This window comes from Crinia signifera, chromosome 19, assembly GCF_055691185.1.
Source record: "Crinia signifera chromosome 19, ASM5569118v1, whole genome shotgun sequence".
In the NCBI taxonomy this organism is placed as follows: domain Eukaryota; kingdom Metazoa; phylum Chordata; class Amphibia; order Anura; family Myobatrachidae; genus Crinia; species Crinia signifera.
In genome coordinates this window covers 89,803,419-89,875,507 of record NC_139226.1, presented here as the reverse complement: position 1 = coordinate 89,875,507, position 72,089 = coordinate 89,803,419, and the positions used below count along the sequence as shown (strand labels likewise).

Below are 72,089 nucleotides of genomic sequence, written 5' to 3'. Positions count from 1 at the left end.
AGGGGAGGGGGATAAATCCGCACAAGCTGGTGCTACAGCACCCAAGTTGCCCCAAACGAGATATTTATCACTTGTAGATCTCAGAGGGGGTGCAGCCAAAGACAATAATTTTAACAACAGAAAAAAGGGACAGAGAAGAATGTCTTTTTTGTTGGCGCACAAAAAGAGGTTTTAAGAAGAATGTATGAGTTAAAAAGTTTTTCTTTATTAGAATATGTTTAAAATAAAACTGTCCAATATGTGAAATATTTCATGTACATATATTTGTGTAAAAAAAAAAACACCTTTCTTAATTTTATAGGTTTTGAATAATAAATTACACTTCAATTGTAATCAGTGTCCTTTTATATATTATGTTAGGTCCTTATGTACTAGGGAGTTTTATTTATTCTGTAAGGACGTTGGTACGTTATTCCTTAACTGTATTTATTAAATTTTATTGTTTACAGTGTTACTCCCTTTGTGATGCTATTCTTAACTTTTTCTGTTATTGACTGTTTTCTGCGAGTTTTAGTGCTCACGAATGAATCACTATAATTGTCACCCAATATCAATAATTCATTTCTCACTTTATGTGCACTTGGTGGGTTGAAACTGTTGTCTATTGTTGCCAATTTTGGAATAGATTATACTTTGTTACTTTATCAGCATATATATAGTGGTTTCAGACAAATGAATCAGCCACTACTCTGGCTATATATAGCCAGAGTAGTGGCTGATTCATTTGTCTGAAACCACTATATATTTTGTGGAACTGGTGTAACCTTAACACACAATTGCACCCGCTCTGCCGGCTGTATAAAAACAGCAGGAGTAGCGGCTGATCTATACGCAAGAACCACAGTATATATTTGTGCAGTCAGTGTAAAATTAACACACAAACTGTACCTGCTCTGCTGGCTGTATAAACACAGCAGGAACAGCGGCTGATTTATCTGTAATAACCGCCGTATATGTATGCAGAGTTAGTGTAAATTCAATATACATCTGCACTCGCTCTGCCAGCTGTATCGACACAGCAGGAATAAGCGATATACTTATCTCTCTTTAACTCGGCTAGATCAGTGCAACATTAGCACAGACCAACTCTGCTAATAAGTATGCTCTTAATGCTATAGTAACCAGTCATCACCACACATATATTGATGAACAAGCAATAAATGAGCATAATCACTGTATCATTTAAGCCAGAAGCAGCGTTTGATTTAAAACTTGTAATTGTGTGTAAGGAGAATATAATAAACGCCAGCACTAAACACTCTGTGTCTGAATCACTCTGAACCATATTATTCATGTAACCCAATGTGTGTACACATAATTAAAAAATTAACTGTACAAACGCTTTCCAGTTAATAAAATTATAAAAGAACAACTGCGCATAAGGTGATACACACCAGCAGATATTGTATGGAAATTTACTAGAGTGCATCTGCAATAATATAAGAGGTGATACACACCAGCAGATAATGTACTCAATTATGAATATACACTAGCAAATCGGCTGCGGATATAAAGCCGAAGCAAAGGCAGTAACAGCCAAAATTGCCTCCTATATTCTTTAACAAAGGTGTAACATATGTACAAATCTGTTTGGTTGAAACTTGCCATAAACTAAAACACGATCTTAGAAATACCAATTGCTTTCAGCATATATATAAATTGCTCAGCCGGCAGCAATAAATTGAGATTGCGGCAGCACAATTTATAATAGTGGAACCCGCATTAAAATCATATTTTGTGAAACTGGCTGTTAATAAGCACATTTGAATGAACTGTGAGATCTACACAAAAATTTTTATTTTCCCACATTGATTGTATAACCAGCAATATTATCAAGATCATATGCTGGTAACATGTTAAATTAAATATTACCAATTCCCACAAGACAGGATTTGATAAATTGGATAACCGGCAATACCAGCTGGATAATTAAAATCCTACTATTTCTCAGTCTGTATAAGTGGATAGAAGGTAGACATGTAAAACAACTTGTAGGGATTTAAGCTGCACAGACAATCTAACCGACTAATAGAAAGAACTGGAGCAGCAATAATAAGATCCACAGCAACATTCTGTACTTTCATTTCAAGCACAACTACAGTACAACTGTTTATGCTGATAAAGTAACAAAGTATAATCTATTCCAAAATTGGCAACAATAGACAACAGTTTCAACCCACCAAGTGCACATAAAGTGAGAAATGAATTATTGATATTGGGTGACAATTATAAAGTGATTCATTCGTGAGCACTAAAACTCGCAGAAAACAGTCAATAACAGAAAAAGTTAAGAATAGCATCACAAAGGGAGTAACACTGTAAACAATAAAATTTAATAAATACAGTTAAGGAATAACGTACCAACGTCCTTACAGAATAAATAAAACTCCCTAGTACATAAGGACCTAACATAATATATAAAAGGACACTGATTACAATTGAAGTGTAATTTATTATTCAAAACCTATAAAATTAAGAAAGGTTTTTTTTTTTACACAAATATATGTACATGAAATATTTCACATATTGGACAGTTTTATTTTAAACATATTCTAATAAAGAAAAACTTTTTAACTCATACATTCTTCTTAAAACCTCTTTTTGTGCGCCAACAAAAAAGACATTCTTCTCTGTCCCTTTTTTCTGTAGTGTGTGTAAGGAATGGGTCCAGGGTGGGGTAGTGCAGTGAATGTGTGGTTAGGGATAGTATAGTGTCTCCTGTTCTTATCCCAACCTTAACTAAAATCTGCAATCTCTCTCTTGCAACTGGTACTTTTCCCTCTTTGCTCAAAGATGCAGTGATTACTCCCATTCTGTAAAAACACAATTCTGATCCTAACTCTCTCTCTAACTATCATCCTATCTCTTAGCTCCCATGCCTCTCCAAGCTACTGGAGAGACTTGTCTACTCTCGCCTCACACACTTTCTTAGCTGTCGCACCCTATAAGACCCGCTTCGGTCAGGGTTTCATTCCCAACACTCCACTGAGACAGCACTGACTAAAGTGCTGAATGATATGATAACTGCCAAGTCTAAAGGCCATTACTCACTACTTATTCTTCTAGATCTTTCTGCTGCGTTTGACACTGTTGATCATACTCTTCCCATACAAACACTGCACTCCCTAGGTCTTAATGATAGAGCCCTTTCCTATTTCACATCTTACCTATCTGATCACTCTTTCAGTGTTCGCTTCTCTGACTCTACTTCCTCTTCACTACCTCTGTCAGTCGGAGTTCCGCAAGGCTCAGTCTTAGGTCCTCTGCTTTTCACAATCTATACCTCATCTCTTGGCAAACTCATCAGCTCTTTCGGATTTCAGTATCATCTATATGTGGATGATACTCAAATCTATCTATCAACCCCAGAGTTGTCACCAGTGGTTTTGGGCCGAGTCTCTGAATGCCTCTCTGCCATCTCATCTTGGATGTTTTTTCACCACCTCAAACTCAATATTTCCATAACAGAATTACTTATATTCCCACCAGCTAAAAACAGTTACCGTCCTGATATCTCCATCACTGTTGACAACTCGACAATCTACCCTACCCCACAAGCTCGTTGCCTAGGGGTCATCCTCGACTCTGAACTGTCCTTTGTTCCCCACATTCAATCTGTCACCAAATCATTTTAAATGCATCTAAAAAACATATCCAAAATACGACCGTATCTCACACAAGACACTACTAAATCTCTTATCCATGCACTCATTATATCCCGCATTGATTATTACAATAGTCTCCTAACTGGTCTTCCCAAGAACAGACTCTCACCACTGCAATCCATTCTAAATGATGCTGATAGGCTGATCTTCCAAGCAAGAAACTCATCATCTGCCACTCTGCCAGTCCCTGCATTGGTTACCTGTGTTTTACCGTATTCAATATAAAACCCTTCTGCTAGCATATAATGCTATTAACTATACTGGACCAGCTTATATCTCTTTACCTATCTCAAAATATTGTCCGTCTTGACCACTCTGCATAAGATCTGCATCTCTGTTCTGCACGGATCACCAGCTCCCATTCACTATTACAGGACTTTCATTGGGCTGCTCCCATCCTATGGAATGCCCTTCCACACACAATAAGACTCTCCACTAGCCTCCAAACTTTCAAGCATTCCCTGAAAACTCACCTCTTCAGGCAAGCCTATCATATTTAAGTTCCATAATCATAACCCTCTGAGGCACTTATGTATCATATAGCTTGCCTTCTGGACCTATAAGCTATGCCATTACTGGTGCCTGTCCTTGTGTTTCCCTCCTAAATGCCTATAGATTGTAAGCTTGAAGCAGGGCCCTCCTACCTCCAAGTCTGTCTGTTGTTACCCAGTTTGTTTTATCTCTGTTTACAATTGTAAAGCGCAACGGAATCTGCTGCGCTATATAAGAAACTGTAAATAAATAAAATAAATAGTGTGTGCGGGGTTATGGGTAGTACCTGTCCTGTGCCCAGACTATGTTAACTGTGCAATAGTAAATTGTACACTTTAACACGCTTCAAAATTATCTCGACAATCTAGATGAGTGGGCAAAAAAGTAGAAGATGAGATTCAATGTGGATAAATGCAAGGTCATGTACCTTGGGAGACATAACCAGTGTGCTAGTTATAACCTAAGCGGGGAGGAATTGGGTAATTCAGGGCTTGAAAAGGATCTAGGAGTCCAAATAGAAAACAAACTGGGGTGTAGTGCTTAATGTAATATAGCGACAAAAAAAGCCAACAAAATTCTAGCATGTACTAAAAGGGGCATGAAAACTAGGGACTCAAATGTAATTATGCCACTGTACAAAGCATTGATTAGACCTCACCTCGAATATGGAGTACAATTCTGGGCCCCGCACTATAAAAAGGACATAATTTAGAATTAGAAAAAAATGCAAAGAAGAGCAACAAAGCTTATTAGGGGGGTGGAGAATTTAAGCTACGAACAGAGATTAAACAAATTGGGACTATTTCCACTAGAGAAGAGACGTTTATGGGGGGACATGCTCAACATGTACAAATATATCAGGGGCCAATAAAGGAACTGTCAAACACCCTTTTTACTGCTAGGAAGGATTCTAGGACACAAGGGCACAAGTTTAGATTAGAGGAAAAAAGATTTTGTTCATCTAGAAGAAAAAATTTCTTGACGGTCAGAGCAGTAACATTTTTGGAACTCTCTTCTTGGAGAGGTGGTGTCGGCAGACACAATAAATATACTTAAAATAAGGTTGGATAAACATTTATTGGCTAAAGACATCCAAGTGTACAAATAAGAAACATAATCTGTCTTTAGGATAAGCTATTTTAAACCTAGGTTGAACTAGATTGACGCAAGTCTTTATTCAGCCTTACCTACTTTGTAACTATATGTAACATGACAAATCTTCATCTCAGTCTTATTTTTAAACTTTCTACACATAACATTCAAACAAATACAGGCAGTGCTCATGACCATCGACCAACCATTATCAATGCACTCGTTGATGCTTGCAATGGCTGGATTGGTCTGGTGGGTGTAGGGAAAGATTTAGCCCATTGCACCCATTCCCAGTGGTCCGGGTAGCGTGCGTCGCATCATGACATCACAGGGCCGGCCAGCAGACCTGCTCCCACACTCAGTAGCTGCCCCAATGCAAGTTTTTCCCGGGCAACGCCGGACGGGTCAGCTAGTAATAAATATTTCTCATTCCCCTCTTTGGGCTTGAAACTCTGAGATGTCCCCCACTTGGGGCAGGAGACTGTGGCCCCCTCTCGGGGCTGACAACTTAAGACCCCCACTTGGGGCTAGATTCATTTGGCTAGTGCTTACTGTCATGCCTGGGGTCTGAGACAGACTGACTAGGACCTCAGGCGTAGGGTCTGACTTATATATAAATTGGGAAGGCTTGAGCAGACCTTAGTACATGCAAAAGCACTGTAGTGCACCCAGAGACAGGAAACAGGCAGAGGTAAAAGTACAACCAGCTTTATTATGGAAGCTGGAAACAGAAGGTTGTACTTGGCAACTGATGAAATGGTAAAGTATGCAATGGGTAAATTGGTAACAGTAATAATGGAGGCAAGGGAATAGTTGCAGTGCAGAGCACTAATGAAGTCCATATAAGTCTATGAGCCAATAACCTCAGAGAGGCAATATGTTACAAGGAGTTGCAGATTAGAATGCAGAACGATGATGGAACATCAACAGGATTGCAGAACGATGGCAGAACATCAACAGTACTGTGGAACAATGATGGAACATCGACAGGACTGCAGAACGATGATGGAACATCGACTAGACTGTGGAACGATGACGGAACATTGACTGGAATGCGGAACGATGATGGAACATCGACTGAAATGCGGAACGATGATGGAACATCAACTGGACTGTGGAACGATGATGGAAGATCGACTGGACTGTGGAACGATGACGGAACATCGACTGGAATCCGGAACGATGATGGAACATCAACAGGACTGTGGAACGATGATGGAACATCAACAGGACTGTTGAACGATGTTGGAACATCAACAGGAGCTAGGCTGGAGACTGCTGAGGTGAGTAGCCCTTGCTGGACGCAGGAACACAGGAGCTGGAGTACCTGGAACTTGAATACAAACAGCAGCAGCAAAGACACAACTGAATCACAGGAGACAATGCACTAACAATGTGTCTTGGATCTCCCAGCATACATATACCCACTGAGAAGCCGGGAGTTTAGTCCACCTTTCAGATGAATTCAGTCCTCCTGATTATGTGGAATAAGTGGTAGGCTTGTCCCCAAAGGTGCTCTCCTCAGATCCAATAAAACATCTAACGCGTTTCCCTACTGTAGGTAGCAGCTTTATCAAAGGACCTTTGTCTATAGTATCCTTTAAGTAAGACTCTATTTTGATCACCTCCGGTTGGAGTGCGTGGTCTACGAATTCCGATAGGTTTGCTGTGACGGAATTTGTGACTGCTACAATAGGCCGTCCAGGTGGTTCTTTATTGTTTTTATGTATTTTTGGTAATGTGTAAAAGACTGGAAGTGTCGGATTAGTATTGAATATGAATTTGGCTTCTTTTTCTGTAATGGTGTTATTTTCTTGATATTTTATTAACATTCTTTGGAGGTTTTCTCAAATTCTGCAAGTTTAGCAATTTTTATGTTTTGTTTAAAACAAATACAGATCCAAATCACAAAACACTGAAGGGTGGCATTTCAGAACAGATTATATATATATATATATATATATATATATATATATATATATATATATATATATATATATATATATATATATATATATATATATAATCCAAAGAAAACGCGTCACTCCAGGGGGATTTTGCAGTAATATTTAGTATGAAGCACAATACAGGTGCACAGGATCAAACATGCCTACGTTTCAATACATATAGTATCGTTTTCAAGGCGCCATATGCCCTGTCAACTAGACAACAATATACACATAAGCCCGCACGGCGGCGGGACCACTTTTGTACTCATACTTATGTGTATATTGTTGTCTAGTTGACAGGGCATATGGCGCCTTGAAAACGATACTATATGTATTGAAACGTTGGCATGTTTGATCCTGTGCACCTGTATTGTGCTTCATACTAAATATTACTGCAAAATCCCCCTGGAGTGATTTACTATGTACAGTATTGCTTTTTTGTGCTTACCTGAGTCTTTCCTGTAGGTCTTGTTAAAGGAGAAACAATGGCTGACATCAGTATCGGACCCCTAGTGCACCAACTTTTTGAAGCATGTGTATATTTTAAGAATATCACTGTATTGAAACTAAGTGAGGCGAGTATTATGGAACTCAAGAGATGGCTGCTCAACCATGAAGGACATTCTGATTGGACTTGTGCATCAAATATGGCATCCAAGAGGTAAGATACAATTTAAGACATATAAGAATATAGAGAACTTGGACATAGGGCCTTATTCAACATTGAGAAGGTTGACAAGTTTTGGGGGATTTTTGAAGCTTTTCATATTTTGTAAACTCCAATTAGGAATGGTGATTCCCAGCCTGGGCAAGCCATGTGAGTTTATGCGGTACATAAATTTGGGCTCCACGTGCTCCGGTATCAACATTGACCCCCAAAAAAGTGAAACCTTTGTCGACATTTTCATATGTTGACATTTATGTTCCATTTTGGCCATCGCAGCATAATGAATGTCTGCATTTTGAACGTGTCTGTATTTTGACCACTGGCCAATCGTGGTCGGTCAGGAAAACATACTGAAACCATAAAATATAAGGCCAAATGTAATAGGGTGTGAGAATCAGAAAGTGAGAGATTTTGGGATAGTATTCACATATTTTTTTTCAAGCGGCAATCAATTACATGGCAAAATCAACCTGATTTTTTTTTCAGTGTACATGACTGCCGCTTTAAAAAAAATAAATGGGAAAACCCTCCCAGATAGATCATACTTTTATCTCGCCTCCCCGGGAAAATCCTGGCGAGGCAATACATCGAGGGGGAGGGGGCAAAGCCGGTATCACTGTGCCCTGCCCCCATACCCCAAAAGCACTGTGATTCATGGGCCTGCGGAGAGGGGGTGGGCTTAAATTACACAAAATGCTGCTACTTGCTTCATTTTAGCCCTGCCCCCTCTCCACGGACTGCAAACTCTGGAAATTGAATCAGAGGGGGGCTCTGGGCAGCAAGCAGGAAACTTGACCACCTTCCCAGGGGGCCGGGAGGCGGTTCCTGAAGTTCAGGAGCCTCCTCGCCATTCCAGAAGGGTTAGCAGACCTGAGATCGATAGATATCTCAGATGTTTAGCTCTTTGGGAATTTTAAAACTAGTCTTATTTACACTAGCTAAGTGGATCTCATTTGTTTTTTATAAATGAAGCATGGAAAAAAACTATGTAAGTATACTGTAATTTTGCAATGTCAATTATACAGACCACTTTATATAAAGGTTTATTTCCTCAGACATCAAGATCAAGGTCTAGAGGACAAATTGAAAACTCTAATTCAAATACTACCATGTGACTTCAGCAAAGAAAATCTCACGGATCCGGAGGTGGTACAACAAGTCGATTGTCTGCTCATGTCCTGGGTGTTGGATGTGATTGGTCAAAACGAACAAGATTACACCAGAAACCTAGGGAAGGTGGTAAAACTGATTAAACCTGGGGGATCCCTGATTCTAGTTGGGTGCTTAAATTGTACATATTTCACTGTTGGTGATAAAAAGCTGCTAGTGTTTAGCTATGATGACAATTTTGTCAAAAAAACCCTCACTGCTTTAGGATTTACAGTTAATTCCTGTGAGTTACTTAATAGAAAAGTGGTGAGTAATCTCACAGATTATAAACAGTTCATGGTCCTTAATGCTGTTAAGGGGAACAAATAGGAGGTTTGAGTTTTGGACATTAGCTTAAAGTATCCCAGAAATAACCTGTCTAGCTTGAATAGTTTAATTATTACAGCCAACAACCGAAAGTCAATGTTGATTTCTCATCGATATTGTTATATATCGGTGTATACATATATATTACATATATTTATTTCAACAATATAATAGTTAACATGTTCTGGTTGTGCATTATCATTTAAGCCAAGAGTTGGATGATATATTGTATGGAGAAGTATAATTAATTATACTATTTTTTGCCTGGTGAACCAATGACAGAGAAGATCATTAAAATTAAAATGAGCCATTATAATGGCATTGTAGGATTGTTTCTAGATAATACAAGGCTATTAAGGCTATTAAAAAATTCATGTTTTTCAAATTTTGAATTGAGCCATATGGGCACGGGTGGGTTAAAATGAGCAGGGACGCTGGCATCCGCCAACATTTCATTGGCAGGTCTGCCAAAGAAATGTTCTCTGGCAGTTCTAACTTATTTATTATTTTATTAAACGTATTAATGGCTTACGGTTGGTTTATAGCTATGCAAATCTTGGGCCTATGTAATCAAGTGTTAATAATAATAATAATGAATAATAATAACTATTATTTAAATGTACACACCACTGCTAATAAATTCAAGTGTATGCTAATTTATTGACTGCAGAAAACTATGGTGGCAGAGGGCAGACAAAATGAAACCCAATTGCTGGAAATAAAATAATTATTCATTTATTTATATTGCACACATATTCCGCAGCGCCTTACAGAGAACATTTGAACATTCACATCAGTCCCTCCCCTAGTGGAGCTGATTACTGGGGAATCCAGTCTCTGTCCAGTTCTGCTTCTGGGCCCTGTTATCCACTGGCCCATTCCACCTTGCCTGTGTAGACAGAGCCTGGAGGACCAACACCAGAGCCAAGGACATCTCTTATCGGAAGAGCTGTCCTTTGCAGTAATAATCGCATACTAGTGCATATGTGATTATTAACAATGCAGTACCTGGCGATATGCGGAGGCAGTGTCGGAATGGGGCATGATAGGCCCACACTGGGAAAACAGCAGTAGGGGCCCATGCTTAGGGGTGTAGACAGCCTCCAGAGGGGGTAGTAGTAGTAGTAGTACGTTTATTTATAAGGCGCCGCAAAGTGTCCGCAGCGCCGTACATAGCAAACAAAAAAAAAAACAAATTACAAGGTAACGTACAGGGTGTGTTGAAAGATACAGTATAAATAGGGGTATAGCTGGTAGAACTAAAATCAGCATCAGTTCAGAAGTAGGTGTCAAAATTGTCAAGGAGACTGAAGATGAAGTAGAGGAAGGGAAGAACAGGACAGGAGCACAGGTGAGGTAATGAGGTAGGGTGAGTACGTGAGGAAGGAGGGCCCTGCTCATAAGAGTTAACATACTAAAAATAGGTGGGTGGACGAACGAAATACAATAGGATAAGTAGGAACGGAGGGGAACGGAGGCAGGATAGGAGGATCAAAAGAGGTTAGGAGGAGGGATAGGCTAGTCGAAAAAAGTGGGTTTTGAGGGAGCGCTTGAAGGAGGTAAGGGAATCAGATAGCCTGATGGGTGGCGGGAGGTTGTTCCAGTGCAGGGGGGCAGCGCGAGAGAAATCTTGGACACGGGAGTGGGAGGAGGTGATTAGGTGAGAGGTCAGTCGGCGGTCAGCGATGGAGCGAAGAGGACGGGAGGGAGTGTGGATAGAGATCAGTGAAGAGAGGTAGGGAGCTGTGGAGGAGGAGAGAGCCTTGTAGGTGGTGGTGAGGAGTTTAAAGAGAACTCGGAAAGGAATGGGGAGCCAGTGAAGAGAGAAACAGAGGGGGGAGGCGGAGGTAGAGCGGCGGGAGAGGAAGATGAGCCTAGCAGCAGCGTTAAGAATGGATTGGAGAGGTGCGAGGCGGGTGAGAGGTAGCCCAGAGAGAAGGATGTTGCAGTAGTCAAGGCGGGAGATGACAAGAGAGTGAATGAGAATTTTGGTCGCGTCAGTGGAGAGGAATGGTCTGATGCGTGAGATGTTGCGTAGGTGAAAGCGGCAAGACTGTGAGAGAGCACGAATGTGGGGGGTGAAAGAGAGGGAGGAGTCAATGATGACACCGAGGCAGCGCGTTTACCCAACCAACACTGGTGCTTTGCTAACCATTAGAAGGTGTATGATCTGGGTCCCTTTATAAAGATTATGCATGATAAGTTACCAGTGTAATGACTAGAGGAGGGGTTTGGCCCTTAGGCAGTGAAGGCCACTGGGGGTTTCCCCTGTGGGCCAGTCCAACCCGGTTCAGAGGGATGCACAGGCGGAGGCTATTACATCCGATCCTCTTTCTATTACCTTCAAGAACAGACATGTCTAAACTATGGGGGTTATTCTGGTTCACTCACACAGGGAAATTCCTTCTCAAATGAACAAAGCCATGTGCACTGCAGGGGGGCAGATGTAACTTGCGCAGAGAGAATTAGATTTGGGTGAGTTATTTTGTTTCTGTGCAGGGAAAATACTGGCTGCTTTATTTTTACACTGCAATATAGATCATCTCATTTTGAAGTAAAACCCCACACAAATCTAATTCTCTCTGCACAAGTTACATTTGCCCCACCTGCAGTGCAGTGAAGGAATTTGCCTTTGCGAGAGAACCAGAATAAGGGTCAGTGGCCCTCCAACTGTTATGAAACTACAGATCCCAGCATGCCTTGCCATAGCTGAATGGCTATCATTTGGACATGCCTATTCTAGAAAGTGTAGAATATGATTGGTTACTATCCCATCTTAGTAAATGTACTCATGTGTGCGCGCCGGAGAACAGTACAGGAGAGTTAGGTTATTAAGCATTTTGCATTATGCTGAAGATATCACTTAAAATTAATGTTCCATCTGAAATATAAAACAAATCCACAACCAGTGAAATCCAACACTTTAATAATAGTACAGCAGTAAAATGTACAGCATATGAAAAATAATTACATAACGTACGATGTGCTGCTTAACGGAAAGATCCCCCTGTTGTGAAACCCCCTTCTCTGTTATTAGGCAACAGATCCAGGCCGAGCTGATAAGATACAATGTTGCAGAGGTCATTGTAAGTACATCCATAGTCCATAGAAGTATCCATAGTCTCTGGCGATGTTTAGTATCCATCCAATCACACCAGAGCAACAGGACCACTATTTAAATAAATGCTTGGTGTAGCCTCACCAATGGTGCAGAGATGTGGGTCAGAATAGACGCAGAGAAATCCATACAGTCGCCTCACTTTAAAGATCGCTATCACTAATAAGACGGGGGAAGTTCCATAAAGTGGACATTTCAATTAATGATATAGGGGATCAAATGAGAATTACCAGCCATGGCATTTTAAGAAAAACAAAAATTAATTTCCTTAAGGAGTCAGCAATCTTGGTCTCCACTGGAACGTCAATTCCCAGATATTTCTGTGTGTAATTTCTTTTAGGTTCGGGACCATTTAATGGGTCCATTTTAGGGTTCATGTAATTGCCCTGTCTGCCATTATATTTCTCAGTATTGGATCCTTGATGGGAAAGGTTCTAAGAGAACTCCATGCCAAAGATCTGAGGTAAAATAAGAAATTCCTGAATACGAACCGTGCCTTACAGACAAAATGTTAATTATTATCCTAATAGTGGCACCAGTGGCAGAAATTGTAATTGGTGAACACAGGTGCAAAAATATAGTTTGGGCCCCCTCCTCCACCCCAACCACAGTTCACAATAAGCAACATGGCAGTGGGTGACAGGAAGAGGCAGAGGATGATATAAAAACAGTGGATGACAGGGGCAGCAGTGGAACTCTTATCCTAAGTGGCCCTGGTGCAATGCACCTGCTACACCAATGGAAGGTCCGCCTCTGAGTAGCACAAGTATTAATGCTAAGACTAAAATAAGCCAATAGCTGTCAGGGTTCTACCCTCTACCCCCCCCCCCCCCCCCCCCAAAAGAAAAAAAAGAATCACACCACAGACATTGCTCCTGTGGTTATAGGACGCTAACATTACGTTTCTACTTCACCCTGTAGACTTCATAAATTTCAGATATAGCTGAAAGCTATACTTCTTCATTTGCAATGTGACACAGCCCATTAATAGACTATTTGCCCTTAAGCCCTCCCAGTCTGTCTCAAAGTTTCATTTTCACCACGTGTGCATGTTTTCGAGATATCAGAAATTGTGTACAAAAGGTAAATTGCCCGGCGGTTTAATTACCCAGCTATCCACAGACTGGTGCACAAATAACTACTTTAATATGACTGTATTTTAGTGGCAGTGATAGTATTAGACCCTGTATACTTCACATAAAATAATCAGTTTGTACTGTGATTTGAGCCTACCTGGACACCATACAATAGAGGCACAGAATGAACCTCAGAGTTGGAATAAGCTTTATTCAAAGGTAAAAAATAAAAACCAGAGAATATTCTAGAAACGGAAAACTATTGTTGGCTCTATGTGTGTGCGTAATTGTGCTTTTATGTCATATATATTAGTGCTGGTGTACGCCCCATAAGGGTCATAATGGTGTATATAAAGTCTGCACATACTACAGGACAGCAGGGTCAGGGATTCGTTACACACATGGGGACAGATAGTATTAAGCCTGATAAAATAGAAGGTGATAATGCACCAGCCAATCAGCTGTGTTTGAAAAATGACAGGAGTTGATTGGCCGGTGCATTATCACCTTCCCTTTATCGACACTTTATCAGGCTTAATACATCTGCCCCATTGTAGCGTATGTAGTTCTATATTACAATGTCGCTGCAAAATCTCATTGTACAAAAATGGAGTTGTCTGACCTAAGACTTGTTACATTACAGAAGATATTTCTACCAAAAACATACATTGATGTATGGATACTAAATAGCAGATCTATTTTTGGATGATGTCACTTTTTTCCCCACAGTGAACAATTATCTCTACAAAAAAAAAAAAAAAACAACAACATGTGATTACCCACAATGCACATGGCTGGATCCTAGTGGTTGTTACTTAGATGAAGGGGTACATTTATGGGAGCTCTATTGAAGATAGGATGTTGTTATTGGCAACCAATCAGATTCTATTATCTTCTAGAACAGTGGTACTCAACTTCGGTCCTCAGGACCCCCAACAGTGCACGTTTTCCAGGTCACCCGGCAGGTGCACTCAGTATTCACTGACACATTTTAAAAGATCCACAGGAGGAGCTAATTATTTCACCTGTGATTCTGTATGGAGACCTGCAAAACTTGGGACCCCGAGGAGCAAGATTGGGAACAACTGTTGTAGAAGGTGAGAAGTAAAATCTGATTGGATGCTATGGTTGCTATGGGCAACATCCCATCTTCAGTATACAGTAAAGGTGAATACACACAAAACGATGCCGGAAGCATTGTGCGTACACATGGAACGACTTGATAAACTGATCTTTTGTCGGATTCAGTATGAAATCCCGGCGGTCGGGATCCCGGCGTTCAAAATCCCGACGCCGGAATCCCGACAGGGGGGGACGTGGATCGCCGCCCCCTTGCGGGGTCGCTATGCTCGCCCCGCAGCGGGCCCGGTGCCTCGCTACGCTCGGCACACTAATTTATTCTCCCTCCAGGGATGTCGTGGACACCCACAGAGGGAGAAAGTGTCGGGATTTCGGCGGTCGGGATTCTGAACGCCGGGATCCCGACCGCCGGGATTTTAACTGCATCCCCTTTTGTGAAGTGTATGATCTTTCTGCATGCAGGGAAGATCACAGACCATTGTTAGCAACCGGCAGGTACACTCATCGTTAACGATGCACGGAACGATTGGTCGTTCCCATTAATCGGGAATGCCCGCATTTTTCTTCAAATGGTTCCATGTGTAGGCCTCATAACTCCCATCTTAGTAAATTTACCCCTAAGTCTCTGAATACGTTCGATAAAATGATACAGTCCATGAGCATGCTTAGGGCAAAATTTTCCTCCAACCATCTCCATCTGCAGCAATCTCTGTGACCACTAGGTTTACAGGTAGCCGGCGCCAGATCATAGTTTTGCCCGTCGATACAACAGTTCCCATTTCCTGTTACTCTTTATAGCTGAACACTGCTTTGGATCGCTTTACACTGGTTGCCCAGACACGGGCCCGACTCTAGGATTCGGTCCAGTTCCCCACCTTCTTCAGTATGTGATTCAGTCATTGCAGACCTCATTCCTACTCTGGTTTTTACTTGTGACTTGAGTCCTGATTGCCCAAGGTCAGCTGGGAGCACAGGGCCTAATTCATGTCTCAGCAATCTTCTCGCAATGGAGCGATTCTTGAAAAATGGTGCATGTGCTGCGATCCCGATCCCATTGACAACTTTGAGGCAGACCGATTGACAGGAAGTGGCCATTTGGAGGTGTTAACGGGGAGTGGTTAGAAATATGCAGGCATATCATGGCAGCTTTTTTGGGGGGGGGGGGGGGGGGGGGGGTGTAGCTTCTGACAACTGCGTGATTGTACGTAGGAATACATGGTGTCTGAGCGGTAGATCCATGGATAATCATTATGTCAGAGAAGCAGTATTAGCTCCGTTGGGTGTCGATACACTTCTCCCCCATGGATGAAGAATTGCGCTAAATGACAGACGCTATGCCAGCTCCAGGCAGACACCGAGACGCAGCAGTTAAGCCGCTAACTCGTATCCCCGGAGGCAGGCACCAGGATGATGCTGACAAGTGCTTTCCACTTCACCTTGTTAATGTGGCCAGCCAGGACCCGGCCAGAGTTACACGTTCCTTGCCACTTTCATACATTTACCCCTGAGTTGATACTGCTGTGGCCAGACTAAGTAGCCATAAACCGACCCTTAATGTTGATGTTCTCCGTAATTGCATATAGCGCGCAATTACAAAGGCTTGCAATAAACCTAGGGGGTGGCATCTCTTGGCAACTGCATTTGCGTAGAAACATGAATTAAGCCAACAGATCCCATTATCCTGCCATAATAAACAGTATTGCCAACTTCAAATCTGACCTCGCCTGCATTCATTACTATGTGGTCTACAAATAAACCATATAATTACACACTGGAGACAAGACTTCTACACTATACAGCACTGAGGCTGTTCTCATCTGTTCTACCCAATAGGCAGTCTGGAATTCATCATTATTAAGCATGCGTTTTACAAGGTCAAGTTCAACTAATCGCCAACTACAAGTCACATCTGTATATAAACACAGAGATGAAGGGAAGAGACAATATACTGAATTCAGCTAACATTTCACAATGATTAAAGAGCCAACACTCTGAATGGTCCTGTGATATAATGGCCCATAAACTGTGACCTGGCCATGGGCACTCCTGTCCCCCTAACCAGGGATGAGGAACCTTTGGCCCTCCAGTTGAACTATATAACCCAGCATGCCCTGCAACAGTTTTAGCATGGCCAAATAGCAAAACTGTAGCAAGGGCATCCTGGGATGTGAAGGTGAACAACAGCTGGAGGGTCAAAGGTGCCCCATTCCTGCACTAGACCATGCCTGTCCACGTAGCAGCCCTCCAGTTGTTGTGAAATTAAATATCCCATCATGCTCTGTCATATTATTTTGCATTCCTTGCAAATCTGGGACAGTGCATGATGGGATTTGTAGTTTACGAACATCTGGAGAGCCAAGGACAGCCAGTCCTGCACTTGACCATCTGTGGAACCATTTAACCAGCGGCCGTTGCTTATCTACAATAGTTAATACTTGTTCATGTACTTCTGCCTCCATAGTGGTAAATGATTAAGAATATGCACCGATAGGTTGAAAAATACAACCAACGGCAGATTGTGGCCCAAAAAGTGCCCGCGAGTTGTGCACAAGAGAGATTTTAGGATACAGAACATTTAACCCTGTGAGTGCCAAGCAAACCTTTTTATTAAACCCTTAGAGTGCCAACAAATGCTGAGAGAGATCCTCAAAATATCCGTTAAAAATGCCAGCCCCGCTCACAGCAATATTTCTTTAAACTTCAATTAATTGACTTGGCTATAAGTGTATTTATTTAGACTAAAAAACAGTCGCTGTGAGCGATGCTGGCATTTTTAGGGATTTGTTTGCACTAAAAGGGTTAAATCAGCAATTTCTTCTAAGGGCAAAATCTGCTTTTACCTTTAAAATAAAATTAATAAACAACAAGCAATAGCCGGCTTAAATGTAAGATCACAGAACACGCTTGCTGATGCCCTTACTTTTAGGAAAGTCTTTGGCAGCCAGTATAGAAAAGGAAATGTAAACTTTGCTTGGTCCCACCTGGTCTATCCAGGTACCTTGTGAGCAGGTATATAAGTGGGTAGCGCTGACATTATGTTATCCATTATGTAACTATAGTAAGACTCCGATGATTAGTTTGACGAAAAGGGTGGAAAGCCATGGTGACTTCACTTCACTGTGTAACTGTTCCCCAAAATCACAGATGTAGCCACGCTCAGCTTTGCAGTGATGCATAGCTGGCGCGGCTAGTGTGCCCGCAACTGTCACATGCATGTAATTAACCCCGATTATTGATGGCCTGGTGTGAATATTTGCAGCCAGGTGCACCATGCAGAAATATGCATTGCGGCAAAGAGGAACACTGATACATCTGTATTTTGCTTGGGGCAGTGTAAGCTGACCAGTGAAGGACCTTTGCCTTGGGCACCAACAAAGTGAGCTCCTAACATTCCCACCTAGAACACAAACTTGGCGTGGGGAAGTTCTGTATTTCCGTGGATACACGGTATGGAACATTTCACATTACAATTCACCATCTCCATGGATTGTCTTCATTCTCTGCTATTTTTGTTCTTTTAATATTATTGTTCTTAAAAGTAACTTAGAAATATGCAAACTAGAATTGCAATGTTAGTAAATTAGAATAGAAACGAATTTCACATTACATTTTCACTTCCTTTGTGTGACCACTAGAGGTCACACTGTTCAATAAATATTGAATTGCAAATGCCATGGTATCCGATTGGTCGACAGACAATATCTAGGTCAGTACCATATGGTCGACATAGTGAAAAGGTTAAACACAAGCACAAGGTCGACGGTCATTTCTTTGGGATTATTTTTTACCCGTTTCATATTTACCATCCAAGTGGACTCCGTTAGCGAACGTAAAAGTGTGCCTAGCGGAGCGAGACATCTGTTGAGTGTATCGGTACACTGATTGGGGGTCAATGTAGTCAGATGATTGACACGGACAAGAAAAAAACTTAAAAACTCATGTCAAACATTTCTTATGTTGGCATCTTTCTTGTGTCAACTTTTTCCCGTGTCGGCCTTGTGCATGTTGACCTAAACCAGGCATGTCCGAACTATTGCCCTCTAGCTGTTTTGAAACTACAAGCCCCACCATGCCTTGCCACAGCTTTGCTATTAGGGAATGCTAAAACTATGGCAAGGCATGCTGGGATGTGTAGATTCACAACAGCTGGAGGGCCACATTTTGGACATGCCTTACCTAGACACTATAGTTCAGCTATACAGCACCCAAATTCTAACATTGTGCTTCCGGTTAATAAATCTAGACAGAAAGTCAATAGGTCTTCGCCAAAAGGTTGACGTGCAAAGGTAGACAGGATCGAATGGTAGACATGAAAAATGTAGGCACATCACAAAGGTCGAATTGAGTTTTTAGTGTTTTTTTTTTTTACTTTTTTACCAGTTTGTTCTTACTTCACCTGCCATGTCGGCATAGAGGGCGATTGTAATACCACTAAATAGGGGTCCATGTCGACAGTGGTTCCCACTGACAGGGAAAAAAACATGTTATTTTCCATGCCAACCTTTTGACTGTCGACCTTTTAAACCGTCTATCTAATAAGACACCCCCCCAAATATGGTGCAGGTTCTGAACGATACATCGGTCCCGAAAACAAGCATTGCATGGTAAAAGTCTTAATTGCTGTCTCTCATCCCCTGAAAGCGTGAAAAGAATCAAACGGGACAATCCAATATGGAGGTTGTGCCGTGACGATCGGCTGCATCATCACAAATCCTGAAGCCTATGTCGGCAAAAGTAATAAACCAATTAAGAGGAGTGCTGCCGCTACCACTGTCCTTATAAATCTGGCCTCTTTGTAAGTTAAACAGCCCTTTTAGTCGCACCAGAACATGTGGAGACTCTGTAGCTCCGAGCGTCTATACGTGCAATGGTTACTACACATCATATTAATAAAACAATGCAAATCGGACACACAAGCAGTTTCTGCCGATTAAAGGGATATGTGGTATGTCTACAATCTGTGCTCGACCACTGCTGTTTTTGCATATAAAATGTAAAACACACACATAGCATTTTCTAGGCAGCTACAGCCACATGCTGACTATAGACAAATCGCATATCATTTTAATTAGCAGCTTGTGTGTCCTATCACCTTGTGCATTAAAATGTGTCTTATTCACAAAGTCACATGCCAAGTCACCCAGTGCTCACATTAGATACTGTAGATGTATAGGTACACAGCTGTAGCACTTTCAATTGCAAATATTCGTAGTAATTAAAAAAAAAAAAACATTTGTAGAAAAGAACCAGAAATAAAAAACAAAATATAAATATTTGTTGTTTGGTACAAGTCCACAAATCTGTGTGTGTGTTTAAACCATTTGAGATATTTTAAAGTAAATACATTTTTTAGCGACTTTTGAAAATACCACTAATTGGCTAAATGACTGTGTTTTTTTTTTTTTTTTTTTTTAATCTTTAGATTCTTTTTACCGGAATCTTTTGGGAAAGCTCGCAGGCCACCAGCACTAGACATAATAGCCACCCCCCGTCTTTAGCACTGCACTCTGAACTGTTCGATAACGTGGCGTGGTGCTCTATAGAGGAATTTTTTAATGATTTAAGCAAAGCGAAGTATGGTCACACATCTGTACAAGAAAGAGCCATCTCATCCTTTTCCAACATTCATTGTTTAAAAATAACCTCTCAGCGTCATTCTCTCCCTCTGCACTGTCACACGCATGCTCTCTACACGTACTGCCCTAATGCAAGACTTGCACATATAAAAACAAAAAATAGCACGATAAAACAATACTGACCATAACAAAGATAGAATTAAAAAAATACTAGAAACAGCTTGTGCCAATACCCTGCATTAAATATAGAGATCTCAGGACCAGCTTTTTGTGAAGTCACCGCTAAATATAAATCAATACATTGCAGGGGAGTTGACAGGTCATTACCATTTAGTGAATCGCTACTGTTTTAGCAGGTCTATGACCCAATACGGGCTCTCCAGATGGGACCCACAACCTGAAGAAAACATTAACCAACCAGTGAGACCCATCATCATCATCATCATCATCTGAGACTGGAGAAAAAAAACCCCAACTATTTACATTTAAATAGAAATCTCTAAGTAGTCGTAGCTTCAAGAACAGCGCCTTTAACCCCGTCCGTGCCTGAGTCAGCGATAACGGGCATTCTCTTCTGCTCACAGGGCATTCAGAAAACATCAATCGCAAAAGTTGAAGGTTTTTTTTTTTTTGTAAGTACTGGAGTCTTGTGTGCTTTGGTGTTTTTGGATTAAAGAAAAAAAGATTAAAGGGGACAAAAAGTAAAAAAATAAAAAAAAAAATAAGCTCCTTGTAATCTATACAAAAACCCCCCCACAAGGTCTTATTTCTGGCAGAATAAGGTTATCTGTCATCTTACAAATAAAACTTGTATTTGGCAGTGATCTTATTAATACTGGAAGTTGTGTCCTGTCAGCATTCCCCTGCTGTCACCTCCAGCCACAAAGGTCCCCATCTCATGTCCCTGACGAGCTGTCCGTGTTCCAGCTGAGGGCGGACTGGTTATACTTTGGCAAACATGAAAGGGTCCATACTGATGCGTGGTCTTCACCCATTGTAGTGCAATCTGGGGAGCATGGGTCAAGTCCCTTGTCCGGGTCATGTTTTAGATGACAAACGAGGATTTGTGCCTGAAATCTCCCTGGAAGACAGAAGAAGTCAGTTTAGTCTAGCCCAGAGGATCCCAAACGTTCCTTGAGGCAATTAATGATCCAGGTTTGAAGGATATCCATGGTTGAGCATAGAATGTAAATCAAACTGATTGAGGAACTAATTAAGTGAGTTGCCCAAGTATGTTTAGCCTTAAATCCTGGACCATAAAAAGTCAGCATTTGGGTACGTCTGGTCTAGTCGGTTATTGATCACTCAATCAAAAGGAGATTTTAGAAATTAGAAAGTCACAAGTCTGAACACAAGAAATGATTGTAAGTAGGAGCGTATAATTTCCAACTGCCGGCACCTGAGCTAATAAGTCATTCTTCAACATACAATCGTATCAGATTGCTGGAGAGGCAACAGTATTGTGGGTGCTTCAACTGAACAAATGCTGGAGAGGTAACTGTATTGTGCGTGCTTCTACTAAGTGAATGCTGGAGAGGTAACTGTATTGGGAGTTCTTCTACTGAGGTAATGCCGAAGAGATAACTGTATTGTGCGTGCTTCTACTGGAGAATGCTGGAGAGGCAACTGTATCGTGGGTGCTTCTACTGAACAAATGCTGGTGAGGTAACTGTATTGTGCGTGTTTCTACTAAGTGAATGCTGGAGAGGTAACTGTATTGGGAGTTCTTCTACTGAGGTAATGCCGAAGAGATAACTGTATTGTGCGTGCTTCTACTGGAGAATGCTGGAGAGGCAACTCTATTGTGCATGCTTCTACTGAACGAATGCTGGAGAGGCAACTGTATCGTGGGTGCTTCTACTGAACAAATGCTGGAGAGGTAACTGTATTGTTCATGCTTCTACTGAACAAATGCTGGAGAGGTAAAGCTGGCCATACATCAGAAAGATCGATCTTAAGATCGATTGCGCTCATGATTGTGTACAATTTCCCTTGAAGTCCTTGGTGGTTTTTGGACACACAATCTACTTACAATCCATCATACAATCAGTCATACAATCCATCTGATGCATGATTGTGTACACAAGATGTGCACACAATCTGCATACAATCAGTCATACAATCCATCTGCTGATAGATTGTATGATTGTGTACACAAGATGTGCACACAATCTGCATACAATCCATCTTACAATCAATTGAGATTGTATGATTGGGTACAATATCTTTCTGATGTATGGCCACCTTAACTGTGCGTGCTTCTACCGAATGAATATCTAATCACTAAAATATATCTTGCACATTAGCGGGAACGCTGAATGTATTAAATCGTACATATGTGTCAAAGACCTTGTGTAAATGCAGATCTAGTGAATGGATACACAGAAGTATATCCTGAACAACTCCTTATCTACTGTATATCACTTAACAAGGATTAGAAACAATCTATGTTTGCTGTTCTCGTCTCTTCTTGTCATTATAAAGGGCTTTAGAGGTCTGCGCAGCCTTCTCACCTCATCACTTGTCCGCAGGTAGTTCACCCCGTCTGTCTTCGTTGCATTCTTGTAGCTGCACAAGGAGAGACAGAGGAATCATTGGCAACAGAATAACTGAGGCACCTGTCTAGAGTATGGATCGGAAATACAATGCAGACGGAACTTGATTGACAGGATGTAGGTCAGTGGTTCTCAAACGGTGGGTCCTGACCCCCAAAGTGGGTCCCGACCTTCTCAGCATGGGGTCACGGACCATCAGGCTGATGACTTTTTAATCTCAGTCAGTGATTCAAGGAGTCTGAAAAATCTGTTGAGTTGTTTGTTATTTCAGACTCCTCCCATCATTTTGTGCCCCCACAATGCTGCCATGTATGTGCTGTCTGCTGGTTACACATGTGATGACCTTCTGTAGTAAATTGCTGGGGTCCTGTATTTGTTTTTATTGTCTGATGGGGTCCCAGAGCAAAATAGTTTGAGGACCTCTGCTGTAGGTGTTTGGGGAGTGGCAAACTGACACTTTCTGGGAGTGGACGTATTTTTTACAGCAGCAATCATTTATATGGCAAAACCAACCTGGTTTTGCCATGTAAATGATTGCCGCTTTAATAATACTGGCAGACTCAGACACGGTTGCACACACACACTGTAATTATTAAATGCCCCTCCCCCATATGTATTAGCACAGACCTGTCTATAGGATCTATAGCAACTTTTATAAAAGGAAAAACAGAATATAATCTGGGTTTGTTAGCAAACAATTATAAAATCCAATGATGGAGAGTATACAAGTGTGTATCTGTATCATTACTAAGGAGTGCACACAAATAAATCCCTCTAAAAGAATGATGGAAGATTAATCATAGCCCGAGGACGATTACATAACTAGTAGTTTACGAAAAATGTATTTATACATTGATTTTTAGAAATTAAACATTTGTAAATCGGTGGAAAGTGGAGAGAATTTACCAACCAATCAGCTTTTGCCTTACATTTTACAGAAAAAACTCAGAGGCGTATTGGCCGGTATGAGAAACGTCTCCGATTTATCACCAAGATTTTATAAACCTACCCCCTAAAAGCTGCATTTTAAAAAAAAACATATACTCTGACTGGAGGAAAGAGTAATTCCTAGACCAGGATGGGGCTCACTATCTCTATAAAAAGCATATAACTCAGGGGTAAATGTATGAAGCTTGGAGAAGTGGTATCTATCCCCATAAAGAACGTTATGTGCAAGGTGATAATGCACCAGCCAATCAGCATCTAACTGTCTATTTACATATCGTAGCTGATTGGCTGGGGAATTATCATCTAGCACGTAACATTCTTTATGGGGATAGATACCACTTCTCCAAGTTTCATACATTTACCGTTCAATGTTTAAAGTAATTCAAATTTGAACCATTCAATCGGAAGTGGCACCTCTGTTACAATGAAGTTTGGCCTGAAGAGGGCCTATTCTACTTTCACTATGATTTAATCTACTTGCGCAAGATGTGGAAAAATACAAAGGTCCACGTAAAACAATTGATGACCCCCTCACCTGGACGGTGCTCATCAACTCCCAATCTAAGTGGCTGGACCAGTTAGCCAACCAAAAAAGTGATGTCTGCTGAGCATGGCAGGAAGTCTAGGAGGTGGTTTTTCCTCATTTAAACCCTTGCACAACTACACATCCCAATTACCATTTGATCTCTGTTCTCTGTATACCGCATTAAAGTACTATTACTTTCCATAGGGGTGGCTAATCTACCAACAGTTCATGTTTTCCAGGCAACCTGTGGATATATAGTAGTAATGAATGCAGCATGTGTGACAATGTGACAGTTAGTAATGACTACAATTGTGCACCAGCTAGGGGGTCTGGGGAATGTGCCAGTTACTAAGGACTACAGCTGTGCACCAGCTAGGGGGTCTGGGGAATGTGCCAGTTACTAAGGACTACAGCTGTGCACCAGCTAGGGGGTCTGGGGAATGTGCCAGTTACTAAGGACTACAGCTGTGCACCAGCTAGGGGGTCTGGGGAATGTGCCAGTTACTAAGGACTACAGCTGTGCACCAGCTAGGGGGTCTGGGGAATGTGCCAGTTACTAAGGACTACAGCTGTGCACCAGCTAGGGGGTCTGGGGAATGTGACAGTTACTAAGGACTAAAGCTGTGCACCAGCTAGGGGGTCTGGGGAATGTGCCAGTTACTAAGGACTAAAGCTGTGCACCCGCTAGGGGGTCTGGGGAATGTGCCAGTTACTAAGGACTACAGCTGTGCACCAGCTAGGGGGTCTGGGGAATGTGCCAGTTACTAAGGACTACAGCTGTGCACCAGCTAGGGGGTCTGGGGAATGTGAGTTACTAATGACTACAGCTGTGCACCAGCTAGGGGGTCTGGGGAATGTGACAGTTACTAAGGACTACAGCTGTGCACCAGCTAGGGGGTCTGGGGAATGTGACAGCTACTAAGGACTACAGCTGTGCACCAGCTAGGGGGTCTGGGGAATGTGCCAGTTAGTAAGGACTACAGCTGTGCACCAGCTAGGGGGTCTGGGGAATGTGCCAGTTACTAAGGACTAAAGCTGTGCACCAGCTAGGGGGTCTGGGGAATGTGCCAGTTACTAAGGACTACAGCTGTGCACCAGCTAGGGGGTCTGGGGAATGTGACAGTTACTAAGGACTACAGCTGTGCACCAGCTAGGGGGTCTGGGGAATGTGCCAGTTACTAAGGACTAAAGCTGTGCACCAGCTAGGGGGTCTGGGGAATGTGACAGTTACTAAGGACTACAGCTGTGCACCAGCTAGGGGGTCTGGGGAATGTGACAGTTACTAAGGACTACAGCTGTGCACCAGCTAGGGGGTCTGGGGAATGTGACAGTTACAAAGGACTACAGGTGTGCACCAGCTAGGGGGTCTAGGGAATGTGCCAGTTACTAAGGACTAAAGCTGTGCACCAGCTAGGGGGTCTGGGGAATGTGCCAGTTACTAAGGACTACAGCTGTGCACCAGCTAGGGGGTCTGGGGAATGTGACAGTTACTAAGCACTACAGCTGTGCACCAGCTAGGGGGTCTGGGGAATGTGCCAGTTACTAAGGACTACAGCTGTGCACCAGCTAGGGGGTCTGGGGAATGCGAGTTACTAATGACTACAGCTGTGCACCAGCTAGGGGGTCTGGGGAATGTGACAGTTACTAAGGACTACAGCTGTGCACCAGCTAGGGGGTCTGGGGAATGTGACAGTTACAAAGGACTACAGGTGTGCACCAGCTAGGGGGTCTGGGGAATGTGCCAGTTAGTAAGGACTACAGCTGTGCACCAGCTAGGGGGTCTGGGGAATGTGACAGTTACTAAGGACTAAGGACTACAGCTGTGCACCAGCTAGGGTGTCTGGGGAATGTGACAGCTACTAAGGACTACAGCTGTGCAGCAGCTAGGTGATTTTGAAAACATGGACTGTTGGTAGAGCTCAAGGACAGGTTCGACCACCACTACTATAAAGGATAGAGGGGTAGATTTATGAAGCAGTGATAAGGAAGGAGAGGTGATACAGTGCCTGGTAATTTATCACCGGCAATCAGCTCCTATTTAAACCCAGCCTGTAACTTAACAGTCAGAAGCTGATTGGCAAGTGATAAAGTACCATGCACTGTATCACTTCTCCCTTATCACTGCTTCATAAATCTACCCCATTGTCCTGATAGCTATAGCTCTCCAGGCCAAGAATGGTAATCACGCACCTCTGTCCATTGGGTCTGCTATTATTGGCAAAGTAACCTTTCCGATAGGCACAGCAGATGCCTACTGTGATCAGGACAAGTACCACTACCACCACCAGGATTCCTCCTACGATGCCACCAATGTTCAAGTCATCTGAAAAGAGAGAAATACTCATTAAATACCCAACAACACCCAAAAGCAAAGGAAAAAGAAGCCATGAACATAACTGTTCAAATGTTTTAGGTCGACCACTATTGGTCCACAGGCAGTAGGTCGACATGGGCAATAGGTCGACATGGGCAATAGGTCGACATGGGCAATAGGTCAAACTTTTGTTTTTTTTGTTGTTGTCTATGTCAACATAGACACCATGTAAGCGTCCCCTCACATGGTTCGTCATGCTTCGGGCACACTACTTTATTCCCCCTCCACACCCACAGGTATTATTTAAACAGTGAAAAACCCACGTCAACCTTTTGTACGTCGAACATTTCCATGTCGACCTTTTGGCCATGTTGACTAGTAGTGGTCAACCTAACGACTGTTGACCCAATGATGCATACCAGACCGATTAGGAAATTAGTAGCTGAAATCCTTTGTAGGCATTATTAAATGGACCCTTTTACATCGTACAAATAACACGGGTCGGTGAAGTGTCAACTCGGGTTGAGATGCGGTGGGAACGCACCACACCAACATCCCAAGTCGACCAACCCGGCATTTCAATGCGAGTTATAAGAAGGGTTAATGTGAATGTGCCGGGCCCAGGTAGGAGCCGGGATTGCGATCCGAGAGGCTAATTAGAAGATGCTCATCCTCAGCGGGAGCCATTTTATTTAATCTTTTCCTGATCATTGTACAGTATATTGATGGGAAATGTGGAATGTTCCTCAATTAGAAAATATTCTGCACTTAATTTCTGTAACTGTTCTTATCTCTGATTTTTGAGGTCCAATAAAATATATTTTGGTAAATAAAAAAGAAGATGCTCATCCTTAAGCTGCGATTGTTCGTGGCTGCAAGGTGCCCTTGAGGTGTCTTCGGAGATGTGTCCCAATATGGGACCTAGTGGTCATGTGCGGTCTACCTATGATGAGAACTTACAGACTTCCAGCAGTTGAGCCTCACACTGCGCTGCCCCGGCACCATTGCTGGCGATGCAGTAATACTGCCCCATGTCACCTTTGTTCACTGCAGAAAAGACCTGTGGAGAAAGGGATGAGATGGGTGAGGGTCAGGGTCAGGTGCGCAGCACTCACCTCACCCACCATACCCCGTCACTTACCACGGTACCTGTATTCACATTTAGTTTGAACGACGAGTTAAGGAATTTTGGGTTGTCTTTGGAGTCTGCGGGAAGAGAATCGCTGTACCGGAACCAGCTGTAAACAGACTTGGGGTAACCCTCACTCTCCTGGCACTGCAGAACGGCAGATTTACCCACAGGGACGGACTTAGGCACCTGGCATTTTGGAGTCACTGGTTTCACTGAGGAATGGAACAAAATAACACAGTCAGCTCCGTAGAGATAATGTAGCAGGGTGGCCCGGGGCAGTTCCAGCAGGAGACAGCAGCCACTGATGACTTGTACCAGTTTGCTAAGCACGTCAGGTTTGGTTTAGGCGGCAGTACCTGAAATGCGATAATACTTTGTAAACAAGCATAATACATGTGGGAGCTAACCCTGAGGAGTCTCCCCTATCGATGTCCCCGACACATTCTATACATATATGTGGGAACTAACTCACCACGTGGAGTCTCCTGAACCGACATCCCGGACACATTCTATACATACATGTGGGAGCTAACCCTGAGGAGTCTCCAGAACAAACATCCCAGACACATTCTATACATACATGTGGGAGCTAACTGACCTAACCCTGAAGAGTCTCCAGAACCGACGTCCCAACACATTCTATACATACATGTGGGAGCTAACCCTGAGGAGTCTCCCCTATCGATGTCCCCGACACATTCTATACATATATGTGGGAACTAACTCACCACGTGGAGTCTCCTGAACCGACATCCCGGACACATTCTATACATACATGTGGGAGCTAACCCTGAGGAGTCTCCAGAACAAACATCCCAGACACATTCTATACATACATGTGGGAGCTAACTGACCTAACCCTGAAGAGTCTCCAGAACCGACGTCCCAACACATTCTATACATACATGTGGGAGCCAACTGACCTAACCCTGAAGAGTCTCCAGAACAGACGTCCCAACACATTCTATACATACATGTGGGAGCTAACTGACCTCACCCTGAGGAGTCTCCAGAACCGACGTCCCCGACACATTCTATACATACATGTGGGAGCTAACTGACCTCACCCTGAGGAGTCTCCAGAACCGACGTCCCCGACACATTCTATACATACATGTGGGAGCTAACCCTGAGGAGTCTCCAGAACCGACGTCCCCAATACATTCTATACATACATGTGGGAGCTAACCCTGAGGAGTCTCCTGAACTGACGTCCCCGACACATTCTATACATACATTTGGGAGCTAACTGACCTCACCCTGAGGAGTCTCCTGACCCGACGTCGCAGACACATTGTATAAATACATGTGAGAGCTAACCCTGAGGAGTCTACAGAACCGACGTCCCGGACACATTCTATACATACATGTGGGAGCTAACCCTGAGGAGTCTCCACAACAAACGTCCCCGACACATTCTATACATACATGTGGGAGCTAACTGACCTAATCCTGAGGAGTCTCCAGAACCGTCGTCCCGACACATTCTATACATACATTTGGGAGCCAACTGTCCTCGCCCTGAGGAGTCTCAAATCTCATTCCCCGATACTACGGATACATACGAGCAGGATCTCTGTCTGCATTCTAGGATTTACCTTTCACGGTTAGGTTGATATTAATCTCAGCAAACATATTGTCATCATTAATAGCAGCCACCTCACAGCGATAATTCCCGGTATCGGAGCGGATGGCGCTCAATATGACCAGCGAACTTTGGGACTCTATTTCAGCCCGATTTTTCAGGTCTCCTGATAATAAGAGAAAGAACAGTTTTAGCATGAAGCACAAGAGGAGACTATGGGCCCGATTCTGGCTCACTCGTAAAAGCAAATTCTCTCTCTAATGGACAAAACCATTTGCACTGCAGATTGGGCAGATGTAATATGTGCAGAGAGTTACATTTGGGTGACGTTTGTATTTCAAACTGATATCTATATTGCAGTGTAAAAATAAAGCAGCCCAGTATTTGCCCAGCTAAGAAACAAAATAACATCCAAATCTAACTCTTTCTGCACATGTTATACATTCAAACTAATAAGTTTTAATTTAAGAACTCACTTCCCATATTATCTGTATATTGTGGTCCGCAGGAGCTTCTATTGGTTGATGCCTGTCATGTGTACAAACTCCGCCCCTTGTGCAGCTGAATATGCAAGGCCGGACATGCCCAACTTCAGCATCCGTACACACTAATTCTGATTGGCTCTTCCTAATACATCACTCGCACCACGGAGCTGGAACAGCCTTGTGGTGGGTGCAGCTTCACCGTCCAATATGGCCTCCTATGTTTGCGGCCTCTTGCCCAGACATCCCCATGATACGTCTACCGAATGGACCATTTTAAATTGCACCGATCGCCACAGTCCAGGAATGCCCATCCATTTTCTGATGCCAACCAGACGATATCTTGTACAATGCCATGCTCAGAGTGCATCGCACTATCGTCTGCTATGAGTGTATGCACATCACAACGCAGGGTCCCGCCACACGTCAGCTCTCCCAGGAACATGGTGTACTGATGCATACCCGGCCTAAGAAGCAACATTTGAAGAATACAAATAAAAGAGGGTATGCGGCACCTCTCAGCGAGGCTCAGCCACGCGCTGTATGTCATGTGCGGCACATCTGCAGCTGATTAATCACACTGCATTTTGCTGCATAAAGCCTTCTGTCTGGTTGTTTAGCTTTGTGGAGAATAATTGCTGCATTTGTTGGTTGCCATTATGTAAATATTACATGCTCCTTCCAACGTTTGACAGTTCTGATCTTTGTGAAGTTTATATTTAGTGATCAGATTGTGGTGTTATTAGTATCACAGCCAACAATGTTATTAGGCTGTCGTAACTTCATATACTACAATCAATCACACAGCAGCAGAAGACATGGGAGTAGATTCACTATTGTACGGCCTAGCTTTCAGGCCCTAGTCTCCAACCTCAGTGCTGCAAAGTCCGTCATGGCATGCAGGACTGGAACAAGATCTTTTTTCTACCATGCTGTAATAGTGGGGTGCTAAAATCCACACTCATTCTGCTATCCATTTACAAAGGAGATTCCCCAGAGTGGAGATTGCTGGAAAGTGGAAGCGGCCTCTGGTTCCACAAAACCCATATGGAACACCGACATTAGACAGCAGAAGTACCTTCAATCACAGGGACCTTAATAGTGACAGCGGTTGAGACCGCCACATATCAGCTGGTTCCTTTACACACCGAAACCTAATGAATTACAGATGTGACCACATACATCTATCCTCCATACAATGCAAGTGGCGTTATACATAATGCTCAAGCTCAGTGTGACGCTCTAGTGCTGGGTAGCTAGTCCCATAAAAAAAAATAGTCTTATTTGCAAAATGGAGCAAATATGATACACAAGCAGCTTCTTCTGATTAAAATTATATGCATCATGCCTATATTCAGTGTGACTGCCGCTCGTATCTGGTTAAGAAATTGAATGTTATAGTGTTTTTCAGAAAACCAGTAACTTAAGATTTTTACTATGCAGAGTGACTGTCACACACTGAATATAGAAATGCCGCATTTTAATCTGCTGAAGCATCCTATTCACTCCACTATTAAACTGGATTTAAAAAAAACGCAAAAAAGGGACACCCAGCACTAGTCACCTCACTAGAAATGTTTAACGTGAAAAGAGGCTAGATGTACATGGACAAAGCCACAGTATACTTGCTGCAGGTACCAAGCTCCATTACATTTTTTTAAACGTTTCTTGTGATTTCATTGGACCATTGCATGGACACATTATTCCGTTACTTTCTTGGATTCCTACAATATAACAATTGTATGCACTCCGAACGCGACCTACCAGGGTTGATTCTTTTCATACTGAACAAGAAAGCTGACACTCCAAGGAAAGAACAGCTTTCCAGAAACCATACATCTATATCATAGTGTACCCCTGGTAGACACCCGAGGTATAGTAGGTTAGAGACGGGATCCCAATTACCGATTCAGAGACGGGATCACGATTACGGTGATCCTGTGTGTGTGTAGCGATTTACTGCACTTCCAAAGAGTCGCTCTCACTTTCCGACTAGCATGAAGGCTTGTGTGCGGTCCTCTCTTCCGTACTTGTAGACAGATTTATGCAGCGGTTATCCTTTAGGATTTATGGACAGAGATGCCAAGTGAAAAACCTAATTCCTGTACTCATTCAAGGCCTTTGGGGTAATTGACATGTGCAATTAGAATATCTAATTAACCAATGAATGCAAGAGCGTAGAATTCCTGATGTGGTTACAGCAATGTGTGAGGTAGTGAGGTTTAAGAACAATCTCATTGTCAGAAGAGGGTCCTGCATAATGTACTTATTCTGTGCAAATTAATCCATTGACTACAATACTGGGTAACTGACTGTAACGCTGGGTATCACACGTGCTATAAAATCTAATATCACTGCAAACCAAAAAAGCTGAAATACCCAGTTGTGGGCTTAAGAACAGCGCCGATTCACTATTGTCGTATATCACCGCAAACCTACCCTGAATTGTGTTATCCAAGTAGAGAATCGATGCATCATGAGCATTTGTCTTCTTCCATTCAATCCTGGGTTCGCTCGTGCTGGTGTGCTGAATGATACATGATAGCTTGACTCCTGGGAAAAGGAGACAGGTTAGACAATCTTAGTTACTGGCAGGTGACTAGTAATGGGGCCTACACATGTAGAGATTTTGCTAAGCAATATTAGAAATGTACAGATGGGGCGCCTCTTGGTCATCGCTGGGAATCGCCAGGCGAGAGCTTTGGCCGAGAGGCGCTCCATCTGACGGGGATGTGTGAGCGTCTCGCACACACGTCCCCGTCAACACAGTGGCGGGGAGCGCTTTTATCTGCCTGTCTCCGCTTCTGCGGAGATGGGCAGGGTTAGGGGGGGTGCAGGGAGCTATGGAGGAGTGGTGCAGGGCTCAGATGGAACAGCACGCATGAGCGTCTCGATCGCGGATCCTTGCGGTGGTGATAGAATCGCCAGGACCCACAACAATGACACGGGCTCCATCTGTAGATCTCACAACAATGTGTCAGCGCTGTGTACTGAGGGTATCCAGACAACGGGGCTACAGCAAAAAGGTTGACACAAGCATTAGGTCGACAAGGAGTTTTTCACTTTTTTTGGAGCCAACATGTGCTGACAGGTGGTACAGTATTTCATGCCCCACAATCCACTAGGACGTGGTGGGAGAATCAAATAGTGTGCCAAACAATTTAGTGTGCATGTTCACTGCGTTGACATTTTGCACAAAAAAAAGTTAAAACCCATGTCGACCTTTTGACTGTCAACCTTCCCCATGTTGACCTAATGCGTTTGTCAACCTTTTTGCATGTCGACCTAATGGTTGTCAACCTTTTTGGTGTAGACCCCTTGTCCCACACCTGTGCTGAGCGATCGGTCAGGTCCAGTGTTCTCCGGTGAGAACACAAGCCCTGAACGGCGACATAACTTGATTTATCCAGCATGCTGGATCTTAATCGCCAGGCAATAGCGACGCGCATTGCTAGAGCTCCTACACATGGAACGCTTAGGGGCATTTTCTAAGTGATCTAGTCAGAATACAGACTGCTGGTATGCGGAACGTAACGCGTTATGCATTTACATTTCAAATAACCTTTGTGAGGCAGCATATTGGATTTTCAAGTAACTTGTGCTATATGCAGAGAGGAAGTGATAACGCCATCACTGCTCATTGGCCCCAGACCATTTCCCAGCAGAGCCCAGTACTGGTATTATGCAAACATGTACCTTCCCTAACATCTGTGTAGTCCGGCAAGAACATCAGGAATGTGACCTTTACTCAACCAGCCTGCTGCAAATGAACCCTTTGAGGATCAACAATGTGCAAAATATCTGCTAAAACACCAGCATCGCTCACATTTGTTATATAAATTCAAATACAAACTGTTGTGTAAAAAAAAATAATATGTCTATATTTCCTATACAAAAGGTGACATTACAGGTCATTATGATGAATAAAAATATTTGGTTGGCAATTTTCACACCTATTTTGACAAGTTCACTTGGCACGCAAAGGGTTAAGAAACATAAGCAGAGAAGAGGCCAGAGACTTTGTGGTATCGGTTAGGAAGCTTCACACACCTAGATGTTATCACACTTACATCCATTGTGGGAAAAATATTAGAAGGAATAATAAGAGATAGTATCCAAAATTTCTTAGAACAGGGGAAAGTGATAAGTAAGGCTCAGCATGGGTTCGTCCAAAATAGATCATGTCAGACTAATTTAATTAGCTTCTATGAAGAAGTCAGTAGGGGGCTGGTCTTAAGGCCCCCATACATTAGGCCGACTTGTCCTAGGGACAAGTCGGACCCAATTTACCTGCGAGCCGCCCGGCAGCTCCCCGGGAGGCTCACATACAATTTGGCACTTGATGTGCCATTTTTACATGGGATAAATCGCATGCGATTTATCCCATGTAAAAAAAACCCCGGGGAGCTGCAGGGCGGTGAGCAGTAGTGGGGGCGGGCAGCGGCAGTAGTGGGGACGGGCAGCGGTGGTGGGGGCGGCCAGCGGCGGTAGTGGGGGCGGGCAGCGGCGACGGGCAGCGTTTGCGGTGAGCGCAGTGTACTTACACATAGCAGCAGCGGCGGGGACGGGACGCGCAGTGGCGGCTATTATATTTTTAAAATACTTGTCAAATGACCGGCCGCTCTCTGATTGGCCGGAGAGCTCTCAGCCAATCAGAGAGCGGCCGGTCATTTGACAAGTATTTAAAAAAATATAATAGCCGCCACTGCGCGTCCCGTCCCCGCCGCTGCTGCTATGTGTAAGTACACTGCGCTCACCGCAAACGCCGCCCGTCCCCACCGCCGCTGCCCGCCCCCACTACCGCCGATGGCCGCCCCCACTACTCCCCCGGTGTCTGTATGCATATGCCTGTCAGGTGGCAGGCATATGCATACAGGGAGGTCGGACGTGATCGTATGTACAGACCGTCCGACCTCCCTGATCCGGTCCGATGAGCACGGGACCGCGCATCGGATCGGATCAAATGTCACATACCTACGATTTTGGGCCGATTTCATCCGATTATCGGCACAAAGTGCCGAAATCGGATGAAATCGTCCCAAAATCGCATAGTGTATGGGGGCCTTTAGGGAAATCTGTTGATGTAATGCTACTTGATTTCGCTAAAGCTTTTGACACAGTGCCTCATAAAAGGTTATTAATGAAACTGGGTAATTTAAGGTTAGGAGATAAAATTTGTAATTGGATTAAAAACTGGATGCACAATCGGGGACAGAAAGTGGTGGTAAATGGCATACATTCCAGCTGGGGTAAGGTCCAAAGTGGACTCCAGCAAGGTTCAATGTTGGGACCTACCTTGTTTAATACATTCTTTAATAATATTGGAAGTGACAGTGATTAAAATTGCTAAATTTGCGGACGACACGAAATAGAGTAAGGAAATTAACTCAGGTGAGGATGTGGAAACACTACAAAGTGACCTAAATTAATTGGAAAGGTGGAAAATGCAGTTTAACATTGAAAAATGTAAAGACATTCATTATGGAAACATAAATGAACAAGCTACTTATAGGCTAAATGGAGTTATTATAGGGAATTCTGCTGTAGAGACGGACTTGGGGGTCATCATAGATGAATAATTGGGTAATAGTGCACACTGCTCAAGTGCAGCAGCAAAAGCAAACGGACTGACATGCATTAAAAGGGGCATGGATTCAAGGGATGCCAATGTGATAGTGCCTCTTTACAAAGCATTGGTGCAGTTCTGGGCACCACACCTTAAAAAGTTAAGGCCCCCATACATTAGGCCGACTTGTCCTAGGGACAAGTTGGACCCAATTTACCTGCGAGCCGCCCGGCAGCTCCCCGGGAGGCTCACATACAATTTGGCACTTGATGTGCCATTTTTTACATGGGATAAATCGGCCAGTGGTGTTGGGGGGGGGGGCGGCCAGCGGTGGTGGGGGCGGCCAGCGGTGGTGGGGGCGGGTGCGGTGATCGCTGCTGACCTGGCTGGGCAGTGTACTTACATAGCAGCAGCGGGGACGGGCAGCGCAGTGGCGGCTATTAGATTTTGAAAATACTTGTCAAATGACCGGCCGCTCTCTGATTGGCCGGAGAGCTCTCAGCCAATCAGAGAGCGGCCGGTCATTTGACAAGTATTTTCAAAATATAATAGCCGCCACTGCGCTGCCCGTCCCCGCTGCTGCTATGTTAGTAAGTACACTGCCCGGCCAGTTCAGCAGCGCTCACCGCACCCGCCGCCCGCCCCCACCACCGCTGGCCGCTGCCCGCACGCACCACCGCCCGGCCAGTCAGCCGGTGCTCAGTGACCCGCTGCCCGCCCGGTGTCTGCATGCATATGCCTGTCAGGTGGCAGGCATATGCATACAGGGAGGTCGGACGTGATCGTATGTACAGACCGTCCGACCTCCCTGATCCGGTCCGATGCGCACGGGACCGCGCATCGGATCGGATCAGATATCACACACATACGATTTTGGGCCGATTTCATCCGATTATCGGCACCAAGTGCCGAAATCGGATGAAATCGGACCAAAATCGCATAGTGTATGGGGGCCTTTACTCTTGCATTTAACTACATGGTGGTTTTCTGTTTGTGTTCTTTACAAGTGTCAAGATTTTGAGATAATTTAATTATCTATATAATTGTCCAATTAAGGGACCTTATTATAAGTTGACACTTGTTTACAATTAAGGGTTAGACACACATTTACTGTGCATTTTTAACAAATTTCTTTCTATGTAATACTTACCATTTATATTAACATTTGAAGAGTAAAAGTTATTCTGACATAAAATCTCTCCTAATATACTTGTGCAATTAACAGGTACATATTCTTAATGACTGCCCCCAAACATGTGTCTTCTTTTTGTTCTTTATAATTATATGTATTTCTGACTCTGGGGAGCACCACCAGCTTTGTAAATATAGAATTGAGGCTCTCTCAACTAAAAATACTTTAGAAACTGGTTACGATTTAATTATAACTCCACTTTCAAAATTGACAACATTTATCAAACGTCTTAGTAGAGTTATCAGTGCGGATTCCAACCAAAAAAACGTTATGAACCTTAAAAAGGACATAAATGAATTGGAACAGGTACAGAGAAGGGTGACTAGGCTAGTAAAAGGTCTTGAATCACTAGAATACAAAGATAGGTTAACCAGGCTGAATATGTTTTCAATGGAGAAACAGAGGTTGAGAGGTGATATGATTAGTATGTTCAAATACAGGATTTGGAATCATACGGAACTGGGAATGATTTGTTCACTAACAGGCCTATACTTAGGACACGTTCTGAGGCTCAAGAAAATAAATTCCGTACTGAATTAAGAAGATGATTCTTCACCATTAGAGCAGTAACATTCTGGAACTCATTGCCGGTGGGGTGATTACAACTACTGTTAATTAATTTAAATCAAAACTGTATGCATTTTTGGCAACTATGGGAATCCTATAGATATGACTTACTTAAGTCAGTAGTTACAAGTCAGATAGGTTTGACTCGATGGACGAATGTCTTTTTTCAAACCTAAATTACTATGTTACATAGATCCTAAATATATCTCCGCAGTGAGAAGTGTACAAGTCTGCTGCTAAATTACAGTTTGGGAGAAGAAATATTGGGGGGGGGATGCCCTAAAGCTCACACGCCAAGGCAGCGCTGCAGAGGGTATCATCATGGATCCCTCTCAGCATGCCCCCACTGTCATTCTGCAGATGTGCAGAGAGACTCCCGGGTCTCAGATCCGGAAGGCCAGAGACGGTGCCCCCATTGCAAAGGACAGCTCTTATCGCAAGAGCTATCCTTGGCGTTACAAAACGCATATGTTAGTGCATATGTGATTAGTATGAATGCAGGAGCCGGCAGAGAGGCATATCTCTCCTGTACAGGCTACAATACCCCCTATTGCAGACAAGGAGGGTCGGTGGAGTTCCTCCTATACCTGTGGCTGTGACCCGGGGGCATCTCCCTCCAGACGTTTTGCGTTTGTGGCAGGGTGCTAATCTCCGCGTGGTGAGTGTAGGGCACCTGCTATGGTGCTTATTACTAGAACATCATGCCCATTGTCTTTTAAGAGAGGACGACTACTCCTCACCGTAGAAACAGGGAATGTAGTTCTGAATTTAAATGTCAGACATTATCTCTGTGGGGTAAATTTACAAGGATGGGAGGAGTTCTATTAAATGTGGAATATTGCCCATAGCAACCAATTTGATTCTGGGGTGTGTGGTTCCGACACTTACTCTGAAATTCGTTCACCTCCGGGTTTGGATTATCAGTAATCAGCTTCACAGCCAGCACACTGCAACCTGCAGGCAGAGAACACATGTATTAGGCTTCTGTTATAGGGACACATTACCAGTGCATAATTACATGATGCAACACTGAAAACCATTTCACTAGGGGGAAGGAGAATCACGGTGTATGCTGCAGGCTGTCAGAGGATTGGCAAACATTAGAAACTATCACACAAGCAATATAATGATCTCCCCTTCCCTCCCCTCTGGGTTATTGTATAAAAGCAGGCATGTCCAAACTATGGACCTCCAGCTGTAGCAAGTCCCAGCATGCCTTGCTACAATTTTGCCATTAGGGAGTGCTAAAACTATGGGAAGTCATGCTGGGATGTGTAGTTTTACAACAGTTGGGGGCCACAGTTTGGACATGCCTGGTATAAAGGGTCGACAGGGTCTCTATCAACACCAAATGATTGTCATACAAAAGGACGACACAAGCAATGACATGAGTTTTTTTGTGTCAATTTGTAGATTTGCTGACTGTGTGAATGTCTACCTACTGACCGTCTCTCAAGTCATTCAGTACCTCTGCCAATCATGCCCTCTCACTATGGAAGCCACAAAGCCTCCTATTCATGTCCTTGTCATGTCCCACGTATATTACTGCAACCTTTTCCTCTTCGGCCTCTCCCTTCTTCAGTTCATACTCAACACTGCAGCCTGCTCAACTTTCATCCCTCGTCACCCCACACCTGCTGTCCCCAACTGGTTCCATGACTTCTAAAGACTGAAAATATTCATCTAGAAAACACTCTTCTCGCAACATCTCCACTCTACCAATGAGTTTCTCCTCCCCTCTTCCCAGACTATATGGGTGAGATTTAATAGGATGAGAGCTTTAGAAAGTGAGAGATTTGGGAAGAAATCCTGGTTTTTTTTAAAGCCGCAATCATTTACACTGCAAAATCAAACTGGTTTTGCAGTGTAAATGATTGCCGCTTTAAAAAAACCCTGGAGATTTCTTCCCAAATCGCTCACTTTCTGAATCTCTCATCTTATTAAATCTCACCCTAGATTTCCAGTCCTGCCTCCAGGATTTCTCCCACGCTGATTCTATCCTATAGCATGCACTACCTGGCCCAGTAACGTCCTTCCAGTCACCTAGCCTTCACACATGTCCTTATAACACGCTTTCATTCAAGCACATCACTTCTCCAGCCTCTGACTACCCCAACCTTGCTCTGTCCTCCACCTCTGTCCACTCATATCCCTTCTAGAATGTGGCCAGGAGGGAACTCTTCTTCTGAGCAACGATAAAATGTGCTAGTTACAATTATGCCAACAAATACACTTGTAATGATACATAATCAAGAAAATAGAACTCATTCATAACCTATATACTATATCAGGGGTCCTCAAACTCTTTTGCTCTGGGACCCCATTAGACAACAAAAATAATGACAGGACCCCAGCAATTTACTGCAGAAGGTCATCACATCACATGTGTAGTCAGCAGACAGCACATACATGGCAGCATTGTGGAGGCACAAAATGATGGGAGGAGTCTAATGTAACAGACAATTCAACAGATTTTTCGGTACTGTTTACCTAGAACGGCGCCCACGATTTTGATCTTAGGCATCGCAAGGTAAAAAATCGCGTCGGTCGCATCGCATGCGGCCAAAAAATCGCATGCGATGCGACCGACGCGATTACACATAGGGAACAATGTTAAATGGCCCAATTGACCCGATTTTACATAGGGAACAATGTTAATGGCCCACAGACCCCAAATAGCCACCCTGAAGTGTGAAATGGCCCCCCCAATTGTTAACGCCACCCCACGATCAACGTCAACCCGAAGCGTGGCGAGCGCAGCAAGCCCGCGAGGGGCGGCGGTACGCGTCCTCCGACCTTTTCATACCCCCACTATCCACGTCGGTGTGGAGTTGAGAATAGAAAGTGTGGCGAGCGCAGCGCGTTGGTATATTACAAGGTACAGCTACTTATTGTACTCGGTCACAGTATCTGCTGGGATAGCTATAATTACGTGGCTCATACTAGATCATCCTGGACCAGTAACATTCTTTACTAGAGACCTACAGCCACAGTTCCCCTCACTCTACTGTAACAGCTTGGCCACAGTGCTATTACCAGTTACAGGTAGGAGCCTTTCGCTGAAACCCATCACTTACTATACAAGTCCCCTTTGCCTACTTACTCCTGGAGAACATACTGTATGATGCAGGTTGGGATATGGGGATATATAACTACTACTAAGCACTCCCATTACTTTGCATGCACCCAGCATAAACATTTTGAACATTCAATTATTTCCTGGTTTTTGAATGTTTATATTTTCAGTGGAAACAGAGGATGCGGGATAAGTTCATGGTCAAGATTTTTGCGGGAAATCAGCATTTTATCAGGGATTTTTCACAACGGGGCAGGTGCAAAAAAAATCCTGCTAGATGCAGGCTTCGGGCTAATTTCATAGCCCCTGTAAATGACTTCAGCTGACTGTATATTCCCTAGTTTTTATATACCAGCATTTCCTGGGCATGCCTTAGCCAATGGCTGCTTCCTTGGAGGCAGAATAACTGGCCCTGGCATCAGGATTTAACCAGACATCCTGAGTAACGGGGTTATGCTACCCATGCACCTATGCGACGTGACATGTCCATCGCATTCCATTGCATCTTATTGTACAAAAAGTGCTCCCTTTCAGCACCAAATGTCGCATGCCATCCTGCGATGGCACATCGGGTGAATGAAGAGGGCAGCAGCATAGCGTAGCGCTGTGAAGGAGAGCTAGCGGGCGGTGGGGGTCAGCACAGCAACAGAATTTTAAACACTTTTTTTTTTTAAACACTGGGCGGCCCTATGTGCAGCACCTAATATCTACGCGACATTCGACCAGCAGGACCACGTATCACGTTGATTGGTCCCTAAAATGTGCATATAATCATTTGATTTATCAAACGCATGCGGTCGAAATCGAATGATTGCATGAAATATCTCATAAGTGTATGGGCTACATTACTCAGATGTCTGATGCAGTGGTTGGCTTAAGTAAAGAGGCCTCCTGCGTTTGCGTATTTTAGCACATCTGCTGCGCACAAAGCTGTAGGGACAGAGCCATTGAATCAGGGTCCTAGTAGCGAACCAAGATGTGAAGTTGAAGAAAAAGTAGTAAAATTAATACAAACTCCCCCCCCCCCCCCCCCCCCCCCACACACACACACACACACACACACACAGTGCTGAGGCTGCGAGAGCTTCTACGAACATTAGCCAGGAGAGTTTGCTGCATAAAGACACCCACCAGGGGGCGCCTGTCTAACCCCTCCTGCATGGGTCATGGAACCCTTCTACTGCAACATGAAAATATTTCATTTATTTAGTTTTTTTGTCATGTCATGAATGACGTCTGATATTTCCTGTGTATGATTATTCTGATACCAGGTAGGGAGTGTCCAGTCATCTAACTGCGCACACGCACGCACGCACATACACACACTCATTATCATCTAACAATATTACAATACACACACACATTTTCATATAACAACATTACAATACACACACACACACACACATATATTGGTATCTTACAATATACACACGTCTGAGAGCAGACTTTTTTGGGGGGGGGGGGCCCACTGGAGGAAACACCCCTATATTGTCCCACTGAGACTGCATATTGGGGTGCTAATTTTTGTTTGTAGCCAACAGAACTTTTATTGCATAGTTCTATTGGTTTGAGGTGGTTGACGGTGCTCCCTGAGTCTGAAAGATCGACTATTTGTGCAAGGAGAAGACGACTTTTTGGGGGCACACACACAAAAAAAAAAAAAAAAATAAGTCTTCTTTTCTCCTTGCACAAATAACATACATACATACATACAACTAAAAAGGTGCCCATACACGGCACATACTTTTTGTAATGCCCTATGATCGCATCGCTCGCAAATAGCACGCAAAATGCTTGTGTTGTGATGCAGCCCATAACGGGAACGATCATCGCACCGTGTATGGGCACCTTCACAATATTACAATTGTATTACAATACACACACATAAATTCAATGCCGTGGGCGAGCGGTGACTGCGAGCAGAACTTTTTACTCGCAGTCACCGCTCACCCTGTCAGTATTCAACTGACCCCCCTCATACGCAAATTCCCCCTCGCTCCGTTTTTTGAGCGAGGGAGAATTGGCGTATGTGCCTCCAAAAGCCGCGAGAATCGAGGCTAATTACAGCAAGTTTGCTGCACTAGCCGCGGCTCTCGCAGTTTAGGGGAATCCTCGCCGTTCTGTGACTGCGAGGATTCCCCCGGAACGTTGCATAGTGCGAGCGGCCGGCGCGGGGATTAAACTGCGAGGATCACTGGTTTTCTGCGATCCTCGCAGTTTAACCCCCTCGCCGGCCGCTCGCACCGGCATTGAATACATGCCAATGTCATCTTACAATATTACAACATAGACACACCTTGTCATCTAACCAGACAGACAATCAATCTATATACATGTCTAGTGTCCATGCATCTCTGAAACTACATCTGTAACAAACACAGAAGGTAACAGACTAGCTTTTGAAGCTTTTGCTTTGAGCTGGCTTACTAGTAGTAGATAAATAAATAGGTGGTCCTCAGGACCCCACCGTGTTCACGTTTTTCAGGGCACCTGGCAGGTGCTCAGGTGCACTCATTACGGACTGACACATTTTAAAAGATCCACAGGTGGAGCTAATTTCCCTTGATTCTGTGAAGAGACCTGCAAAACATGCTGACTGACTTTGAGAACCTGTGGGATAGGTAATAGTACTGCCTGGGAAAAAAAAAAATACGGAACTGGCACTACTGGGGACAGGCTATGCACCTGGCACTACTGGGGACAGGCTATGCACCTGGCACTACTGGGGACGCACAATCACGCAAGAAGCATGTGAGCAGCGCTGTATACTTAAAAATATATATTACCGCAAGTGTTTGGTAGAATAATAAGTCTTTACTTATAACCACATGAAATGTACAGATAGTATAAAACACAAATCTAAAAAAAAAATATCACATAAAAGGAACTGAAATATAAAAACACTTTAAAGTCTCAGGAAAAGGATTGGTAATATTGCTGTTGGCCCTTGTGGGAATAAGTCACAAGGTAAGTGCACTTTACCAGTTATTGTGTACCACTGTCAATTGCTGAGCTCCAATCCACACTAGTCCTCACTAGTTGTACAGAGCGGTTAGCAGCCGCTGGAGGTGGAAAGGGCAGATTACCCGCAAACAGAGACTTGCATCCTATCGCACAGGTGGCTAGATGAGATGGGGCCCTGGTGGAGTCCAAGATGCGGGGTCCGCCAATTGAAGAAACAAAGGGGGATATACTGTAATTGGAGCAGATTTGCCAAATTGTCCACGGGGGGCTGAGGGGTCCACAGTGTGGAGTCCTGAGCATGAAGAGGGCAACTCATTTCACTGCCGACTGCAGCTTTATCAAAGCTACGTACAACTAGTGATGACTACTACCACATGGGGATTGGAGCTCACCAATTGACAGTGGTACACAATAACTGGTAAAGTGCACTTACCTTGTGACTGATTCCCACACGGGCCAACAGCAATATTCCCAATCCTTTTCCTGAGACGTTAAAGTGATTTTATATTTTAGTTCCTTTATGTGATTTTTTTAGATTTGTGTTTTATACTATCTGTACATTTCATGTGGTTATAAGTAAAGATTTATTATTCTACCAAACACTTGCGGTAATTTATAGATTTATGTAAACAGCGCTGCTCACGTGCTTCTTGCATGATTGTGTGTATTTTTGCTTTCATGGGTACTGACTACCCCCCTATTGAGCAGCTGCTTTCTTAGAAACCCAGCTCTTGTCTAAGTGCCGGATTATTCTCCTTGAATTACTACTGGGGGGCAGGCTATGTGACTGGCACTACTGGGGGGCAGGCTATGTGACTGGCGCTACTGGGGGGCAGGCTATGTAACTGGCACTACTGGGGGGCAGGCTATGTAACTGGCGCTACTGGGGGGCAGGCTATGTAACTGGCGCTACTGGGGGGCAGGCTATGTAACTGGCACTACTGGGGGGCAGGCTATGTAACTGGCACTACTGGGGGGCAGGCTATGTAACTGGCGCTATTGGGGGACAGGCTATGTAACTGGCGCTACTGGGGAGCAGGCTATGTGACTGGCGCTACTGGGAGGCAGGCTATGTGACTGGCACTACTGGGGGGCAGGCTATGTGACTGGCACTACTAGGGGGCAGGCTATGTGACTGGCACTACTGGGGGGCAGGCTATGTAACGGGCACTAACAATGTGCAAGAAAATGATTGCTTAGCATTCAAATTCAGTACCTGAGATAGTACACAAACTTTGTTTCATGCACATGTGTGTATATATTTCATGTGTTTATACAACAGAATTGCATTTTGTGGTCACACGTGTGTCCAATCCTCAAGACACCTCATTGAAATAGAAAAATAATCCAAAATACGGACTAATCCAGAATGCTTCTGGTCCTGAGCATTTTGGATAAGGGATACTCAGCCTGTACAGCGGCGCACAGAGCACAGCACCCATACAGAGCAGCTGTAGACGTGTCTGTGACGGATAGCGGCAGCCACCACTACAGCTGTATCATCCCCTAATTATGGGCGAGGACTGCTGCGCAGAGTGTGATTGTGTACGTTTGTGTTCATGCTTTGTGCAGATTTATGCAGCAAGACTTACCAGACTGGGTAATTATGGGGAATATATCCGAACTCCGCATATTCATTAAGTAGGAGCGTATTTAGGAAATGATTACATAGTCACCCCATTCATGTACTGTATACAGCCAGTGTATCTGTGCATTTATAGTATACACTGTACTGTACTGGTGTTATTTCGGGTATGAATCATTAGGTCTAGAAGATAATGGTCAAAAAGCATTGGGTCAACACCATTCGGTCGACATGTTGAAAGGTCAATAGGTCGACACAAGCATTAGGTCCACATGGGCAAGGTCGACATGGGGGTTTTCACTGTTTTTGACCCGAATGTAGACAACCGGAACAAATTTTATTTATTTTTTTAAACCCATGTCGACCTAATGAATGTCGGCCAACATGCTGGTGGCCTAATGATCCATTAGGCCACCGCCATGCCCTAGTGGATGGTAGTGCATGAAATACCGCCTGTCGGCACATGATGGCTCAAAAAAAGTGAAAACCCCCACGTCGACCTTTTGACTGTCGACCTAATGACCTGTAATATTGCTGTGAGATGGGATCCCCATTGATCCACAAGGAAACAAACTGCTAGAACAGCAGCTGCAAGGGAAGCAGAACATTATGGGGTCATACCACCAGGTACTCCTTAGTCCCCGCTATCTAGGACAGGGAAGGACACGCCGGAACAACAATCGGTACTTGTGAGTTATCTGGGCGCCCGATTTCGAAATCGGGTCGGATCGGGCACATCGCATCGCATCGCATGCGACCATCGGATGCGATGCGATGCGATGACCCGATTTTTCCATAGGAATCAATGTTAAAATGGACTGAGTCCATTTTAACATGGAATTCAATGGGAAAAAGGGGTTCTTTTCATACCCCTACTATCCAAGTGGGCATGGAGTTGGATATAAACCTGTGGCGAGCGTAGCGAGCCACCGAGCCCGAAGCGTGGCGAGCGTAGCGAGCCCCGCGAGGGGACACAGAATACCGTCCCCTCGCGGGGCTCGCTACGCTCGCCACGCTTCGGGCTCGGTGGCTCGCTACGCTCGCCACAGGTTTATATCCAACTCCATGCCCACTTGGATAGTAGGGGTATGAAAAGGACCCCTTTTTCCATAGGAATCATTTTAACATTGATTCCTATGGAAAAATCGGGTCATCGCATCCGATGGTCGCATGCGATGCGATGCGATATCGCATCGCATCTGATTGTATGCCTTAACTTAAGGCATACAATCAAAAAATCGGGCGCCCAGATAACTCACAAGTACCCAACAATCTAACAGATAGAACAGAGGAGGCATAATGCAGCTGGGTGGGCATTGATGCCCACTGGACCAACGAGAACAACAGCTATAAGGGAACCAAAATATGCGACTGATTCAAGTGCTGTCAAATGTGAATTCATATGAAGTACATATGCAAATGACTCCACCTTCTCGTGCAGACATGCCCGCCTCTGGCTCTCATATAAGCTGGGTACAGATCAATCACGCCATTGGATCTAAGAGATATCGCATACGGAGCGTATTGCATAAGATGGCTGCGCCTCTCCGGCTGTGAGTGTATTCGCAGACCCCACCCCAGTTACCTCCCCCAAACTACCTATAACTTGCTTTGCAAAGAAATACACCATGCAAACGGCACAGCAAATCCTTTGCCACACGTGGGCAGTACGGCATGGAGTCATTATCGTTCCACTACGTCAGTGATTGACATTGTATCTATCTGCAAATTAGGCCCTGTGTCCCATTACAGGAGATAGGGGGTGCCCAGCTACACAGAGGGTATTGATCATAGGATAGAGAGTGTCTAGGTCTACAGTCAGGTCAGCGCCAAACACTAGACATTCACTAGGTCAGCATTGAATAAAAGTTAAACATGAAAAAATCCACGCAAGTTTTTTATTTTGGGTGTCAATATGGACCCCCCCCAATTCGGGACACTTTACCGATCCCAATCGGAGTCCACTTGAAAAACCTACGTCGACTTTTTGTGTGTGTGTCGATGATGACCTATAGTCCAGATCCCCTACACGGAGGAAGATATATGTTCCAGTAGAGAAGGACAATTGCCCACAGAAGTGGCTTAAACGCAAAACTAAAATACAATGACAGCACGGACGGTGTTGTGGTTAGCATTGTTGCCGCACAACACCGACTTCATGGGTTCAATTTCCACCATGGCCTCACACTGTAGTTTGTATATTCACCCGCTACTTGTGTGGATTTCCTCCTGCTATATACTGTCCAGATAGTTGGCTCCTGACAAAAGTTACCCCTAGTGAGTAAGTGTGAGCATGTGTTAGGGCAGAATAGATGGGCCAAGTGCTTCTGATCTGCAGGCAGACTTATACGTGTTTATGGGGCTCATCTAATATGGTCGGAGATTGCCGGAGGTGCGCAATGCCAGACAATCTCCAACGTTTCTCATTTACAAGACAAAACCATCAGAGATCAGCCGGCATCACGCTCCTCCAACAAACTTAGACTGGATCACGAGTCACAATGTCCCCCAGTTAAAGCCCAGAAGTGAAACCTATTGGTGAAAAGTAGAGTCCCCACAGGACTTGGTAGGACTAAGACATCAGTGTAGAGGACTAAAGTGGGCTCACAGCGTATTATTACATTTTTATTTATAAAAGGCGCCTCAAGTGGTACGCAGCATCGTACATATAGAACACATTAGAACAATACGGGGTACACAGAACTAAACATAACAGCAACAGAAGAACTCAAAACACAAGTAACAAATAGCAGCACAATTCTTAGTACACAATACAGCCCAGATGTAGAGGAGCGAGTGAGAAGAGATGCAGGTATAGATGGTAGGGGAGCAAGAGAGCCGAGATGTAGAGAAGCAGGTATAGATGGTAGGGGAGCAAGAGAGCCGAGATGTAGAGAAGCGAGTGAGAAGAGATGCAGGTATAGATGGTAGGGGAGCAAGAGAGCCGAGATGTAGAGAAGCGAGTGAGAAGAGATGCAGGTATAGATGGTAGGGGAGCAAGAGAGCCGAGATGTAGAGAAGCGAGTGAGAAGAGATGCAGGTATAGATGGTAGGGGAGCAAGAGAGCCGAGATGTAGAGAAGCGAGTGAGAAGAGATGCAGGTATAGATGGTAGGTGAGCAAGAGAGCTGAGATGTAGAGAAGCGAGTGAGAAGAGATGCGCGTGTAGATGGTAGGGGAGCAAGAGAGCTGAGATGTAGAGAAGCGAGTGAGAAGAGATGCAGTTATAGATGGTAGGGGAGCAAGAGAGCCGAGATGTAGAGAAGCGAGTGAGAAGAGATGCGCGTGTAGATGGTAGGGGAGTAAGAGAGCCGAGATGTAGAGAAGCGAGTGAGAAGAGATGCGCGTATAGATGGTAGGGGAGCAAGAGAGCCGAGATGTAGAGGAGCGAGTGAAAAGAGATGCAGGTATAGATGGTAGGGGAGCAAGAGAGCCGAGATGTAGAGGAGCGAGTGAGAAGAGATGCGCGTGTAGATGGTAGGGGAGCAAGAGAGCTGAGTTGTAGAGAAGCGAGTGAGAAGAGATGCGCGCATAGATGATAGGGGAGTAATGCAGGGTACACACCAGACCGACAAGGGCCCAATCCCATCAATCTAGATCCAATCCCGACTGATTGGATGTGAGCTGAGATGTAGAGAAGTGAGTGAGAAGAGATGCGCGTATAGATGGTAGGCAAATAAGGGAGCTATAACTGAAATGCATGAAGAGTGCTGTGAGAACAGGAGGGAAGAAAATCCTGATCCAAGGAGCTTACAATCTAGACAGAGGGAAGCTAAACACTCTTCTATGTACTATAATCATTCTTCTTCTTACATCTAAGAGCTCTATTCAACCCTGTAGACTTGTCCTTTTTTGCTTTATGCCCAAGTATTTTGTGTAGATCGATAGCAATCCTTCCGAAATAAATCATTCTGATGCCATGATGTAAGGCGACACCAAGTGCCAAATACGCTGATCCCAGTTACTGCCACTGCACATTAGGCTCGCCTGACGTAGTGCTTCACAGAGATGTGGCTCACACCTAAATAGAGGTCATGCTCGGTTATATATTCTATACAGGATACTGAACGCTGGGCTGTCAGGATGCTGAATAAGGACAGCTGCAAGAGTAAGTCCAGGCCTGTAAGGAAACTGATATCATGTGCATTTCCTCTCATGACTGGTACCAGTAGGCAGAGGAGAGATAAGACGTCCAGGTGGGGGGATGGGAGGGGGTTCCAGCGTCCCATATCTTCCCTGCAGCTCTCTACTAGTCTGGTCATAGAACAAACTCCGCTGTCAGGGCGTTATATCCCAATACACCATAGATTGGGGCAGGGGGTAATAAATAAGCACACTTGCATGGAAAATTGCCCATCTCCCAGAGATCTGATCCAGGCCGTGTTGCCATATACAGTTCTCAGTGTGAAGTGTGTTAACTAATACCCCTTTCACACCAGTAAATGCAGGGACCCACCAGGGAATATGACCCAGGCATTCCTGGGTTGGTCCCTTTCACACCAGAAAAGTCCCTGCATTTTCTCATGTGAGGAGGAGGCGGGAAGATGGTGGCGAGTACTCACCCTGGGTTGCTTGTCCTCGGTGCAGGCCAGGGATCCACACAGACGGTGGGCGCAGATGACGCAGCTCTACGGCTGCAGCGAGGGCGCCGGAGAGCTGCATCATCTATATACGCCGCCTGTCCCGTCATCTGCGCCTGCCACCTGTGTGGATCCCTGGCCTGACAGCAAATCGAGGATCAACAATCTGGGTGAATACCCCCTACCCCTTTCACACAGGCCAGGTCCCCGGGTTGAAATCCTGGGAAACTTTCCCGGGATTTTGGCCCGCGGGAACCTTACACACCAGAGCTAGTTGCGGGTTGTTCCCGGGCCCAACCTCAGAATTTAGGCGGGTGTGAAAGGGGTATAATTCCTCATTAAATCAAATATTGCACCCTTCAGAACTTCATACAGTTTGCAGTAATTACCCATGGGACAATTAAAAAAAACTCTCCACAGTGGTATACACGCACATTGTCGACACTCATAGAACACCAACAAGTGGAACAAATATTAATCTTTAAAGATTTTAGGTGATGACTATGTATTGTTCATTCTAGCACCCTGAACCTTTCAAAAAACACGTAGTTCCTCTTTTCTGCCTGGGGTGTCGCTGTCTGCTGTGGTGTCTCTAGCACATTGTGGCCTGTATCTCTGCAGATCACTGCAGTCACTAGGAGAGATCACTGCCAGCAGCATCCTGGAGCTACTGCACAATAGCGCAGTAAAAAATTAAATGACCCCTCAAGTACCATATTCTAACGCTGGTGCCCTGCATTTTAGTAGAAAAAAAAAAAAAAGGGTGAAGCTATGGCAAAAGCAGTATGTGGTGAACATCCTTATTGCCATACTTAATACAGAGTATGCCCGTAACAGCTACATCAAACTCAACGGGTCTAGTCATGGAGCCATTTGCATACCAATAGTATATAGACCTACTCTAGAATTCTATTTTATGGGCAGGATCACACAACCACCCAGGATTTATGCAAGTCTGAGTGCAAACAACTAAGTCCCTGGTCCGCGACCCTGCTCCTGACCACCACGCAGAGACCCGGGAATTTGGTGGTCAGATTTGGTAATTTTTGGGGTCTGACGTGTTTTGCACAAAAGATCTGAGTGACAAGTTTTAGGACTTGGAACATTTTCTGCATCTAAAAACAGATATTTTGTCACCTGAACACACTTAGGGGCCTATTAAAAAAAAGGGGGGGGGGGGGCGGTATCTGCCTAAAACAGCATAACACAGTCAGTCAATTTAATGACTACACTAGGCACCCTTTCTGGTCTCTTGTCTGGACCAGGGAACATACGGATATTATTGTGCATATCATCGGGGGTGTACGCACTATATCATTAACCCTTTGAGAGCCAAGGGAATGTGTCAGAAGGGATACAGTCATTGGGACACCAGCATGTTGTTAGACAGTCATTAGGTCGACATGGTCATTAGTTCGACATGGGGTTTTTCACTGTTTTTTGAGCCGACAGGTGGTATTTCATGCCCTGCCATCCACTAGGGCATGGTGGGAGAATAAAATAGTGTGCAGAGCGAAGGCGAGCCATGCGAGAGGACGTGGTGCACTTTAGCCTGTGTCCATGTTGACTGTCTACATTTGTGCAAAAAAACTGTGAAAAACCCCATGTCGACCTTATGACCCTGTCGACCTTATGACTGTCTAACAACTTGCTAGTGACCAACTGATCCACACCCGTTTCAGAATAGGTGTGACAATTTCCAAGCAAACCTTTTTTTTAACCCTTTAAGTTCCAACGTTGCTGTGAGATCCTCAAAATATCTACTAAAAACGCCAGCATTGCGCACAGCGACTGTTCTTAGTTTGGGTGCAATATTTAACTAATCTTCAATTAATTGACTTGGCTGTATTTATTTAAACTAAAAGAACATTCGCTGTGAGCGGCGCTGGCATTTTCAGCGGATATTTTGAAGATCGCTCACAGCAACATTGGCACTTAACACTGCGCTTCCGCAGGCCACAGCACACAATTTGCTGACTACGGCTTTATTCTATTAAGCCAATCCTGCATTATACCATAAGCAGTTAATATTCATCCCAACCAACAGATTACGGTCAATGGACTTTAAATCCAATTTCGGAAGACCTGGCGCCACGATTCAGAATTAATCTAGGCTGATTCACATAAAAAAAAAAATCTTGAAGTAAAACTAATCTTAATTGGCTTATAGAGGCAGCAGGCCGGGTTACTCCCTGACAACATGTGGCTTGAGGGATATTGTAATGAAAAAAAATTAGCCCAATGTACATAATCTATATTACCTAGACCATCTTGGCGCATCTGTTATCTGTAAATAATTTTGGTACCTTCAGCTGAGAGTATCGCCCTTATTAGACTAGTAGATTGGACATCACAGCTACTGGTGATGACCAGATGCAGACTTCACAGCCTGTAACCACCACATAAAAGCAAACCCTTACACATATTTCGGACTTTGCTCATTGAAGCCTAGTATGTCCAAACTCAGTAGTGAGTCCAGAGGGGAGTTAAAATTCAAACCGTGGAGCCATACCCACTGCCACCAACTGCCATTCCAAACTGACTCACTGGCAGTAGGAGTGGCTCCCCTATTTGAATAGGGAACTGTGCTGCAACCCCCCTCTGAATCCACCACTGTCCCAACTCACCCTCTGCTCATTACCTGATCCACACAAATACCACTTTCACACTGCAAAATGCTCTCTGGCCAATATTGCCGTTTCGCGGACAACATGCGGGGGCGAAGACAGCACTTGGAGCTGATGCTGATCCAAGCACTGCCTATTCCATCAGTGTGAACAGGAACTGGGTCACTCGACCAGAATACCCTGTTCACCGGTTCATAATGCCAGGTTGCTGCCGGTTTGTTGGACCCAGTAAGCCCTTTCAGATCGCACCGATTACCAGGACGAACCTCTGCCGCACAGCAGGTTATCCAAGTGACTGAGTAGGCACCAGGTGGCAGAATAAGCCTAGATGGTTACAAGCTATGGGTAGTGGGTGAATAAACACCACGATCCCCCCTACCCACCCAAATGAATGATCTTTAACCGTCACCTCATTCTACCAATCTCATCACCGCTGTGCGCCACTCTAAACAGAAACCAACACAATGCAGCCTAACACAGACAGAAAGCCAATGTAAAACTGTGAGCACCGCAGAGCGGTTATTTTATGCACGACAAGTGACCTTCAGTGTGAGTGGTCTCCGGTCATGCACCACAACACATAATTACAGATCACATCAATAAGGGACGGGACATATAACTGTATTCCATGAATAGAAATGATGTGGGATGTAAAAGTACAGATCAGCAGGGTAAATCTGCCATTTGTGCCCAGTTTGCCCAGATAACATCCTATATGAGGTGTCGGCCAGCGTCAGCAGGCGACGCGCAGATCAGCAGCCACCTGCCGACTTCTTTCCCTTCATTCATACTGTCATGAAAATGTGTGACCAGAGCTTAATGGGGATCAGTGAGGCGTGCGGCCTTTTCACCAGGGACCCTGCCATGTAAAGAGGATAAATCTCTGTCTGCCCATTAATCCTTGTTGTGCACAGTAAGGAGAGGGCAGAAGCGAGGGACAGTAGAAGGAAGCTCGGAGTGGGGACAGTACCCCTGGGGAGGGACAGTAGAGGGAAGCTCTGGGTAGGGACAGTATAGGGAAGCTCTGGGTGGGGACGGTCCCCCTGGGTAGGGCCAGTAGTGGGAAGCTCGGGGTGGGGACAGTCCCCCTGGGTAGAGACAGTAGTGGGAAGCTCTGGGTGGGGACGGTCTCCCTGGGTAGAGACAGTAGTGGGAAGCTCTGGGTGGGGACAGTACCCCTGGGTAGAGACAGTAGTGGGAAGCTCGGGGTGGGGACAGTCCCCCTGGGTAGAGACAGTAGTGGGAAGCTCTGGGTGGGGACATCTCCCTGGGTAGGGGCAGTAGAGGGAAGCTCAGGGTGGGGACGGTCTCCCTGGGTAGGGGCAGTATAGGGAAGATCTGGTAGGGACACTAGAGGGAAGCTCGGAGTGGGGACAGTCCCCCTTGGTAGGGACAGTAGAGGGAAGATCTGGGTGGGGACGGTAGAGGGAAGATCTGGGTGGGGACGGTAGAGGGAAGCTCGGGGTGGGGACGGTCTCCCTGGGTAGGGGCAGTATAGGGAAGATCTGGTAGGGACACTAGAGGGAAGCTCGGAGTGGGGACAGTCCCCCTGGGTAGAGACAGTAGAGGGAAGCTCTGGGTGGGGACGGTCTCCCTGGGTAGGGGCAGTAGAGAGAAGCTTGGAGTGGGGTAGGGACAGTAGAGGGAAGATCAGAGTGGGGGCAGTCCCCCTGGGTAGGGACCGAAGAGGGAACCTCTGGGTAGGGACAGTAGAGGGAACCTCTGGGTAGGGACAGTAGAGGGAAGCTCGGGTGGGGACAGTCCCCCTGGGTAGGAACTGTAGAGGGAAGCTCGGGGTGGGGACATTCCCCCTGGGTAGGAACTGTAGAGGGAAGCTCGGGGTGGGGACATTCCCCCTGGGTAGGGACTGTAGTATGGAGCCGGATCAGACTGCAGCCAGTACAGAGCAGAAGACTGTTAGTATGAAAGTAAGAAAGCACAAACTTTAATAAAGTAAAATGCACTCGTATAGGGCAACGAGAAATAACGTTGTCACAAGTCACTAGGTCGACCACTAATGGTAGACAGTGATTAGTTTGAGTAATCCCTAGGTTGACATGGAAATGGTCGACACCAGTTTTTCATGATTTTTTTGTTAAAGACTGTTCTTACTTCACGATCTAAGTGGGCATAGCGTTAGATTAGGGATGCAGTTTAAATCCCGGCGGTCGGGATCCCGGCGTTCAGAATCCCGATCGCCGAAATCCCGACACTTTCTCCCTCCGTGGGTGTCCACGTCACCCCTGGAGGGAGAATTAATTAGCGTGCCGAGCATAGCGATCCACGCCCCCCCTTGTCGGGATTTCGGCGGTCGGGATTTTGAACGCCGGGATTTCATACTGAATCCTTAGATTAAAAATAGTGCCTGTGCCCTGTGCACAAAGAGCCATGCGAGGGACCCTGGTACTCTTATACAGTATCCATGTCGAGAGACACCAAAAACCCGGAAAAAAAAAAAAACTTGTGGCAAACTTTTCCAGTGTCCACCAATTCCATGTTGACCATTTTTTAGGTGTCGACCTAGCGACTGTCAACCTTTTATACCACAACCAAATGAACCTCTTAGTTTCTATTGAGAAAGCAGGCCCTACAGGCGTCCATATGTTTTGCATGCCTCAGTCCCAGACCTGTGACAGGCTACAGTTGTAATCAGACAGGATCTGACAGACAGCCCAGCAATCCTATAATCCTTTCTAAATCCTGTTTTATGGTTCCTGAATCAGAGGTGATGTGCTATATTGTCATTGACATAGCATACGTACCCGGTCCCACACGCAGCTACGCAACATAACCCCACCCAGCACAACAGTCAGCTGCGCAACATACACCCACTTAAGCTGCCCATACAGGGTACAACTATTGTATACAATTTGGACTAGATTGCTGCATCGCATGGGTTTTGCAATGCAATGAGATGAGATCTAGTACACTTACTTTTTCAGCTGTTTGACGGGAGCGCACATCTTATCGCATCTTATCGCACCCAGCAATTGTACAGTGTATGGGCACTGTACAATTATAGATAGATAATACCCCTATGGCTGTCTCAAAGTGCTGCTGTACATTGTGTTTGCAGGAATCGGGCACAGGGGGTGAATATAAGGACACCGCTCGCAGCCCCCACCATACAGTACAGACGCCACTTCAGAGGGTCTTTGTATACAGAAGCGCTAATGATACATCTGTCTTCAAAGCACCTGATACATAAAACACTGGCAGCAGGCGCTGAACAGGCTGCACCAGGGACCCGCTGGCAGGTTCTATGCGCTGCCAAGACACAGTGACTTTCATACACAACTATTTTTTATAAGTGCCGGTGGTAAAAAAAATGCTTTGGTTACTCCAGTAATGCACGGAGGGGGGAGCACAATATGCCTGCACACAAGCGTAGATGTACCAACCGCATGGGCGCTGGGCAGAATCGCAGGGGAGTCTGGATAGGTGTGCACAGCAGCTGGGCCATCGCCTACAGATGATGTCAGGACGGGCTGGGTGGAGAAGTACAGTACTGAGGTGACGAATAAGTACATGATATTCAATTGCCCTGCGAGTGCCGTCGCCAGCAATTACTAACTGCACCCAAACGCACCATTATAAGCTACGTATAGCAGCTAACCAGCAGTTTTAGGTGACCAGAACTCCAACAGGTCAAAGATTTCTGAACAACATCAAACAGGAATAATGGACGTCCATCGCACTCACGCATAGAAGCAAATCAAATGAATAACTCCTGCCAGGTGCCCATTAGCGACGGGGCACTCAAAAAACAACCGAATGCAAAGTCATAGCTCCGCAATGTCATGAGATGTGCACCTACGGAGACTTATTATAGAGCCTGTACAGGTATGCAAAGAATTTACAGCTAAGTATTTCAGCGACTGGAAAGCGTTAAATCATAACAAGGAGACCAGATGTGGGGCTCAGGAAGACGGAAATATTAATCACATTCAAACAAACCCTGGAAACTAGGAGTCTATGGAATGTGGAGCGGGGGGAGTCAGGAACCAGCATTTATGGCATAATAGAGAAACACCTAGGGCCTTATTCTAGTTCACTCTTTCAGACAAAATTCTTCTTAGATGGACAAAACCATGTGCACTGTAGGTGGGCAGATGTAAAATGCGCAGAGAGAATTAGATTTGGGTGAGTGGTACTTGTGTATTTTGGCGGCGCCCCCGATGTCCGTCGTACGACGAACAGATCGCATCGCATCGTATGCCATGCACCCGATGGCATGCGATGCGATGCGATTTTGACCCCCTATACGACCAAAAATCGTATAAGCACCCTAAAGGGTGCTTTTGAGCACCCAAATGGGTGCTAACAATGTTAAATGCACCCCCACGCCACCCCCCACTATAAACGTGAACCCGAAGCGTGGCGAGCGCAGCGAGCCCGCGAGGGGCGGCGGTACGCGTCCTACGACCTTTTCATACCCCCACTATCCACGTCGGCGTGGAGTTGAGAATAGAATAGTGTGGCGAGCGCAGCGAGCCACCGAGCCCGAAGCGTGGCGAGCGCAGCGAGCCCCGCGAGGGGACGCGGATACCTTCACAGTTATACGCGTCCCCTCGCGGGCTTCACAGGTGTCCGTGGCGACGCGGACACCTGTGAAGCCCGCGAGGGGACGCGTTTACCTGTGAAGGTATCCGCGTCCCCTCGCCACGCTTCGGGCTCGGTGGCTCGCTGCGCTCGCCACACTATTCTATTCTCAACTCCACGCCGACGTGGATAGTGGGGGTATGAAAAGGTCGTAGGACGCGTACCGCTGCGCTCGCCACGCTTCGGATTCACGTTTATAGTGGGGGGTGGCGTGGGGGTGCATTTAACATTGTAAGCACCCATTTGGGTGCTTAACATAGTATAAGCACCCATTGGGGTGCTTATACAATGTTTAATCGCATCGCATCGCATCCTATGGCATCGTATGCCATGTACAATGGCATACAATTTCAAAATTGTATGCCATCGTGCACTATCGTACGATATCGCGTCGCATCGCATACCATCGTATGTGTTATGGTATGCGATGCGATGGGCGCCGCCAAAATACACAAGTACCGGGTGAGTTATTTTGTTTCTGTGCAGGGTAAATACTGGCTGCTTTATTTTTACACTGCACTATAGATCTCACTTTGAAGTAAAACCCCACCCAAATCTAATTCTCTCTGCACAAGTTACATCTGCCCCACCTGCAGTGCACATGGTTTTGTCCATCTAAGAAGGATTTTGTCAGAAAGAGTGAACTAGAATAAGGCCCCTAGATCCTTATTCACACTGTAGAACAAGGGGGGGGGGGCAGCAGTCACCATCTTATAAACATCAGACTCCTCTTATGTGCAAGTTCTATCGGTACAGTCACCCGCCACAAGAAGGGAAGTGTCCCAGCTATGATAAGACTTCCGCAATCTGTACTTGGAATTAAACCAACGCCGTCTCCTGCTGGTCTCACTCCTAGGAAATACATAAACAGAATATTGCCAGTGTCCCTGTGCAGCAAGCACCAGATTATTGGAGGAGATCAGGACTGTTTTTTTGGGAGAAAATGTCCTGTCCAGCCCTTTGTGGTCTACCCATACCAACTCTGCAAAGTCAAGACATTATAGGGAGGGGGTATCCAATCCAGGACTCCGACTGGCAGAATGATCGCCAAGAAAACAGGCTGCTGTAATTCTGCATGCGGCTTCTTTCCAGTCTTCCATTTGGCAGGGGGCCTTGCGACCATTCTGCTATACTTATGAACTAACTTATTTGATCGCCTTTTATTGTAGTCAGCAAACCCTATGCATCGCACAAAGACATATACCGGGCAGGTGGTACACTCAGTGCGAGTGGGATTGCAGCGGCACACATGCGACTGTACCACACGTGCAGCCTGCAGATAATCCCTGGTCGGCCATTGCACACAGACATGAATTAGGCCCACTGTACAAAACCTATGGTAAACCCTTCTGTATGAATAGTCATGCAATAAATAGTAGAAATCAGCCAATGCACGTCAGTTTTTAGGTGCCCTTTTTTAAGATGCTTAAAGGTTGAACTAATGTGCAGCAGGTGCGCCAGAGGCGGCACCAACGTACGGCAGGTACACAGGGGCATATTGGGGTGTTGAATTAATGGGAGTGCAGTTTTGTCCAACATTGTTTAACAAATTTGCATAAATACGCAGAAAAAAATCACTTTTTGGGGTATATAAAAATGTATGCAACAACTTTCATTTTACTGAAAAATACTGCGTTCATTTGATAATAAAAACCTCCAGGACTTTCCTAGCGGCCTCTTAGTCTGCAATATGATTTAGCTACTTTACCATTTGAGGTCCAGAATAATTACCCCACCTTTTCATTTTTCCCCAGGTCATTTAATTGTAGAAGAAAAGTCGGGACGAACCTGATGCGATTTACTTGCATAGAACTGGACTGACCTCTTAGGGGTCAGGGGTGACTGCACCCAAACGAACCAGGTATAACTCCTAAAAGTCCTAGGTAAGCTGCGTTTCAAACTCCTCAGTAGGGGTATGGATCATTAGGTAGACATTCATTAAGGTCAACAGGGTCATTATGTCGACACAAGCATTCGGTCAACAGTCAAAAAAAAGGTCAACTGGGTTTTTTGTCCCGAATTTCACACGGACACTGAAAACGTTGCACGCACCATGTTCGGGCAGGGTGCCTCGTTACGCTCGGCACACTATTTTATTCTCGTAGGGCATGAAATACCACCTGTCGGCACAAAAAAAAATGTGAAAAACCCCATGTTGACCTTTTGACTGTCGACCGAATGCTTGTGTTGACATAATGACCCTGTTGACCTAATGCTTGTGCCGACCTACAGTCATGTCGACCCAATAACCGTATCCCCTCAGTGTGTGAGATACAGTAATGGGAATTTGGGGGCACCAACATATGAATAGTGCGATGGTAGCTATGGCGGTGAATGCGTTTGTGTCATATTGGAGTGTGTGATTGTGTCTCAAACTGACCTCAACGCTTCCACCATGACCATTATTGGCATCATGGTGGTGTGCGGGCCAGATGGAGCCGTGACAATGTCACAGGGATCAGTAATGTAGTCAGTGTTTAGTACTGTGAGGTCCTAACACTTTATCTATCCCAGATCCCTATGGCAGCTGAGCTAGAATAGAGGTTATGCAGCAATAAGAGTGAGCCCAGTGTAAGCATCACAGCGTGTGAGCAGCCAGACGTAGATCTTATACTCTGGCTGTAGCGCGGTTCTAATCCAGGAACACCGCCGTCTACACATTAATCATCTCACGGGATAAAAGGAGCCGCACGTACAGTGTATACGATGCTGGGAAATATCCGGCTCTCCATCCTGCCAGCATGACGTCAGTCCACACAGTCTCACCAGTTCCATCAAGATAAATACGTGTTGATTGATGTAACACCTTCTCTGACAGCAAAGTACAAAGGAAAGAGCTACAAGGAAAGGCAGCATTTTAGAGGTTTCTGTCACTGCAGAGGGGGAGAGAGGATCCTCAGACAGCAGCTGGCGAGCAGCTTCTAGCACACTCTGGTCTGTATAAGACATACAGACCAGTGCGTGCTAGAAGGGGTATGGGTCATAGGGTTGACTGTATGAAGGTTGACATACATTAGGTCGACAGGGCTTAGATTGACATATGAAATAGGTCAACAAGAGCATTAGGTGAATGTGAGTGTTTCACATTTTTTGGCCCAAATTTTGATGCGTCGACATGGACATTATCAGTGTGCTGCCTCCCCTCACACGCCATGCTTCGGGGTATGAGCCTCACTGCCCTTGGCACGCTATTATATTCTCCCTCCAACCCCTAGGGTGTGAAATACCGCATGTCAGCACAAGTCGGCAAAAAAAAAAAGTGAAAAAAAATCATGTCGATCTTTTGATTCTCAAACTTCCCATAGTCGATCTGATGCTTGTGTCGACCAAATCGACCTTTAGTGGTTGATCCTAGTGACCGTGTCCCACTAGAAGAATCAGGCAACAGAGGAAATGCACAAGTTGTGACCGCGCTAGAATGGAATGACGACAATTCTTGTCTTCATAAGCACGTAGATGTGATTTTCCCAAATCAGCTTAGGGTTCCCTTAGGACAGGCCTGGCCAGCCTTTGGCTCACTCAGCTGTTGTGAAACTACACATCCCAGCATCCCCTGCAACAGTTATCATATTCCTTCAAAGCAAAACATTGGCTGGGCATGCTGGGACTTGTAATTTTGTAACAAATAAATACATACACACATACATACATACATAATTTAGTGGCGTATCAATCTGTATTGGGCATATCAATCGAGCCCTTTCGGGTGAGAACATACCCCGTCCTCAGGATAATAGCCACAGGATGCAATAACAATCAGCTGATTGTTATTGTATCCTGTGGCTATTATCCTGAGGACAGGGTATGTTCTCACCCGAAAGCGCTCGATTGATATGCCCAATACAGCTTGAAACGCTACTAAATTGTCTGTGTGCCTCTTCTATTGGACTGATATATTTAGAAAATAGAGTGCACCGGACTTAGGTGAATCTTATTATTGGAGTGCCGGCATAAAAAGGATATAGATGGTTTCATAACTGCAATTTTCTCACAATTTAACACGGGCCATTTTTTCTGTCTGGGCGGCGGCTTTCTCCTTGCAGTCCACCGCCAATTCTCACATTAGTGATGCATTCTGAATGAGCCCCTATATTGTTTATCAAATGTATAGCCACACACTCATGCTAGGGTTTATTTGTGTTGAAAGCCAATTAACCTATCAATATTTTGGGATTGTGGGAGATGTAATCTTTACTTATGTTTGGTTAAGTAAAGTCTTTCAGACCTGCTCGCTGGGCTACATGTGTTCGGAACCCCCCCCCCCCCCCCCCCCCCCCCCTTCCATATCTGTGTATGGCTGTGAATGCACAGAGAAACCGTTATATTGTCCCATTTACTCATTCAAATAAAAATGGACCGATCCCTTACATGACAGAGGTAGCCATACTGGTTTGTGCAGAATTAGTATGTGAATATTGTCCAGCCCGCATTCAGTGAGGAGACCATTCCTTCTAAATCAGGGCAACAGTTATGAGTCCTGGTGGCTACACTGCCTCTTTATATCCGTTACAGCAAGGCTGTCCCATACACAAGTAACCCATTGTAGGTAACATTAAACAGTAAACAGCCCCATAAATTCCAGAGGCAGGCCCACCATCAGATCTCAATCAGCTGCTGCATCCTCCTTTACCACAGCATGGCCTGGGAGGCCTCTGATCCCAGGATAAAAGTAGGACAGCAGACAGCTGGTGTGGTGGATGACATCTGTCTCTCTCTCCCCGACACGACAGGTGTGGACCAGCTGACCAGACCCCCAGACACATCAATGCCACATTTCCTCAACCGTAAGGAAGTGCAGCTGACTGGCATCACCTTTACTGTCGCTATACCAGTTACTGTATTATGTGTATCTATGGCAGTCATTACCGTCTATGGCTGAATATAGTAATCGTCATCATAAAAAAAATGGCAAGAATATCGACATTCACAATATTTGCAGGTTCACAATGCCGACACTGAAAAAAAAAAAAAAAACGTTTACATGGCCAAAGTGACAACATAATGAATGTTTGCAGTCCGAACAGGCAGATAATGGCCGATCTGGCCTCCCACATACGTGGAATCAGCCTGGACATTGATCCTCTGGGTGAACAAGATGGCCTATTTCAGCCATCTTGTTCAGAAATTGGCCAAATTATTATATTGTGTTTAGCTTGAGTGCTATACTCTGTCTGCAAATGTACCTATAATATTGAATATCTTAAGTTATGTCACAGTGGGCCTTATTCTGCTTGGTGCGGTCCGTTCCGAATTCTTTCGGAGGGCGCTTTTAAGCCGTCTGCGCATGCGTAGGCAACGCAATGCGCATGTGCCTCTGCACTCGTTCTCGCCAATACCGCCCAGAAATGTGCACCAAAGTGGCTCGGGAAATATGGGCGTAACATGGGCGTCATGTGGGCGTACACAAGGGCGCAGTTTCAAAGTAGGCAAAACTGGGCATAAATCTGGGCGCACACATGGGAGTGCACAAACTGTGGTAGGCGTGCATTCGGACAGAACACCGACTGCAAGCGAACCAACACGCATGAAATATGCGGTGTCCATAAGCAAGTTTCAGTTTGCGGAGAGCACTTGTTCATGCGCTAGGCATTCGGTTTGCCCAATTAGTACGCCCGTACCTGAAGCACTCTCAGCTGACCACAATACAATCCACTCCTCTACTCTACTCATTAGGGATTAATTACACTTTTTTCACAGGTTCAATTGGAACCACTAAGACAGGTAAAGGGGCAACAATGAAGTAATACCCCTTAACATGATGTAAGGGTTAATCTAAAGTGCTTGTAATGTGTTTAAGTATCAATTAGGAATTAATTGATTACATTTAAAAATAAACAATTTGTTATGAGGTTGGCTAATTGCATAAGTGTGTCATGTTGCAGAAGCATGATTTCCGAATAGAGTAGTGAGGTTTGCGGAAATACACCAACTCGGTGCGTACGGCCAGCTTCCCGTCCATTCGGACTCTGTAAGACCATGCAGAATCTTTGTGTTCCCACCGCACACGCACGTTTGGATGTAGTCTGAAGACACTCCCTCTTCTTAGAGTCTGTCCGAAGGGATGCGGACGACCTGTGGGCGTGTATTCTTAGAATGTCCGCACGGCGTGGCGTTCGGTCATTTCCGAAATAATTCGGAACGGACCGCAATAACCAGAATAAGGCCCAGTATGAGGACTTATACTTGGTTATTAGTCACTCTTTTATAGACGGTAACTTGTATTTCATTCTAAGTGGCTCGAACGTAATCCTCTAGCAAAACGATCAGCAGAATAACCCTTCGATATAGTTTTTACACTTTTATTATTGCAGGTGTCTAAAATCAAAGAAATCCTGTCATATCTTTTTCATTTTTAATGTGACCTTCATCAAAAAATTGTCCATCAAATTGAGAGCAGGACATTCCCATGGCCGCAGAGTAGCCCAGATATATAGGTATTGTATATTACCAATTGGGAAATCCTTCCACTGATGTCCGCTGTATGAATCAATATTGTATCCTTTCCAGAGTTGGAAGAAATGTGGAGCTGAAGATGTTATGCTCAATGTGTTGGGAGCAAATTTGATCCTGATGGCGACCACTGGCTTCTCTGGTGTGTCTCTTTAGGGAACTGGCATAGTATCCCAATGATGTTAGAAACTTTATCCAGGTTCAGGTGGTGCTCTATATTTCTCAGGAATGGAGGCGGACCAGCAGTCGGTATGGGGGTCTCAATTTAATTGACTCAACGCGTTTCCCTTCCTGCTTCCTCAGGAGTGGAAGGATTTCCCAATTGGTAATATACAATACCTATATATCTGGGCTACTCTGTGACTACTGACTTTTAATCAACCCATGAAAATACCACTCAGTCACTTTGTGACCCATTTCCCCATCCTTTATTTTCATTTTTATTTTTAATTTATACATTACTTCAGTTGTTCTATTGAATTTTACATTTTGTATGATTAGAGTTAATAAAACACACACAGGGGAGCGTGACACAGCTATTATATATAGAGACACACAGCTTGTATCTATACAGACACACACACACACACACACAGGGGAGTGTGAATATATATATATATATATATATACACACACACACACACACACACACACACACACACACACGAGAGCATGACGCACAGCTATTATAGATACACACACAGGGGAGTGCGACACACAGCATATATATTACACATACACACGGGGGGGGGGGGGGAAATCGACACACAGCTATTATACACACACAGGGGAGTGTGACACACAGCTATTACATATACACAGATACACACACAGGGGAGCATGTCACACAGCTATTATGTATACAGACACACACTGGAGTGTAACACCACAATGTATACAGATACACAGCAATATATGAAGTGCAGAAGACATGTACCGCAAAGGGCTAACATGTTAGAGGACAGCTGCTGGCAGGAGTACAGACGTGTGCTCACAGGCAGGGTACTGGCCATTTCTGTAGGCTTTATTATGGATGCCCTGACACCCAGGCAGCTGGGAACGTGTGACCATACAGGGCTGCCTGTCTTTTCCAAGAAATTGCTGGTGGCCAGTTGTTGAGCCGGTGACAGATGACGGAGCTCCTGGAAGCTGCATCCTTCCTGCTCAGCCACACAGCTTAGTGGACCAAGTCAGCTTTAGCATTTCAGGGGTTAACCTGCCTCTATTGTCTCTGATCCGGTCACTTCCTCCACTAAACTCAGTTTACATTTAAACCCACATTACAGTCCCACTAATGAGCCTGTGGGTCGCATCACCCCAACATCCTCTCTGCCTCTCACAGGACGAACTGTCATACAATTAAAGGGGACAATGTCTGTGGGAAGAAGCGCAGCCTTTGTTTGTTTGGCATAGTCTAGAGCTGGCATGTAGCACTGCCAGCACATTCCTGGCACTCTCCCACCCGGGTATAATGCAAACTTGTACTCTTAACCCACTCCATACAAAGGCATTACACACAGCCACCATATGCAACATTAAACAAATGCATTAGCTTGGTGTAAACTACATAACATGATAACACCAGGTATGACGAGGACTATGGGGTTAGCGGGCTGAGGTACAGGTAGCACTGTGGCAGCCTATGGAGTGCGTCTTGTGTAGTATATCTAAAGAATGCATACTACTGGCAGAGTCAGATTAAGAAGGGGGGCCAGGGGATATGTTACCCAGGGCCCTCCATTTCCGGACGGCATGCAGCAGGCAGAGGAAGCCACAGACACGGGGGCAGGCAGCGGGAGCCACAGACACGGGGGCAGGCAGAGGGAGCCACAGACACGGGGGCAGGCAGAGGGAGCCACAGACACGGGGGCAGGCAGAGGGAGCCACAGACACGGGGGCAGGCAGAGGGAGCCACAGACACGGGGGCAGGCAGAGGGAGCCACAGACACGGGGGCAGGCAGCGGGAGCCACAGACACGGGGGCAGGCAGCGGGAGCCACAGACACGGGGGCAGGCAGCGGGAGCCACAGACACGGGGGCAGGCAGCGGGAGCCACAGACACGGGGGCAGGCAGCGGGAGCCACAGACACGGGGGCAGGCAGCGGGAGCCATTGAGCACATGCAGCTTTAGCAGCTCTGCTCACATGGAATTTGTCCATCCATAGCTGAGCCTTCCACACTATTGCCATTAATGGCAATAGTGTGATACCATTAATGGTCATTTGCACTATGTGATTGATTTTATTGACTGACTGGCGCGTGGTGCAAACTGGGGACGGAACTATGCTCAGTGTGCCGACCCCTTAGGCAAGAAAAAAACTATTCATCATTCTTTGCCATCAATAAGGGGGGGGGTTTCCCCCCATCGATGGCAAAACTATTCTACATCAGTTCATAAACCATCAATGGTGGTTGGCCATCCCTAGGCACAGGCAGCGACTCCTGTCATTATCTTGTATGTAGTGTGTTGTGTGTATATTTATATATGCAGTGTATGTATGTATGTATGTATGTATGTATACTTCTTAGGTCCCACCTTGTCTTAAGTACCCCATGCTCCTTGGATCCTTAATCCAACTCTGACTGCCTGTGGACACTGCCATGAGTAGGCATCGCGCCGGTCTCTAGAACTATGGCCACCGCAGATATACCACGGCACATTCTTTAACATCACCACAATAAGGAACAATGGGGCAGATGTATTAAGCCTTAACAAGTGATAAATGCAAGGGTGATAAGGAGAGATAAAAGGTCCAGCCAATCAGCTCCTTTTTTCAAACACAGCCTGCAACATGGCAGTTAGCAGGTGATTGGCTGGATGTTTATCTCTCCTTATCACCCTTGGATTTATCTCTTGTTAAAGCTTAGTACATCTGCCCCAAAGTTCCTTACATCAGGTTATACCAAATAAAATACATGAGCTGTTCTTTTGGTCACTGAACAAAGCAAGGAGGGCTGCAGACGATACAAGTATTGGTGTATAAATAGAAAGGAGGTTCACTGATAATATCAAAACTATAGCAAAAAACAAGTAAACAGGTTACATATGTAGCAATATTGTCGTCTAAAATAGAACAGTAGAATTTTTTTTTTATTAAAGAAGATGACTATGTATAAGAGGAAGTCTCCAATTCCGGTATACACCATAAAACATGACAATCAATTGCAAAACTTCACAAAACTGCAACTCAGTCTGAATCAGGCCTGTTAAGGCCCCCATACACTTGTGCAACTTCTCCCCACAGGAAGTCACCTACAATCTCCCATTGAGCTGCTGGGGACCTTTCCCAGGCAGCGGGATCGCATTTGATATATCCCAGCAAAGCCTGTCTGGCTCCGATGCGTTCCAACAGATCAAGTCGGCAGCTACGGCGACTCACAGGCTCCAGTGCAATGAACACGGGACCGTGCATCGGGCCTGCTGTTCATCACATGCGATTGATCGCAGCAAAGCACATGTGAATCGCCTTATGTGTGGCCAGCTTTAGACCTGTGTAGGGTTCTGTTCCACGTACTTACCCAGCATACATCAGGGCAGTGTATATTATATGGCAAAGCAGTGTGCAGCCAAGCCGCTACTTCCCAGATGGGTGTTGCCTCTGATATCAGGATGATATGTCGACACATGCAAAAAGCTTAAAATGATTTCACAATTATTTTCAGACATTATGATCCACACGGACTAGGATTGGAAACAGTCAAGTGGGCCGGAGCACGTGCAGTCAGCCATGCCAGGGTATGCGCCACACTAATTGAGGGTCCATGTCGACAGGTGTCATCATGGACATAAAAAAAACCCTTATGGTGACCTTAACATGAGTCAACTCTTCCCCCGCCCCCCCCCCCCCCCCCAACCTTTAATCAATGTCCAAGTTTTCCCAGATTTGCATTTCGTCAATGTCAAAGGTGTTCCTGTAAAGGGGCAATCATTAAAATGGTTTTCCCTTGTAAAATGGGAGATATTAGTATAATATCCAAAAGAAAAGAAAAAAATGATGTTGCGCTAATGTTTGAGCTGCCGGTATTCCATCCTGGATGAAATAAAAGACACCTGGACGAATGCTACTACCTATATGCTGCACAGCTGAAGGAGCGGTGGAATCAACAGATTCCCGCTGATCTCTGCATGCTGAATTAGCGGACCTGTACACGTCGCCCGACTGCCATTTGGAGTACCTGCTTGAACAGACTCCAGGTAGGATTAGACAGGGCAAGATAGTATTTGGCTGATACCGATTCCATGACTGGTACTCTAACTTTTCCCACAAAGGGATTGTAAACATTCTGCACCAGTGTTTGTTTTAGTTATTTATTTTTTGCAACTCTAATTTCTCTTCCTATTCCCATTTCTTTCTTGTCCTCCCCCCATTGAACATGCACCTGGTTTCTTTGCTTTTCAGCTTATCTAACTTTGCCTTTTAAATGTCCACCACAAAAAAACATTGGGGAGACTCTTGGGAACTCACAGCCTACATCTATCCCTACAAGTGTTCACCAGCAACTTTCCAGCATTAGCTACCAATATGGGCGCCCATCCACGCCAGGCTCTGTGGGGGCGTCCATCCTTGTACACCCACTGGCTGCGGGTGTGGCATATGGTCCCAACAGTTGGGATCCCGACAGTCATTAGCCCAACGTCGGGGTCCTGACTGGCCGGACTCAGACAGCGGGACAAGCGCAACAAAGCCCCTTGAGGGCTCGCTGCGCTGGACCTATTCTCCCTCGTGGGGGTCATGGACCCCCACGAGGGAGAATAGCCGGTGGCCGTCGGGACCCCGAGTGTTGGGGTTTTGACTGTCGCGATCCCGACTATCGGGAAACTGTCGGCACCCCTGCCTGCAGGTCATATCAGCTATGATATAGCAGATATGGTTGCTCAGAATGTCCAACAGAATTGGCCACCAGGGTCAGTGGAACTAAATCTCTGACTCACCCAACTTGAGCCACCAGCTCATCCCCTAAAATACTACAGTCATCATCCAGGAACATCTATCAGGCCTGCATTGATCTCCATGCACTTCAGATCTGTCTCCATAGGGACTGAATCAAGCCTTTTCTCCAATTTTGCTTTGATCGTTATGCTGCATAAACCCCACTGTATGCAGAAGCTTACACATGTACTGTAATAACAGTGTTACAGAGAAACTGCACATAACACCAAACTCCTGGACAGAAGTCTACTACTGTGACATAGATAAAGACAATCATTAGTCACCAAGCAACAACCGGCAGAGCCAATACACACTGTACAGTCACCAGGCAACCACTGGCAGAGCCAATACAGCCTGTACAGTCACCAGGCAACCACCGCCAGATCAAATGCACCCTGTACAGTCACCAGGCAACCACCGCCAGATCAAATGCACCCTGTACAGTAACCAGGCAACCACCGGCAGAGCCAATACACCCTGTACAGTCGCCAGGTAACCATTGGCAGAGCTAAATACACCCTGTACGGTCACCAGGCAACCACTGTCATGCCCAATACACCTCTTATAAGTAACCAAGCATCCATTACAACAGCAAATACATCCTTTGCATGAGTGCAGCTGCTGTAGGACTACACATCACAGCTTGCCCGGCCTTAGTTTTGCCATCAGAAAATGCTAAAAATGTTGCAGGGCATGCTGGGATGTGTAATTAAACAGCACCTCGACAGAAACTTATTGTCCAGCCCTTCGTTATGGTCATCAGACATCCACTGACAGAGCCAGAACAAGAGTTAACAAAAGGAAGCAAGGATAATGAAATAACTTTGCCTTTATTGCAGTTCTATTGCTGTGTAAGGTAAAGCAATAAATGCTGACAATGCTGGATGGCGACTCTCCTGGCATGGGCCCTGTAACTCTTGGGGGAAGAAAGTTCAGACAGCACCAACAGCAAACAATGAAATAAAAACATGGAGCAGCTATAAAGCCCCTCACCCCCAGGCACAGAAGTATCACAGCATCATATAAACCAGAATAAAGGAGGCAGAGCGGCCAGGACCTGGCTGCTGTCATGAGATAGAGGAGGATTGGTGCTAACAAAGACCTCAGTATCCACAGGTCCAGCTCCCAGACTTCCCTCACACGGACCAGTCTCTGGCTGTATGATGTGCCCATACAGTTAATAATGTACAGTATCTACCAAGTCACCTCAGAGGGACACCCTCTGGTCACACCAGGATCTGGGAACAATGGGATCTGCATCCTTTGTGTGAGCTGCAGGCTGGGACACCGTATGCAACAGCTGTCCCAGCATCCATGTACCGAGATAATCCCAATATCCCCATTACAGAGATGGAGCAGGGAACATGGCTTTCCCAGTGGGATGGGCGGACTCTAACGAACACAGAATACATGTGGGGTGAGGAAGGGGGAATTGTGCAACTCACCCCAAAGTCACCTCCCAACTTATCTACATCATACACAGGAAGAGAGGCCCCGAGATCACAGACACGCACTATATAGAGATGTATATACATTTAGAATAGATCTACTAGCAGAACACGGTGTGTAGTGTGAAATATATATATATATATATGTACATTACACAGATGGAGATAACATACACATTATATAGTGTGTTAACAGCAGATATCTCCTGAGTGTGTGTGTGTGTATATATATATATATATATATATATATATAAAAATATTTTTATATATATATATATATATATATATATATATTATATATATATACACATACACACACACACATCTGCACATGGCTATTATGGATGACATCACCGAGAATAACACATATATTACATACACAGCACTGTACTCTCCCTGGGATACAGACAATGAGCTTGCCCAGCCTGCACCCAGGGGCCGCCGCTGACGGTCTCGGGACTCACCCTGGAGGAGGAGGAGCAGAAAACCCGATGCCGCCATCTTGTGTGCTCCGGAGGACGTGAAGAGATGGCCAGAGACTGCGGACAACCGACCATCAGACATCCCGGTCTGCGGGAGCGCCCCGCCCCTCATCGCGAGCCCCGCCCTGATCCCCGGGAGAGCCTCGCCCCTCGTCCTGAACCCCGGGAGAACCACGCCCCTCATTGGATGACTGCCATAAGCGTCCAATCCATCGTGCAGCCACGCCCCTCCTGGAAAACCGTTATTTACTTGTCTCATCATCTCATCAGCAGCCACACACAGTGCCCTGCCCTCTTCCGGACATTACTGGTATTGCAGGCTTCCTGGTACCAAACAGTAGTGATTCATTTATACAGCGCTCTGGCGGTGCCTCTCAGCAGTGATTGTACAGCGCTGTGCACTACATGGTCACATCTGGCTGTGGTATCACACTACCGGAGCATCACAGAAGTGATTATACGGCGCTGTGCAGTACATGGTCACCTCTGGCTGCGGTATTACTCTGACGTGCCTCTCAAGAGTGATTATTATACTTATGGTGACCTAATGAACCTGTCGACCTAACCCCATATCGACCTTCATTCGTGTCGATTTTGATGCATGTCGACCTTCAGTGGTTGACCTAATTACTCGACCTTCCCATTGTCTATCCTATGATCCATGCCCGTGGTATCACACTCCTGGTGCCTCTCAGCAGTGATCTTGCAGTGCTCTGCCCCCACCAGGTCACCTCTGGCTGCGGTATCACTGGGGCATACCTCCCAACTTACAAAGGCATGGAGGAGGACAGATCGATGCGCGGCGTAGCCTAATCAAAGGGGCGTGGTCTAATTAACTGGGTGAGGCCTATACTCACGACTCTCCCGCGAGCCCACGTCCCCGTTTTGACGCTATGGGGGCATGACCCAGAGCCTCTGTGAGCCTCTAGCCATGCCCCCAGCCCCCTGGCTGCGGGAATAGATGCTATGCGCACAGCATTTATTCCCCGCGGCCACTGCCGGCCGCTGGAGGGACGCAGGAATGTCCCTGAAAACCGGGACATTCCCGCGGTAATCGGGACTGTTGGGAGTTATGCGGGGGGCGTCTTAATAGAGGAGCCTCCTGGGCCGGGCCCCTTCCTCTCTGCCAGGAATGGCGCAGGGAGCAGCAGGGTCTGAGTGCTCTAGTGCTCATTCCCTATTGTGCATGCACGAACCTCCGCTGTGCTATGGAGTCTCAGCACTTGAGTCCTCAGAGTCCACTGCGCATGAGCAGATCACCGTAAAAATTGCCACCGCGCAATTTTTTCGGCGATTCTGCAGCGTTGCTGCCACGGGACTACAGATGGTAAGTATTTCCAAAACTCCCACGTCCCACCTGGGGCTGACAGTGTCCCACAGTGGGGGCAGTTGGAAGTCCCCCCTGCCACGTGATGTGCATGTGCACAGCGTCTATTCACGGGCAGAAAGACAGGGGGCACGACCAGCTGCTCACACAGCGCTGACTATGCCCTCTACAGCAGAAAACCAGGGGAGAGGCTTCACTAGTGTGTACATTAGCGCAAAGCCACACCCCTTTATCTTAAAACACACCCCTTTTTGGGCCTGTGCATATTAATCTGCAACTGAGATAGGGTGGAAGTGGTCATCCCGGACATCAGAGAACCTCCTCAAAAACACCTGGGCACATCTGTGCTTTTCAAACACTCCCACATAAGGGCATTACCACCCGCAAACACCGACTTCCTGTCAGTTAAGCTGTGAGGGGATTGCGTTTTTGATCATTTCCATTTTCTGTCGCCAATTCCCCTTATGCATGCAACATGTATGGTACACATGCGCAGCCATTCGATAATCGTTAGATTTGCAAATTCTCTATTTAGCAATCCATGCTGAATTTGTCCCTAATTGGATACCCCACTAAATGTCATGACTGAGAGAAATGCAATGCAATTAATGCGGAGAGAAGTGAAGCTAACAAAACACCTATATTTATTAAATGGAAATAATATAAATGTGATATCAGGGTATGTGGGGGAGGGATTTATCTCCTACAGACCCCTCCTACCTTATTGGAATTTTAATTAGACAGAATTGCGCAGCAGCTTCCCTGCAGCTGTGTGATTCCATACACGCATAAATCAGATCCTTGGTCCTAACTTTCCACCTTCATAGTGCTCTGCTAGAGAAAAGGGACCTAACAGTAGTGGGCTGCGTAACCTTCCTATCGGTGACATTGAGTATCCCCCAAATCAGGAACCCCAATTCACATAAATCTAAAGCTTATCTAAAATAACCGCACTGACAAC

The 72,089-nt window shown here is 45.2% G+C and overlaps 1 protein-coding gene across 1 annotated transcript; it reads right to left on the bottom strand.

The window, feature by feature from the left end:
- Positions 1 to 12,250: 12,250 nt before the first annotated feature.
- On the bottom strand, positions 12,251 to 69,999 carry JAM3 (junctional adhesion molecule 3). Its single transcript, XM_083162901.1, has 9 exons — positions 69,784 to 69,999; positions 37,947 to 38,012; positions 32,173 to 32,286; positions 29,265 to 29,417; positions 27,676 to 27,878; positions 27,495 to 27,594; positions 26,411 to 26,543; positions 22,705 to 22,759; positions 12,251 to 21,272 (listed from the first exon to the last, which is right to left on the bottom strand). Exons 1-9 carry the CDS (start codon positions 69,983 to 69,985, stop codon positions 21,237 to 21,239), a joined length of 1,062 nt encoding a protein of 353 aa, XP_083019027.1. The 5' UTR covers positions 69,986 to 69,999; the 3' UTR covers positions 12,251 to 21,236.
- Between the last annotated feature and the right edge of the window lie 2,090 nt (positions 70,000 to 72,089).

Bases quoted from the DNA above. Each gene is read 5' to 3' on its own strand.
- JAM3 (XM_083162901.1), bottom strand. From the start codon at position 69,985: ATGAGGGGCGTGGTTCTCCCGGGGTTCAGGACGAGGGGCGAGGCTCTC. The intron at 32,287-37,946 runs GTAAGTGTCGGA...TCCTTTTCCCAG, and splicing joins GGAGGTGAACGAATTTCAGA to GAGTCAAGCTATCATGTATC. The intron at 22,760-26,410 runs GTGCGTGATTAC...CTCCTTGTGCAG, and splicing joins AGCAGACCCAATGGACAGAG to CTACAAGAATGCAACGAAGA.